The sequence below is a fragment of the Vigna angularis genome, chromosome 8 (genome assembly GCF_016808095.1).
Source record: "Vigna angularis cultivar LongXiaoDou No.4 chromosome 8, ASM1680809v1, whole genome shotgun sequence".
NCBI classification, from domain to species: domain Eukaryota; kingdom Viridiplantae; phylum Streptophyta; class Magnoliopsida; order Fabales; family Fabaceae; genus Vigna; species Vigna angularis.
In genome coordinates this window covers 24,079,728-24,140,675 of record NC_068977.1, presented here as the reverse complement: position 1 = coordinate 24,140,675, position 60,948 = coordinate 24,079,728, and the positions used below count along the sequence as shown (strand labels likewise).

Sequence of the window (60,948 nt, the reverse complement as noted above, 5' to 3'; positions counted from 1 at the left end):
ACCTTACATACATACCATGCTCTACTAGACATTTTAGAAATTTATGCTTTATCATAAACGAATTTATCACCTTATTCCAAGCTCTTGGTGCTTGCTTTAGGCCATATAAAGTCTTCCTCAACCTATACACCTTGTTTTCACATATTCCCTCCTCCATCTGTTCTGAGTATTTTAAGTGCCTTCCCACTTTGCTTTTCAGCCAACAACTTGAACTTTTTGAAGACAAAAAACACATCACTTTTAACTTTTATCAAATACAGCCATATCATGCGACTATACTCATCTACAAAAGTCACAAAGTATCTATTGTTCCCCAAAGACAACTCCTCAAACGGTCCACACACGTCAGAATACACAACATGTAGTACTTTGGCTCTTATGTGCATTTGTGAATTGAAAGCATTTCTAGGTTTTTTGCCTAATAAACACTGTTGAGATTATTGATAGGGGGAGCACAAGATTAGTTGAAAATCTCAATGATATCTGTGTTTTTGATGAGGACAACACAGTTAATAAAAACACATGTGTATGTACTATGTTACATGTTACATGTTTTATTGCTTACTGTGTTCTATTTGTATAAGCATAACTGTGAACATATTGTGTTGATTATTGCATATTACTGTGTTGGAAATGTGTTTTTATCTATGTATGCATAATATGAGTTTTCGGAAATGAAAAACCACAAGCACCAAGTTTCAGCTGTCTGAACTTTTTAACTGTAGCAAAACAACAAGTTTTAAGTCAATTACATTGGTGGTGAAATCGATTAAAACTCGTGTGTTTGCACAAATTATTTTCAATTGTGCTGTGATGAATTTTGAGAAGAAAAGTTTTAAAAAATATGTTAAGTGTTACTACTTAATCGATTGCATGCATCTTGTATTCGATTAAGTTTGTTAAAGATTTAAAAACTGTTTCAATGCTTGACATAATTGTCACAACGGTCATATTTTTAAATATGTTGACCAAACATTTATTGTAAATCGATTACATTAATTACGCTTTCAATTAATGCATTTGAATGTTGTTAATCTGTTATAACTGTGAAATGCATTCGACCAGATTAATAGCGTAATCGATTAAAACACGTCCGATTTGTCTTATACTATATATAGACACATGATTTGATTTCTGAAAGAGGAATTGATCTTTACACTTTCATATCTTTTTAGTGTGCTTTTTGAATTCTTACAGAAGAGAGAAAAGTTCCAAGAATCAAGAATTACCGTGGTGATAAATTCTTAAGGATTTCTTGTGAAGCAAGATTGTGTGATTGGAAACGTCTGATCGTTCTGCATAAGAAGGTGCTTTCTACGTTATCAGGAAAAGCTTTGGCAAATGCTGAGAATTGTTGGTATTGCCTGTGGTGTATACAGGAAGAAAAACGTGGTTCTTGACTTTGAGGGAGATCTCAAAGGGGTTTACCGTAGAAGAGGATTGTTCTTGTTGTTTATTTGTTTTTTGTATTGCCTATACTTAGATTAGTGAGTTAGAGAGGTGATTTACATTTTGACGTGAGGTCACTGTAAAGCTGTTGGTGTAAAAACTCATATCTATATAGTACACTGGCTTCTATCTCGGGTTGAGTAGAAGGACATTGGATGTAGGCTTGGTCGAACCAGTATAAAAACTCAGAGTTTGAATTTTCTTATCCTTTCTCTTTGCATTAAGTCGATTATACTGTCATTGCATTCGAATACGCTTATTGTTTCATTGCATACAAATTTACTTGCGATTCAAGAAAAGTTTAAAGACTTTCTATTTTGCGAAAAAGATTTTAAAAGCAATCATTTCAGGTAGTCCAATTACCAAGCCTCTTGGCATGAGAAACGAAACACTTCTTTTTTAACAAATACTCTTCACATTTCTTCACAGGAACAATTATTTCAGGTAGTCCAATTACCACTCTATTAACAGCTAGCATTTTCAGACTAAAAAAACTCATGTGACCAAACCTCTAATGCCATAGCTAACTGGTTTTGTCTACAGTCGTTGTAGAGAGGCACTGATTTTCCACTAGACGTAATCTTGTTTGGAAAGTTCTGTTTCTTGACAATGGTGATTTCAACACCATTCTTTTCTTTGAGTCATATACTCTCAACATATCTTCTCCCATGGTTACTGAAAAACCTTTTTCTATTAACTGACCAACATTCAACAAATTACATTTCATCTTAGGAACATACAACACATTTTCAATAAAAGCAACCTCCTCACCTTGTTTCTTGATTACAATATTACCAACTTCAGCAGCCTCCATTGTATTGTCATCTACAAGCCTAATCTTGCTAGTCTTCCTAGTATCAAGATTTGATATCCAATTCTTATGTTCAGTCATATGATTGGAACATCGAGTATCTAGAAACCAATTTTCATCAACAAACCCCTCTTCATTCATTGTGACCATTAACACTACAGGCTCTTCATCTGATTCATCTTGAGCCACATGAGCTTCAATCTTAGTTTCCCTTTTCGGCTTGCCCTTTCCATGCTAGCAATCAACCGCATAGTGTCCCCATTTTTCACAATTATAACATTGTATTCTTTCTATCTTGATTCCTCTTTCCTTCTTTTCCTTTGCTAAAACTTCCTTTACCAGACCTTGTGGATTCTGATCGATCCCTTTCATTTTGATCTTGCTTTGGATCTTTATTGAATCTTCTATCTTTGTTCTTTTTCCATTTTCCTCAAAAAAAACCTCATTTCTTTGTCACCTATGCCTGCAAAGTTTCTTCCTCTCCAACCTTCTCAGCATTTCGCGATAATAGTTTCAATTCATGTGCCTCCAAAGAACCTTGCAAGTCTTCCACTGTCATATTTTCTACATCCTTGGACTCCTCTATTGCCACCACGATGTAGTCGAACTTTGGAGACAACGTACGTAGTATTTTCTCAACCTCCTCACACGCTCTCATTGAGTTCACCAATAACTGCAATCGATTGAGGTATTCAACCATTATCTCAGAGTTAGTCATAGAAAATAACTCATACTGCCTTCAAAGGGACTACAATCTAACTTGGTTTTCTTCCACCTCCATGTTCCTTCTGCAATATATCCCAGGCCTCTTTTGTTGTTTTTACTTTGGAAATCTTTTCAAAGTTCACCGTATCCACACATTGACGGAGAAGACAATGAGCTTTGCAATCTTTCTTCTTATTTGCGGCTTCGTCGTTCTCTTGGATACCATCTTTCACAATCTCTAGCAATTCTTGATATCCATGAATGACTTCGATCTTTATAACCCAATGGTTATAATTTTTCCCATCAAGAACTGGTAGATTACCTAGAAAATTTCCACTTCCATTTTCCATTTTCTCACTACACAGACCCAGAATGAACCATGCTCTAGATACCACTGTTGGTTTTGAAAGAAAGGAAAACAAGGGAGAAGAGAACATAAGAAAAACACACGCACACAGAGAATGGGTGTCTGGTAAGAAGTTTTATTCTCTTACTGTCTAAGTATATAAGAAATAGAATGACTCTTATTTATAGTTTATAAGAGTCTAAGTTCAGAACATATTAAAAGAAGTAAAAACATACTTGAATTAATACAACAACTAGTACTTGAATTATTATTAGGAACTGTCTAGTTGTTATCAAGTATTCACATTTCATCAAAAGAGATCATTCAATTTTTATATGCAATAATTTACTAATATAATGACAAATAAGATTTAAAGTTGTGAATTTGACATACGACTAGTCTTTATCCATTCCTAAATAAATTTTCCTTTTGCTGATTTATTAAATGAGTATATTGGACAAGCTCAAACTTCCGTAGTTCCCTCTTAAAATAGGTTAGGTAGGTTAGGCTCAATGTCAAAATAGATTTATATTTAAAAACTTTAATTAATTATGATATAGTAGATCTTCATTTCGAGTTAAAAGTTAAGGTAAATTGGTTTAGACTAAAAACTGTATTGAATCAATCAAGATTTTAGGTCGAATCAAGTTAGTTTAGACTAAAGGTTAAGACGAGTCGACACAGACTAAAAGTTGAGACGAGTCAATACAAATCGAATGACGAATTAAGTTAGCTCAGACCGAAAGTTGAGCCTTGTCGATGGTCAACCTAAGACGAAAGTTGAGAAGAGACGACTCAAAACTAAAACTTGAGCTAAGTTGGCAAAAGTCAAAAGTTGTGACAAATTTAAATTATTAAAGGTTAAGACAAACTAACCCAAACCAAAAGTCAAGTCAAGTTAACCCAAACCAAAAGTCAAGCCAAGTTGACCCAAATCAAAAGTCAAGCCGAGTTGTTTTGGATCGAAGGTCTAAATCATCCTAAACCAAAGTTGAGTCAACATGTCTTAAGCCAAAGGTCGAGTCGACTTGTCCTGAGTCAAAGGTCAAGTTGTATCAGACTAAAAGTCAAACTAAGTTGGCTTGAACCAATGATCACACCAAATCAACATTAACTAAAAGTGAAAGCTAGTACGACTCAATTAAAGGTTAAAGCAGGTCGTCTCGAGATAAGTTGTCCTATAACCAAAATTGGGATAAGTCATCTAAGATCGAAGTCATAGTAAGTTAATATAGATCAAATGTTAGGATGACTTGACCTAGGCCAAAAATACATAATATTATTAATTTTGATTTAAATATCTTTCTTATTTCTAAAAATTATATTTTATATTTAAACTTGTTAGAATATTTATTCTATTTATCATTATTGTTTTGTGTCTAGGGTTACCCTATTTATCATGATTATATTGTGTCTAGAGTTACCCTATTTATTATGATTATAATGTGTCTAGGGTTACTCTATTTATCATGTACTTTGTATCACAACTTTCTTATACATTGAATGAGAGTGAGAGAGATCTTTCAAGCCCTTGAGAATTATTTTACAATTTAAATCTCAAGTAAACTAAATTATATATCTACGTCGTCTCTATACTTTATATTTTATACTTTATATTTTTAAAAGTGATTTAAAACATTCTTTCCAAATAAGGAACAAATGACAAATGAAAGCAATACTATAATCCACTCTAAAACTTCGTTTATCAAATATGAAATACTCTACCTTTGCTAAGAAGGAGATTTTACATTATTTTTTGTAAAATATAGTGACAAAATGTTAAGTCCCCGATTTAGCATATTTTTATTAAATAAAACTCTATTATTAGGTTATATTTAGTTCTTAATTTTTTATAATTTAAGTAGATTTCTGATTTTTAAAGGAAAAATAGGTCTTTTATAGATATTGCTAATCACGTGTTTAAAAATTTTGTTTTGATAGAATTTTTTGTTTCCCTAAAAAAATTCAACAATAAGAAAATTTGTAAAAATTCATAACAAGAAAATAAAGAGAAAATAGGTTAGAAAATTTAATTCCGATTTAAGTTTTTGACTTTTACTTGTTTCAAAGTGCAAAAGCCCCAACTCGAAGCATAGTATTGAACCTATCGAGACCGAACTGAATCATGGCATTGCCCCCATAGTGAAGCAAAGGTTATGTCTTCCTCTTGTTGTTTGTAAGGTAGAGTTCCTTACTTCTATATAGCAAGCATATGTAGTATGCGAGTGTATGTGACTAAGTTAGAGATAGTGCAAATCTATGTAGAGAGTGTGTGAGTCTGTAGAGGATTCAAGTGTATAGTGCAGAGTGAGCTTCACCTCCTGTGAGTGCAAAGTAAACACTAGGGAGAGATTGAGTTTGTTGTACCGGGCTGGGTTGTGCTAGAGGTTCTTGTGAGTAAAAGGAGACTTCAAGAAAGTGTAATCTTCTGTATTTTTTACATTGAATTCAATACAAATTTTGTTCTTTTTCTTAAACAGAGTAAATGGTTAAATCCTGAAATATTAAAATAAAAACATGTTGAAATAGAATGGCTTAGTTTCAATACCAAGAGGGGGGTGAATTGGTGAAACACAAAAATCAGAGTCTTTTAAAAATCTTTTTCACAAAAGGATGATCTTTCAAAAGTTTCTTGAATCGCAAGGAATAAGATTTTTTAAGTGCAGTGGAAAGAGTTGACTACGTGAAAAGTAAAGTCGACTTAGAAAATTGAAAGTGCAGGGATAGAGAATTCAAACATAGGTTTTTATATTGGTTCGGCCAAACTGCCTACATCTAGTGTCCTTCCAATCCCAGGAAGCAAATGAACTATAATGATCAAGGTTTTTACAACAAGGCTTTTTTAACGACCTCCATGTCAAAATATAAAACACCTCTCTAACCCTCTAATCAAAATATAGGCATATACAAACAAAGAACAACAACAAGATGTCCCCTCTCCTGCAGTTTTTAATCACTTTGAACAATCCTCAAAGTCCAGAACGCCTCACGTTCTCTTCCTGTAGTCACAACAGGGCAGCCACAATCTTCACAAGATTGAGAGAAGAAGTTGATCACGTATCAGACACCTCAAGTGTAGGTTGATCAATCAGTCAATTCGCACAGATTCTTGCTCGTCAAGCAATCACCAAAGAATGAACACCTCGGTCTTTCTTGATGGATTCTCGAAGCTTTAGCACGTTCTACCAGAGATCAATAATCTGAAACAATTCAATCAAAACGTTAGATTCACAAAAGTCTTTGTAGAAATCAAATTCGCGTCTATATATAGTATTTTACAAAACTGACGCTCCTAAGTCGACTATGCTACTAATAGATTCGATTATACTCAGCCAGTTATAATAGTTAGTAGCAGTCAAACCAACTTAATTGATTTCACATTTAATATAGTTGACTCACAATCAATGCTTAGTCAAAGATATAAAATATAGCCGTTAAACATCACAAGCATTAACAGAATTTCAAAACATAACTAACTAAGTCGAGTAGCTTGCGCATACAGTCGACTTTGTAACACTCCAATGCAGTTTTGAAAAACTTTCTTTCCAAAAATACTCACAACACTTTGAAAAAGTTTGTGCAAAGCCACAAGTTTTAATCGACTTACTTCATAATGAAATCGACTTAAAACTGTTGTTTTGCCACATATTATAAGTTCAATAAAAGTGCATGTGATTTTCCTTTTCTAAAACATATGTCAAGCATTCACAAATAAGATCTCATGTAAAACACAGTGAATTGTAGCAATGAAAGAATCAGCACAAACATGTTCTCAAATAATCATAAACATGAAAGCTATGAACATGTAACCCATAAACACATGTGTTATTAATTATGTGTTGTCATCATAAAAAAACCAGAAGCTCTGAGATTGTAGGTTTGGCTAAACTAGTGCTCCCCCTATCAACAATCTCAACAAAACCAATTAAATCATGTAGTAAAGTTGATAACCTTTTGGCAAGTATACCAAATCGTTCCCAGTAATAAAGAGCAAGCTTAGAGTATCATTCTCCCAAGGAATTTGAGTTACATTATCTAATTGAAATTATTTACCAAAATCAATTTAGAAATGATAATGATTGAATTCATAATTATTGAAATAAATTGTAACAACAAGAATTTGAAATATTATGACTGAAAATTTAAAAGAAACTTCGTTGGAATTGAGTTTCATGAATCATATGAAGAGAAAACTATGTTCAATATTTCATTATTTCATTCAAACATTCACATCCAGGCATACTAGTCCTAATCCCTTAGCAACTAGTTCTAAATTAATATATCAAACTACTAATCCCTTAGTCAATTTAACATATAATTTGCATTAAGTCCGATGCTAAGAATGACCAAGTTATTAAGTCTATCCTTAAATCCCAAATCACTTAGGTGCTCTATCTATGTCCATGTTCAAAGTTACTTTCCAGTAAGCAGAGACATTCAAATAACATTATATTTCCATACAATGATAGTAAATTCAAGAAAGAGCATATGAACGAACAACGATATATTGAACAGGAAAATTACATCACAGTGAGTTAATTACATCCAATTCCAACGAAAGAAAAGTCTAGCTAGTCCTAGTTATCTAGAACATACACATTTGAAGCAATCCCTTGCAATAATGATGTCTTGATACCTTGAAGTAGTCTCCTGAAGTCTGCAATCTTTTACGGTTCTTTGCTCTCTGTCATAAGTTACCAACTTTCTGTCTATTTCCCACTTTAAAAGCCAATTGAAAATAACTAATTCACCAATTCGCTAAGCGAACAACTCTTCATGCATTAAGCGAATATTCAACTGCATATCTTTAACTGTCCTTTATTCGCTCAACGAGTTGTGCTGGTGCGCTGAGCGAATAAAACTCTTTTTAGCTGAGCGATTTAATGCCAGCTTAGCGAGAAATGTCTAACAACACTCCACTTGATGTATAAATTCCTGTAATATTTATTACACAACTTTCCTACTTCTAATTACAACTTTTTCTATGAGGAAACATATTATTTCATGAATAAATACAAATTTGAGTTAATTAACAAGTACGAAAACATGTATTTTTCATCCTTATCATTAGTGTTGCGCCAAGAATTAAAAAAGAAATAGCAGAAAGAATTGTAACTGGGTAGAAACATTATAATCAATAAAGAATGGTAAAAGGGTACAAGGGCAGAATGATAAATTCGCAAGAACAGAAAGGCACATTGTTAAACTGATACTGGTCGCGCAAAATCAGAACAAACTAAGTTTCCCAACTAATGTAGTAAAGGGACAACCTAGGTATCAATCCTCGGACTCGGTACAATTAAGCTCAAAGTGTTTGGTTAATTCTTGTATTTATTTACTAACTATTAACTACTAATGCAAGGTGGGGAAATTAAAAATGAAAGTAAAAAGGTAAAATCTAGACTCTATTTAAGGAAAGAAATAAATAAAAGAGAAGAAAATAAAATTCTAAACTACTTAAAACAAAAATAGAAACATACATGATACAATCTAAACAAAACTCAAGTACTAAACAAATAAAACAAAATAGATCTTAAAAAAAATACAAAACAAAAGCAAAACCTAAGGCTAAAAGAACACATTAACAATCAAGAGATACACCTAAACTAAGCATTAAATCTGAATCAAAAGGTAAGACCTAAAATCTAAAGTAAACATCAAATCCTATACTCTAAACAGAATTAATCAAAACAATATCATGCTATTACTATCAACTAAAACTGAAATCACAACTAAATGAATTATGCAGATGTAAAAGAATACTAAATCAAACTATCATACATGCAAATCAACTACCGGAAACATTAAAATCAAAAGAAATGTGAAAAATCATAGAATCAACACAGAGTATTCATTAGAATCAATCAAATTCATATAAAATCAATGCACAGAGTGGTTAATCATATATCAGGAAGACATCTTGTTAAAATAAGCCCATCACATGGTCTTAAAGTTCATTTCCAGAACTTAAAAGTCAATGATCATCACTCAGTTAATCAAAATCACAATGAATCTAAATCCAATTCATGCTCCTAATCAACATCAGATATGAAATATATTCTAAATGCAAATAAAACCTACAGTCTACTCTAAAACATATAAAATCCTAATTGAAATGAACTGACAGAAGCAAAAATATGAATTACAATATTTTTCTTTCATTGAACTCATCTCCAACTCAAGAAGACATCTCGATAAGTCATGCTCACTGTCGAGTCATGTAATTCCCTAAGGAATTTAAACTATGTGGAGTCACAGAGTCCAAATCAAATTTTAAAAGTAAAACAATTGATATAAACAATTTTCAAATCAATTTTTTTATTTGTTGAACTCATCTCTGACTCGAGAAGACATCCCGATTATGCACGCCCACCTCGGGGTCGTTTAATTCCAAAAAGGAATCATAGATGTGCAAAGTTCCAGAGTTCAACTCATTTTCAATGAAGAACAAGAAACACAATCAAATAATCTGAATAAGAACGAAACTTAAAAGCAGAAAATAGAAATTGAAACGAGAAATCAAAAACAACATCAACGCTTTATTAAAATCAAAATCTAACCATATAAGCATACCGAAAACCACAGAGGAAGCTCACTTCTGTCACTCTCGTGAATTCCTCCGCGAAATCCAGTAACAAAAATCCCTATCCTACAAAAGAGATGTAAAAACCCTAAAGTAAAGAATGACCGCAAAATTGCAGAGTATGGAAGTGTGTATGTTTACATGGAAGAAGCCCTTTTATATAGGGTTTGAAAACAAAGTAAAAAATATGAAAAAGGAAGAAAAGAGAAAACGAAGATGGGTCGAGAACCTTCGATGCTTTGCTCAACATGATCCAACGCTTCTCCTTGTTCCTTTATCTTCAGCCCTCCGATCATCTTGATCTTCCTCGTTGGTTTGAACTCCCCTGGTTCAGCTTCACTGGGTAAGTGGCATTTAGGTCGTTGGAACTCTCTTCCTCTCACGTTCTCTTCAAGCATCCTTCTCTCGCGAGCCCTAACTCAAGGGTGAGTTTTTTTTTCAAACGAGGAATGCTCATGCAGACCCTTGCAAAGAAAGCAGCTAGGCCCTCTAAACAACACCGTTCCACTAAAGCGTAGGCTCAAAACAGTGCAACTCAACCCATGTGCAACTACAACGGCACGACAACATTGGTAAAAGTAGCGTTCAAATTTGCCTCCAAACAGCTCAAGGCAGCGACCTAAATTTTTACTTTCAGCACCCAATTTCAACGGCCCAGATCATTATCAGCTCAATTGACCATTAACCATGCCCAAAAATATTTCGGGTGTTGCTCCCTCCACCACCACACCTTTCTCCCTCCACCTCTCCTTTACTATTTTGTCCCTCAGTAAAATTTTACTTTTAGGGTTATTATTTGTTAATTGTACCCATTCACAACCTATTTCACTAATAACCTATTCTAGTCCCGTACATGAGTAAAATACTTTTCTTTCATTTTAACATTATATTTCTTCCTCTCTTTCTTTCATCGTTGTGAGATACTACAAGTTGCAAAGGTTGGTGGTGGTGGAAAGAATTATCAAGCAGTCTCCCTCTCGTGGTGTAGTGTCGCTCTCGTGGTGCAGTGCGTGGAGTGGTGCAGTGTGTGGAGTGGTGCAGTACGTGTTGTGCTTCTTCGTATTCGAATAAACCTTGAAATAAAACCCTAAAATAAAAAACGTAACCTTTAAACGGAGGTGACATCCGTAGGATGTCACCTCCGTTTAAGGAAAAACAAATGTCGACATCCGTTTTACCTTAAACGGATGTTGACATCCGTTGAAGATGTCACCTCCATTTAAAGGTTACGTTTTTTATTTTAGAGTTTGTTTTTTAGGGGACATCCATTGAAGGATGTCACCTCCGTTGATGTATACTTCCTCACACTGGTTGATGCTCTGGACGCTCCTCGATGTTCGTCCACACCACGGCGGCGACGCTTCTTCACACCATGGCGACAATGGAAGCTTTCAAACCAAAAAAAAAACTGGGAAGAAAAAGGAATGGAAGTGCAGGAGGTGGGGATGTGAAACGAAAATGGGGAAAGGGAAAGAAAGTTCCGTGGGTGGGTGCTGGGAAAGTAAAATTAGGGTTTCAAAAATAGGGTAAAAATAAAAATCTTTTTAACTTAAGGATATAATTGTATTTAAAATAATGTGGGGAGGTGGAGGAAGTATAGGGTGGTGGTGGAGGGAGCAACACCCGATTTTCAAGCCCATTTTACCTCTGCACAAATAAGCCCAATTAAGAAAAATTATTGAATTAAAGGGTAAAAATGCAAATAAGAAAAAGAAGAAAAAAAAATTATGCGACTAAAACCTAATTAAAACAAAACATTTTATTAAAAGATTTTCTAAAAAAAAATTAATTTCCTAATTATTTATAGACACTAAAAATTATACCTTAAAAACCTATTTTAACAAAACTAAAGAATTAAAAAAAAACTTAAAACTAGCCAAATTCTAAACAATTAAAAACAAAAATACACAAGGACTAGACACAGAAAAAGATAAGATGCGAAATTGGAAAGTTATCGCACATCGCAATAAATATAATCAGTGCAAGAAAGATTAAAGGAAGCAGTAAAGAGAATTTCAAATTGGTGAAATCAATAGAACAAGTGCAGAATAAAATTGGAAGAAAGAAAAAGAGCAAAATTTGTATTGAATTCAGTGAAAAATTACAAAAGATTACATTCTTGAAGTCTCTTTTTACTCACAAGAACCTCTAGCACAACCCAGCCCGGTACAACAAACCCAATCTCTCTCCAGCATTACTTTGCACTCACAGGAAGTGAAGCTCACTCTGCACTATACAATTGAATCCTCTACAGACTCACAAACACTCTACACATATTTGCACTATCTCTAACTCGTCACATACACTCGCATACTACCTATGCTTGCTATATAGAAGCAAGGAACTCTACCTTACAAACAGAAAGAAGAAGACTTAACCTTTGCTTCACCATGGCTGCAATGTTGCGCAACTTCAAATCAACACCTTTGCTGAATCTCGAGTCAACAAAAGCTTCTTTGGGTTTACTCCAATCCGCCTTTGAGTCTGAGTCCAATTATAAATATTGATAAAGGAAGCTTGCTTGAAAATCCTTGAACGAGAACAACTGCACTTGAATGTGTGCATCACATTGGTAACTTGCAAAGGAAGCTAGACTAAGCTGAAGATGTAACGTGGAATTGGTCCAAGCTGACTTGGTAACCTGGAATAGGCTGTGAAGGACTCCATTGGACAACTTGAAAATTAATCTGACCTGCACTAGCTAGTGGAGAAGAGCTGTTTTACCTACTACCTATTAGTCTTGTAATCTTGTTTCAGTAGTTTGGGCAATTTGTACTTAGTTTTACCCGCTATTAACAGTTTCAATAACTTGTTTTAGACAGTTTATAGGTTTTCTAGGTTTGAGTCTCTTAGTAACCTATATAAGGCTTAGTCTATACAGAATTCGTGTGCTTTTTAAAAAAGGAGAGTTCACTTTAATTTAGATTTTCTTCATTTTTTTCTCCGAAGTTGGGAGAGGGGACAGTATCTTTGGTGCGTTCCAAATTCCAGCTCCAGCATGTTTTTCATTTCTGTGAAGTTGGAAGTGGGACAACAACTCTAGGAGGGCGTTCCACATTCTAGCTCCAGCTCTTGTAATTCATCATTTCATAATGCATACAGCTTTGTTCTGTTCATCTCACTCTTCTATATTTTCTGTTGAACTTGAACTTTTTCTTCATTATGAACCATAGACATCACACTTTGTTCAGCTACGTTTAATTGTACCTACCTAAACTCCAATTTCTGATTGAGTTGTAGTTAATTTATCTAAAGGATCTTTCTTATCTAGGAATGAACTACTAGAAATAAAAATTGAAAGTAACATGAACAAGGATGAGTTTATGAACTAGTTTTTCAGAATATTCAAGTTCTGCTCTATTTTCACCAATTCTGATATTTTATTTTGTTTTCTTCAATTCAAACCATTGTTCTTTCCTTTCTTATCATACGTATACAATCCTTTTACAGTTGATATAGTTGTTCTTGGTTCAGCTTTACAATTTCTCAGTTCTGCACTATTCTTGATGTTTTAATTCATTGTTTTGCCTTGTTTTAGGTTAGTAAACTTGCACGAAGCATCTTCAATACGTATGATTTTAGTTTTATAGATTAATTCAGTTCATTTCCATTTCTAGAGGTTAGGTTTTTTAGTTTTTCAAGATTTAGAGAATTTTGCTATATTTTGATTATTTCTTGCAATTCTTTGTTACAGAATGAAATTAGTAGTATTTTAAACTTATTTGCATGATCATTCCACCATACAATCCATTGCATCACAGTTTCATACATTATCTGCATAATAGCAAAAAGCTATAAAACTTGATTCACTGTCATAGACTATTTTGCTGTCCAGATTTTGGTTTTATACGTAATTTTGCTTTTTTAGAGTATTTCTTCTAAATACTTTCATTTGCATTGCTAAAATCATTCAAACGTGTTCCAAGCATTAGCATTGCATAATCCACATTTTATCGAACAGTTTCATTTCCATTGTTTTAGTATTTTACTGCATCTTTTATTCAGATATTAGGTTTCAATTGAAGATCCATTCATTGTCTGTAGTTTTTTTATTTATTTTATTTTCCACCAGATTATTCGTTTTAAACTTGGTTAGGATAATACAAATACTTATTCAAATAGGATTTATTTAGATTGACACTCATGACCTTATGCTATATTAGGAAGACTTTGGATTATTGTATGAACTTTATTGCGACTATACAGTTCATCAAGGTTCCTACAAAAAGAATTTGGATCAGTTTGGACATAATTTACTCTATTTATAATCAAATTATGCCACAAAAGTAGATTTTAACTTTCAAAAGTTTGATTCAATTTAAGTCCATATTTTCTTCTTCTATAAATAGTTACAAGAAGATTTATCTAAATTGGTCATTATTTTGAAAGCAAGTAAAGGCTTTAAGAGAGCCAGAGCCAATAGGAATATATACCTTTGTCATCTAATTTTAGAACATTATTATCCCTAAAGCGTGGCCAATGCAAAATTGTAATCTTCAAATAACCTGGTGACATTGTAATGAATAAGAACAACAATGGTTCTTCCTTATCTTGCAAGACGAATCAATCACAACTAGAATACATTGTCCTGCATCAAAAAAGATTTATCTTTGTTGTTACAATCATATAGGAAGCTAACTAGTACCATTTCCAATTTGTAACAATGGAGTGTGATGATGTTGGAAAATCCATCTCCCTCTACAACATTTATTCCCTCCTTCTATCCAAGTTCTTGTTCCTCCTATGTACCAAACAACTAAGAAATAAGAGAATTATCCATCATCATATATAGAAACCTTTGAATTTGCAGTTCTCTCCAACTATAATCAGCCTGAAGTAGCTTCACCAATAATCGCAACAAGAGCATGTACCATCCTTAAAATGGTGGAATCGATTGGTGTCCCTGACTACAATTTCACGTTGAACTATCTTAGAGATAAGCTTGACAGCAATATGACAATCTCCACAAACACGGAGGTTTTTGGTAATTCTGATTGGAGATTCACGGGTATTCAAAATAGCAAACACAATTGCTAACTTCTCGCTGTGAACAGCTAGATGGCATTCTTTATCCTCCTCCTCCACGTCATGAAGAGCAGAATCAGTCTCAGGGACGTATCCTAACTCTTTCATCTTCCCAACCAGCACACTCAGCTCATCATATATCTCCTTTGACTGTGGGTGTGACGTGTCACCCGCAAGAAAGGTGTGGACCTGATTATTGAGCTCAACATTGCTGATCCCAGGTCTTTTTCGAATTTTTCTTCTCTTCATTAGTGATCGAGTAGCTGTTACTTCTGTCCATCTACCAGCCTTTGCATAAATATTTGATAACAACACATAGTAGCCAGATTCCTCAGGAGCCAACTGAAGAAGTTTGTCAGCAGCTACAAGCCCAATATCCATGTTGGAGTACACCCGACAGGAGCTAAGCAGGGTTCCCCAAATTCTTTCATTAGGCTCCATTGGCATCTGTTTGATGAAATTATAGGCCTCATCTAATCGTCCAGATCGTCCTAAAAGATCCACCAAACAAGAAAAGTGTTCAATTCTTGGTGTTATTCCATAATCGTCTGTCATCTGCTTAAAGTAAAGCTTCCCTTCATTGTATAATCCTGAATGGCTACAGGCTGAGATAATTGCGACAAAGGCAATGGAATCTGGACTTTGACCTGAATTTAGCATTTCAGTGAAGAGTGCCACAGCATTATAGCCTTTTCCAGTCATACCATAGGCAGATATCAATGAAGTCCAAGATGCAACGTCACGAAACTTCATTCTGTCAAACACTCTTCTTGCATCTTCTAGACATCCACATCTAGCATACATGTCTATCAATGAATTCTCCAGAAGCAAATTTGGACATAGATTCTTCCTCTCAACATATTCATGAATCCTCCTTCCTAACAACAAAGCTGAAAGATCGCCACATGCTGGAAGTACACTAGCACAAGTGATTGCATCTGGTTCCACTTCACATTTCTCCATTTGTAAATAAAGATCAACAGCTTTTTCAGGCATTGAGTTTTTCATATACGTAGTTATCATCACATTCCATGAGACCAAATTTTTCTTCTCCAAATTCACAAACATCTGCTTAACATATGAAATAATTTCTGATGAAGTGTCAGTTACTGCTGGCAGGAGACTAGCCATTGTACCGGCATCCGGTTTATGCCTTAGAGACTCCATTTCTCGGCAAATCTGTAGCGCATCATCAAACCGCTTATTCTGAACATATCCAGCAACCATTGAGTTCCATGAAACAACATCTCTGCTAGGCATTTCACCAAGAACACGCCGTGCCTCTAGCAAGCAACCACACTTACCGTACAACGCAATAAGACCATTTCCAACAAATAAATTCAAGTCAAACCCAACCTTAAATACAACTCCGTGAAGTTGAAACCCGATTCTCGGATTGTCAGAGCAAGAGCAAGCCTTCAAAACACAAGGGTAAGTATAGTTATCAGGACTAAATCCACCATCAACCATGTCCCTGAAAACAAGCAATGCATCATTGTACCGATGGTTATTCACATAACTTCTGATCATGACATTATAGAAAATAACATTCCTCTCAGGAATTCCATCAAACACCTTGCGTGCCAATCCAGGTTCTCCGCAGGCAGCATAGGCTCGCATGAGTTTGATTCCCAGAGATGGGTTTTCATGAAAACTGAGATTAAAAGCCTTCGAATGCACATTTTTCAACGTTTTAATATCTGGGTATTGGTCTAACGCTTTGCCCAGAAGTTCCAAAACAAGAACTGGGTTTCGTGAGGACCCCGATGATTTTCTAATTGAGGAAACCAAGGCCTGTAACTTGGGAAATTGGTGAGTCAACGGAGCAATTGGTTTCATGAATTGAAACTGTTACTATTGTTATGTTAAAAATGAGAGGAACAGAGGGAAGAAGAGCAAAGGATTTACAAGTTCAAGAGATTCACTTTCTTTTCTGAAATGGACATAACGCATGTTCAGGTATTCCTCACAGTTAGTAAAGATTGACCATAGAATGTGTTACATGGTTAAAAACAAGAACTTTTCTCTCTTATTAGAAGATGGAGAATGATGGTGTGCATTTTAAGAAGGAAAATGCTGTGTTGACAGTATGGAAGATGAGGCAAATATTGCTCAGGTGACAAAGGTTAGAAAGGTAATATGGATTCACATTTAAATATTTCTAAATGTTCTAGGGTTGGGAGGCAGAAGAATAGATTGGTTAGGAGAAGGAGAGGAGAGAGAAGTGACGGTGTTGTTGAAGGCATGGTGCTGCCGTGTTCGGAGGAGTCCAATCCTTGGTAGTGGCGGTTTGGGAACGACCATTTGAGGGTGTCGAAACCTTGGCAGTGGCGTTGTGGGAACCTTCATTTCACCAGAAATATAGTTGGAGAGTGAATCATTGGTCACCGTCACCGTCACCGTAAGGGTGATCATCGGAGAGTATGTTTTCTTTTGGGGTTCAGTTACTTCCTATAAATCTCAAACCATTTGGAAAAGTCCATGATCTTTAATATTCTTTGCCTGTCATTATCTTCGCTCTTTGCTGAATATTTGGCTGGCCTTTTTGGTTTTTTATTTTAAGTAATCTTTTCAAGAACACGTTGATTTGGCTTTCATAGTGATCGGGTTTAGATATCAATTATTAAACATTTTACTCTTTCTCTCTCTAACCTTATTACACTATTATCGCTATATACTAGAAATATTATTTTTCTTATATTTGCAGTGCAGTTAACAACTTGAATTGAAGGGTGTGCTTTACTTTTCCTCCGTGTTCAATCAAGTCCTACCACTTTATTTCTTTTTAAATCACAAGAGATCAAGAGTTTCAATCACTGTCAGTCTCATGAGAGGAAGAGAGGGAAGAAGAGCAATGGATCTATAATTGGTTTTCAATCAAAATCTTTCCTTATACATTAGGGAAATTTGAATTTTTCTTCAGTCTAATTGCCATTTGAAATGAAATTAACGAAAAAATGTTTGTCTGATTCTGAGGTTTGAATTCTAAAAATGTAACAGTTTTTTTAGTGACTTATTTGTTGACAGTAAAAGGAGCAGGAGCATAGATTTATATTTATTGCAGCAAAGGGATGGTCTTCCTTTGAGGTTTGGTAATTTTGCAACCAAAGGAGAGATTTGGATGGACAAAAGCAAGAGTTTGAATTTGGCAAATCTAGTGCAACTCTGCGTCACCAACAAAGATCTTTTAGCCGGCAAGGTTCTTCACGCTCGACTTTTCCGTCTCCGTCTTTTCTCTGACACCTTTCTCTCCAACCACTTCATCGAACTTTATTCAAAGTGTGATGAAATTGCCTCCGCCCACAATGTGTTCGACAATATACCTCACAAAAATATCTTTTCCTGGAACGCCATTTTGGCTGCTTATTGCAAAACCCGCAACTTGCAACGCGCGTGCCGTCTGTTCCTGCAAATGCCTCAGAGGAACACCGTCTCACTGAACACCTTAATCAGCACAATGGTCAGGTGTGGCTATGAACGCCAAGCAGTGGATACCTACGATTCGATGATGCTGGATGGAATTAAACCCTCCCACATAACGTTCGCTACTGTTTTTAGTGCTTGTGGTACTTTGTTGGATGCGGACTGTGGCAGGAGAAATCATGGGTTTGTGGTCAAGGTTGGTCTTGAAAGTAATATATATGTCGTTAATGCTCTTTTGTGCATGTATGCTAAGTGTAGGCTTAATGTGGATGCGCTTCGTGTTTTTAGGGACATTCCTGAGCCTAATGAGGTTACTTTCACCACCATGATAGGGGCATTAGCTCAGACAGATCAATTCAAGGAAGCTTTGGAATTGTTTAGACTCATGTTGAGAAAAAAGGTTCCTGTTGATTCTGTCTCCTTGTCCAGCATATTGGGTGTCTGTGCGAAAGGGGAAAGGGACATCGGTCTCTGTCATGGTCTCTCATGTAATGCACAAGGAAAACAAATGCACACAATGTCAATTAAACTGGGATTTGATAGAGACCTCCATTTATGCAACTCTTTGCTTGATATGTATGCGAAAATTGGGGATATGGACAGTGCTGAGATGGTTTTTGTTAATTTGAATCAGTACAGTAATGTTTCTTGGAATATAATGATAGCTGGGTATGGGAATAGATGTAACAGTGAGAAAGCGGCAGAGTATCTTCATAGAATGCAGTGTGATGGATATGAACCAGATGATGTTACATATATTAATATGCTGACAGCGTGTGTCAAGTCTGGGGATGTAAGAATCGGGCGTCTAATATTTGACTGCATGCCATGCCCAAATTTGGCTTCATGGAATGCTATACTCTCAGTCTATAATCAAATTGCGGACCATAGAGAGGCAATTGAACTGTTTAGAAAAATGCAGTTTCAATGCCAACATCCTGATCGGACTACTTTGGCCATTATTCTCAGTTCATGTGCTGAACTTAGACTTCTTGAGGTTGGAAAAGAGGTTCATGCTGCAGCTCAAAAGTTTGGATTTTATGATGATGTCTACGTTGCCAGTAGCCTTATTAATATGTACTCCAAGTGTGGGAAAATGGAGTTGTGTGAGCATGTGTTCCGTAAACTGCCTGAACTAGATATTGTATGTTGGAACTCAATGTTAACAGGGTTCTCAATCAATGCTCTTGAACAAGATGCCTTGTCTTTGTTCAAACAGATGCGATCACTTGGCTTCTTCCCATCCGAGTTTTCTTTTGCTACCATAGTGAGCTCTTGTGCAAATATTTCTTCCTTGTTTCAAGGTCAACTGTTTCATGCTCAGATCATAAAAGATGGTTTTCTAGATGACATATTTGTGGGGAGTTCTCTAATAGAAATGTATTGTAAATGTGGTGATGTGCATGGGGCCAGATGTATTTTTGATGTGATGCCTGGTAAAAATACCGTTACCTGGAATGAAATGATACACGGTTATGCACAAAATGGAGATGGTCGTAGAGCTCTATGCCTTTATAATGACATGGTTTCATATGGTGAGAAACCTGATGATATTACTTTTGTTGCTGTTTTAACTGCTTGTAGCCACTCGTCTTTGGTTGATGAAGGACTTGAAATATTCAATGTCATGCTGCCAAAATTTGGAGTGGTGCCAAAGTTGGATCATTACACTTGCATTATAGATTGTCTGAGTCGAGCAGGGAGATTTCATGAAGTAGAAGTCTTTTTAGATACCATGCCATGTAAAGATGATGCAGTTGTATGGGAGGTTGTGTTAAGTTCATGCCGTATTCATGCTAACTTAACCTTAGCAAAAAGAGCTGCTGAGGAACTCTATCGACTGGACCCCCAAAATTCTGCTTCATATGTGCTTCTTGCCAACACGTACTCTTCTTTGGGAAGATGGGATGATGCACGTGTTGTAAGGGATATGATGAGTGATAAAAAGGTCCCTAAGGATCCCGGTTATAGCAGGAGTGTGTGCAAGAATGATACACAAATGATTCTTGAAAACAAACAATAATCTCATTATGATGGTTGTTGAAATCAAAGCACCTCTGCAGAGACCTCGATCATTTATACAAAAGGGACCTTGTGTTCTACTGGAAGATCGATGATACTTCCCATGACAACGCTTTTATGACTATCAGTTGCTTATTAAACTGGAGACTGTTGTCGTCTGAGTGACATTCCCTCTGAAAATTTTCATGGAGAACATCGGCCACACTGTTTAGGAAGCTGGGACTTGAAATTAATAGTATTAGAGCTTGAGGAGTCTATTCTTGCAGGATTTGTTATCTTCTAGGCTATAGTATTATTGGTAATTTGCACCTTTCACGTCACTGGTGAAGGAAATTACGCTGGCGCCTGTTGTTGCGGTAGGTGGGTTGGATGGGTATTGATTTATAACAAGGAGAGAATTTGGTGTTTTCTTTCGTTGGCTTAAACATCAAACAGGTAAACATGTTAGGTTGTGCCCTCTTTAGTCTCCAATTATGTGGGTGCCCTCTTTTTATTCTTTCAATTACACATTTTCAATTTTTTTATCTAATTTTTAGAGGTGCATTTTACACACTATACTCGCATTAGCTAAAAGTTTTCTCTTTCAAACATATACAAATATCCTACCTTTTTTCATTAAAGAAAGAACCTTAACAGTCAAGAAACAAAAAGAAACTAATAGTAAAACCCAATGGTTGAATAATCAGCCAACAAGGGATACATAAAAAAGGGAGGAGGGAAGTAAGAATTTTGTTGTCCATATTTTTTCGGTTGTGTTGACCGTACTTGTGTTCATTTGGTTGGATCTGTCATACTGAGATGGAGTTGTTGCAAGCACTGTGGGGTGTAGCTGCGAAGACTTTAACGCCTAAATCAATGATGGGCAAGGTAAAACTGTTTAATGATGAATTGAAACGGGCCCCGCGAAGGTGACAAATGAACATTGATGGGGTAGATAGGTGAAATGCGTGGATCAATTTTTGTCATCTTGTCATATATTGTTAGAAGATCTGTTGTGGATTAGTCAGGTGTCTTTTTGTAAGCAACATACATGTGTGTCAATGGATATTGTGTGATTTCAGAAATTAGGTGACAAGTGGGTTAGTGGAGGGATGAGCCAAGCATGAAGTTGGTATCAACAAGAGCTCTGATGGAATGGGTGCTCTCTAGAATTGAATCCAAAATAGTTGCCAGTCAACTGCTTGGGCAGTCCGAGGAGTTACTTAGAGGATTAGTTAATCGAGGTAATGGTCCTTCAGGGATTTCAAATGCCTTCAGGGCACTCAAATCCAACCACTAAAAGCAACAAAGACAGAAGAATCGTTTGGGAGTGCGAGAGTGAACTGAAGCTCAGCCTCCAAAATGCGAGATTAAGCTAAGAATGAATGGGTCTGAGTAAGTTTAGAATGAGCGTGATTAAGAGTATGGGTTTGCGAAGGTGGCGAAGGTGGCTGGAGAAGGTAGAAAAGGAGACAAGAGAAGGTGGTCGCGAAGGTGTGTATGTGGAGGGCCAAATAAAACCTAAGGTTAAGAGGTGAAATAAAAAATATAATATCTAAAATTTCTTTGTTTACAGACAGATAAAGGAGGTGAATTCAATTCTAAATTTTTTGGTGATTTTTGCGTGAACCAAGGTACACAAAGATAATTGGCAGCAATTTATACTCTGAAGCAGAATGGAGTTGCTGAGAAAAAAAAACAGAATCATCATGAACATGGTTCGGTCAATGCTAATAGGGACACGTGTTCCTAAAGTATTTTGGCCAAAAACAACAGGATGGTGTGTTCATGTTCTTAATAGGAGCCCCACAACAGTAGTGCAGGACAAAACCCTCGAGGAAGCTTGGAGTGGAATAAAGCTTTCTGTTAAGGTGCTTGGGTGTATAACTCATGTACATACATCAGATCAACAGCAAGTCAAATTGGATGACAAGAGTAAAAGGTGTGTTCTCATTGGAATGAGTGATGAATCCAAGGCTTATAGACTGTTGGACCTAACCACTCAAAAAAACATCAGAGATGTTATATTTGAAGAAGAAAAACGCTGGGATTAGGAGCAGCATGACAAAAACCAGTCAACACACCTTTAAGTTGAGGTAAAATTACAGCACATGACAGTGACACCGAGGAGGAAACTGAACAAAATGGAGTACAACTTTCAGGGTAGCAGACAGAAGAAAATCTGAATGAATACTAAAGTTAACACTGATCAAAATGAGTCTCATCTTCCAATAGTTGATAATTCAGTTGAAGGGAGGATTAGAAGATGTAGAAGAGAACCAATTTGGATGATTGGTTATGGAAAGGGAGAAGGTCTATTTGATGAAGATGCAATGATGGTGATAGAAGATGATCCAGTGACATTTGAAGAAGCTGCCAAAACTTGGCGAGATGCAATGGAGAGAGAGATTGAGGCCATAAAGAACAAAACATGAAATTTAACACTTAGGACTTATTGGATTTATAACTAAGACCCATAAAAGTAGTCTCACCAGAGTAAAAATAGTCTTTCTACATTAATCTCCTATCTGGGCATACTTTGTATCTCTTTTTGGTGACCCATCTTAGACTAATAATTAATGAACAACAATCGATCGAAGAGTTGAAAGAAACTTTCTACTATATCCTCTTCAAATCGATTCACATTGAAATTGTCAACACATGTAAACTATAATCCAAAATTTTGCACTTCCCAACAAAATCCTGGGAGGACCATAGAAATCCTCAAATTCAAATAAAAGACAAGTACTGTTGATTTCTATGTGATCCCCACCATCATTGCCCACTCTGCTTGTATATATATGTTGTCCTGCTTGTTCAATATCATAAAACATCAACTTCACCCTTTTTCTTCTCATTCCTTTTTTCTATGCATCAACACAATGAAGCATAATAAAGGTTATACTATTCTCATGGCCCTGTTGCTAACTTCCATTGGAATCAAGTATGAAGGCTCCATCAACAATCACTTCCAGCATTCAAGTCCGGCAAAGATGATTTTTGTCACAGCTATGTGTTGCCATGTCCTTGCATCCAGTGCTGATATGAGCATGCCAACTACTCTTTTCATATTCCACGTGTCTGGAATGTGGATGTGAAACACTGATGTGGATTCTGGTGGATGAGTTTCTATGGCGGTGTGGCACCAACGTGCTTCTCTTATCGGTGGCCTCATTATGCTTCATCAACTACAAACACCTTATTCACCTCATTCGAGGCAGAAACGGTCACGTGCCAAATTCGGAAGCACAAGAATGTCATATGTAACACTAAACTTGGGAAGTTCAGTTTCTGCGGATAATGCTTTTGCTTATATATGTTGTGCTATTGGTCTATATTTGAAGAATGATATACTCGAGTAGTTCTTTTACATTTTTCATACAAAGATTATAATCTTGCCGTAGAAAGTCTGTTAATAATACACAATGTTTAAAAGATAATATTCCAACACAGGAACATATTCCAACATTTGAAGCACAAGAACCTCGGATATAATAAGACTAAGACAAAGACAAAGATGTGCAGACATGGATATGCTGCATGTTCAAGTTGAGTTTATGCAAAAAGCTTCTTATAGGGAGTGCTAAAGAGACCAATTGTCACTAATTTGGGTTGACATTTTTAGCACAACCACCTGGCAGGCCGAAGGCGGAATGGATGGATGGAAGGAAGTTTCTTCCTTTACCTTCGTAAGCTTCTTCTGCACCAAATAAACCTCACATTCATATTAGATGATCTGAAAGTTTTTATTTCACAAAAATGATTTTTGGATTATACAACCTTTTCTAGAAAAATAATGGTTTTTGAATTAAAAAATTTAAAATTCATTTTAACTTCTAAATTGTGTAATATGAAATGGACAAAATGATAAATTTCTTTTATGGGGGTGCAGGAAGAAACTTATATGGTGCATGGAGAAATTGTCTTAATAGAATTCTTAACCTATCTGAGCATAGTGGACCAACGACACACCGAGCTGGATGTTGCTCCCTCCACCACCCCAAGTGCTCCTGTACTTCTTCACTATTTTCTTTTATTCCAAAAATACTCTACACCTCCTCACTATTTTCTTTTATTTCAAAAATATCCTACACCTCCCACTATCCTCAATAATCTTTCTCTCTCTGCATTAATAGAGCATTCATATGGCTCAAATTTGAACTTGTGAAAATTCAGAAAAACTTCAATATTAGTGCTTCTACCACTTTCACTTTATAAACTTAAAAGTTAGATGCAAATACAAAATAATAAACATAATAATATTAATAGTAAATAATAATAATATATTATTATTATTATATATGATAACGAAATAACTAAATAAATTCCAAATCTTTAACAAATAACGTTTCTTTTTATATTTTAAGTATTTAATAATATTTTTATATTATTTATCTAATAAATTAAATACTTTATTCAAGTTATTTGAGTCATGTAAATAATATTCAAATTATTTTACATTTTGCAATATATCACAAGTTCAAATCTGAGCCATGTAAATGCTCCATTAATGTAGAGAGAGAAAGAGAAAGATTGTTGAGAATATAAATGTTCCATTAATGCAGAGAAAGAAAGAGAAAGATTGTTGATGATAGTGGGGAGGTGTAGGGTATTTTTGGAATAAAAGAAAATAGTGAGGAGGTGTAAAGTATTTTTGGAATAAATGAAAATAGTGGGGAGGTGCATGAGCACTTGGGGTGGTGGAGGGAGCAACACCCCACCGAGTTTAAACACACTAGATTGGCTCAATTTGTTATTTTTTTTAATCTTTGATTTTGATATGTTCTATACATTCAGTCCTCCTTATTTTGGGGGTGTTGCACCCTCCACCACCCCAAGAACTTCTGCACCTCCCCACTATTTTCTTTTATTCCAAAAATACTCTACACCTCCCGACTATTTTCTCTTATTTCAAAAATACCCTACACCTCCCCACTATCCTCAACAATCTTTCTCTTTCTCTCTCTGCATTAATGGAGCATTATCTTTCTCTTTCTCTCTCTACGTTAATGGAGCATTCATATGACTTAGATTTAAACTTGTGATATATTGCAAAATATAAAATTGAGAGGAAACTTCAATATTAGTGCTTCTACCACTTCCATTTTATAAACTTAAAGGTTAGATGCAAATACAAAATAAATAAACATAATAATATTAATAGTAAATAATATACTATTATTATTATATACTAACTTTATAATGACGAAAGAACGAAATAAATATCAAATCTTTAACAAATAACTTTTCTTTTATATTTTAAGTATTTAATAATATTTTTATATTATTTATCGAATAAATTAAATACTTTGTTCAAGTTATTTGAGTCAAACATGTCGATAAGTTAAAACATAATATAATGTTAAAAATTATAGATATTAAATATAAAAAAAAACACACATATATATAAACATTTTTCTAGAAATTTAGAACAAAATTTTACCATTTATTAAGTGATTTGAAGAAAAAAGAATATATTGAACAGTGAAAATAAGATTGAATCAAGCTTATTTAAGGGAAAGTGTAAATAAAATTTTAGTAATATATCACAAGTTTAAATCTGAACCATGTGAATACCCCATTAACGTAGAGAGAGAAAGATAAAGATTATTAAATATAGTGGGAAGGTGTAGAGTAATTTTGAAATAAAAGAAAATAATAAGAAGGTGTAGAGTATTTTTGGAATAAAAAAAATAGTGAAGAGATACACCAGCACTTGAGATGGTGGAACTCCTATTTTGGTTCTACGGCGGTTAACCTGTCAAAAATTGAACAGAATAGATTTACCAATATATAAAAGCCGACTAAAAATCTTAATTCACCCCGACGGCCGTCCGAATGCCAAAGGACAGGCCATTCGATTAATGGTTTGATCCACCAATTTTTTTAATTTTGTATTTCTAAATATATACATATATATATATATATATATATATATATATATATATATATATATATATATATATTAAAACCACACTTACTTATATCAATATTTTCTAAAATATAATTAATTAATTTAATTACTATAATAAAATAAATTAAAATAATTATTACATGTTAAATTATTCTATTATAAATAATATTAAAATTTAATTTGTAAATGTTAATAATTTAAATTACAATATTATTTTAAGTAATATAATACAAAAGAAATAATTTTTTAAATGATTTTTTATTTTAATTTTTAATTTAAAAAAATGGATTAGTAGGTCGAGTTTCTAACAAGGTGAAAACTCTCATTCGTCGAACTCATTTTGCCATCTGTCATAGCTACTTCAGGATCGTTGAAAACAAAAATCATATAATGAAACTAAACATGTGGGAAGACAGGTTAAAAGAAAGTACGATTCTCATATACTTTAAAACTATATGGTTAGATACATCATATACTTTAAAGTTATACTAGATCAACTTTGATGTCGAATGTTTAGGGATTATTCTCTAAATTGGAAACCAACACACAATCCGTAGTAATTTGCTATATAGCCTATTTGATTCATGATTCGCTCTCTCCTTGATCGGAAAGTTGAACAATTTTATTATACTTTTTTTCTGTGTGAGGATTGTGATGATCTTGATATGGGTACCCTATTGCCATAATTATGCTATCTCATGATGAAGTTCAATTTGAAGTGTTCTGATGTATAATTACTGGAGTTTTCATCTGAACAATAGATGGATTAGTTTGACATTTTGCATGTCAAATGCTTATGCATAGAAGCAATACAGTGTATCCTTTAATCTATTTTTCTATGACAATTTGAATATACCATTATGTCTTTTGTCCATATCTTTATTCTCAAATTTTAAAGCTCAATTACATTGTTATTGTGGTGTTATACTTATAATTTCGATTAGACGTTTAGATCTGTTTTTTTTATTTATAAGAGAATACTTATGCTCTACCTAATCAATATTATATTAATCTAATAATAATGCAATGGTAAGAGAATCATGATGGAAAATCTCGGGAGCTTTATCAGTGACTGATGGTTGTGGAGCTTGCATTCTAGCTAGTCATAAAGATAAAAAAAGTGCAAAATGAAGGGGAAAAACCAAAGAGAAATAACACATAATACATCAACTTCACCCTTTTTCTTCTCATTCCTTTTCTCTATGCTACAACACAATGAAGCATAATAAAGCTTATACTATTGTCATGGCCCTCTTCTTAACATGCATTGGAATAAGTATGAAGTTACAGCAACAATCCCTTCCAACATTCAAGTCTCATGTCGTAGAAAAGATAATAAAAACCACAAACAAAGATTTTTTGAGACGTGTAGATCACTCTCTTTAAGAATTTATTTGTGGTGTATTGTGCAAATCTCCCAAGATACAACACGAACATCCCATAAATTTCTAAAGATATCAAAACTAGCAAGGAACTCTAAAAAGAGTAGAAAATAAAACCAAGCACTAGTACAAAATATACTTTTAAACTCGCACAAATAGACCTCTTTTTATACAAAACCGCTGCCTATTCAGACACGGTGGCAGTTTCGTAATTAACGAGACTTTATAGGCCTCGGTTCAGACGAGACCGGTGCCAAAAAGAGATATCACTTCGGTTGTGAAGGCAACCGGTGCCTAATTATCAGTGTCTGACGCAGTTTCTGACGCGGTTAAGAAAAACCCGAGGTGAAAGAAGTATACGGCATCGGTTAGTAGGAAGGACCGAGGCATAAGCCTCTACTGCTCAGACCCGAGGCATAAGCCTCTACTGCTCAGACCCGAGGCATATAAGCCTCTCTTTTTTTCCCCAAAATTTTCCCCAAGTTAACCTAGATCCCTCCGCACTCTCGCCTCCCCGACTCTCCCTCCCTCCCCTGGCCCTGTGATAACAGTTGAAAAACTGTTATTTTCATGCTTAAAATTGATACTAAAAGCAACCTTTAGACTTAGAAACTAGCTTGAAATCATACTTTTATCCATATTTTCAGAAATAAGAGAGCTGGACAGGTTTATGCTTGATTTCAGTGTTTTTGTGCAGGTTTTAAGGTGAATTTAGTGAAAGAAGTGAAGAGTGAGAGAGAGGGAATCAGAAAAGGAATCAAAGAGTGAAAAAGGAGAAGCCGAAGTCACCGCTCAGCGGCATTTTACCGCTGAGCGGCACTCAAGAGGTTGCGGGAGGTCCGCTGAGGGGCAAAATGGCCGCTGAGGGGAGAAAACGAGACGCGCAATCACCGCTGAGCGGTATTTTACCGCTGAGCGGCACTTTAATGGGCTTGAGCTTGACTTTTTGTAATTTACGAATGGTATTTAAGCTTTAGGGTTTCCTAGGGTTAGGTATCTTTGGCAGAAACGAGGCAAAAACTCTCTCTTCCACCCCTTTGAAGGAGGATCTTGGATGCTCAGGCTACCTCTTCACCTTTATTGGGTTTATTCTTTCATACTTTCATTGTAATTCATCTAGGTTCACCATGAATATGGTGAACTAAACTTTGTATGTTTGTTGGGGAATCAATGTAATCTCTTGAAGCTCTCATATATGGAATTTATGCTTGCATCTTTTAATTAAGACTTATGCTTTCTTTCATCATTAGTTAGGGTTTTTCCTCTTTTCTTAATGCTTGCATTGTTTAACTCATTCTAATGCATGATTATTGGTTTTGTCGATACGGACACGTACGGGGAAGTCTAGATCCGGGGAATTTCTCCCAATATTATATTGGTTGTCGTTAAGCTCCTGCACTTATGAACTAATCATTAGGAATGCTAGGAATTGTATGAACTCGTGATTAGGGAGAAGCCATCTAGAATGGTACTTTAGAGAGTGACATTAACAATGATGATTTGAATGTTGAATTCCTAAAATGTATGAGAGTGGATGAGATGAAATTGATCCCCAACAACATATTCATTCATATATTCCATTGAAAGTGTTTATCTTTTGTCTTTGCCATTGATCAAACTTCATGCATACATATTTAATTTTCGTCTTTTGCATATAAACTCCAAATATATCGTCTTTAAGTCTTAGCTAATCAAGAAATCACATAACTAAACTAGGCCGTGAGTCCTTTGGGAAGAACGATACTTGGTCTTACCAAGTTTATTACTTGAACGATTCGGTCATACTTGCCGATTGTGAAACAAGTTTGTGACATCATATTTTGGTGCTTACAAATTTGTCCATCACCCTCCCTCCCTCCCTCCCCTGGCTCTCGCCTCCCCTCCCCTCCCCTCCCCTCGCTCTCGCCTCCCCTGGCTCTCGCCTCCCTCCCAAGCTCTCGCCTCCTCTCGCCTCCTCTCGCTCTTGGATTCTCCTCTCGCTCTCGCTTCTTCCTTACCTTACCCCCACGAACCTCCCACAACTAAACCACACCACGCCACTGCCAGCCCCAGATCTGCCACTGTTTCCGTAAAGAGCAGTAGAGGAAGGAGAGGCATCGCGTAGTCGGCGGCGGCGGAGGAAGAGCAGCGCGCGACAGAGGAGTGGACAATCTCCGATGAGATGCGGCGGCTGGAGGAGAATATCGGCATGGCGGTGGCGGATGCGGAGGGCGCGGCGGAGGAGGAGGAGAAGCGACGATTGAGGTGGCGGAGGAGGAATTGACAGTGATGAGAATGCTGGGATTGAGGCTCTGTAACGGAGAAGAACGGTGCGGGGATGGGGGCCTTGTGGCGGAGGCGGATGCAGAGGGCGCGGGGGCGAATGCGGAGGGCGCGGAGGCGAATGCAGAGGATGTGGCGGAGGAGGAGGAGAAGCGACAGAGGCAACGGTGATGGCGGAGGCGGATGCGGCGATTGAGGTGGCGGAGGCGAATCCAGAAGCTTTTTTTTTCAGATTTCATTTCTTTTTGTTTTGAATTGAATCTGAGTTCATTTTGAATTGAATCTGAGTTCACATCGAAGATTTGATTTTGTTTTGATTTGTTTGGTTCCTTTGTTAAATTGAATCTGACTTTACTTGTTAAATTGATTTGTTGAATTGAATCTGAGAAGGATCCTTTGTACCAAAAAAATTGTTTTGTCTGCCATTGAAGCGTGATTTAAGCTTGTTTGGTTTGGTTTGTTTGTGAATTTTTTTTGTCAAGAAGCTTGAGCAAAGACATAAAAGAAGCTTGAGGCACCAAAATGATAGGAATGGCTAAAGAAGAAGAAAAAAAAATAAAAAAAGGACCTTACTGCCTCGGTTCAGGCTCCAACCGAGGCAGTAAAGGGAGTGAAACGATTTCGGTTATTAGAACCGAGGCCTAATGGTATCATTATATGTCCCGTTTTAAAACCGAGGCATAAAGTCCACCGCTTTTTACCTCGCCTGAATATACCTCGGTTCAGGAACCGGTGTCTATCAACAAAAATAACCGGTGCCATTTCCCTTAACTGTACTAGTGAAGATATTTTTAGGAAAGAAAAGGAGAGAGGATGAAACTAAGAGGAAAGAAGAATGAGAGAAAATGTTATGTGTTTTGGAAGAGCAAAAGAATGCACTATTTATAGAGTAAAATAAAAGATGGGAAAGCTGCCTCTGGAGTTTACACCTTACGTCGTGATCAAAATCGTTCACAAAATCTACATCTCGATCCTTGGGGAAAGAGAAATTTGACTGTGTAGAGAATAAACACTCATCATGCAATGTTCTTCGTTGCTTTAAAAAAAACTAGTTTGCAATACAAGTTTATAATAATTCCCCACATATCGCAAAAGATGAGAAGGAATGATTGAAAGAAAGAAGAAAAGAATTTTCCTGGGTTTTATAAGATGTAATGCATGAGAGAAGTATAGCAAGCTATATGAATTAGTCTTAAATCGAGAAAATTAACATACAATGTGGTTAGTATAACAACCTATATGAACCAAGGAAACTTGACGTGTGTTAAAGGTCTATCAATGACAATACACCCCCACAATCATTGATGTTATCACTGTATTGCGCTCACTAGACCATGCGCGTGCCTCGTATTCATGAGTTCTCTAGAGATCTTGAAAAAATCTCATGCAAACAGCCCTACTTGACCCTCATATAGGAGTAGGAGTTCTTGTCCATCTCGACATCTTTTTTATTTAAAACACAAACACATTAGTGAAAATAATCATACAAACATCATAATCACACAACAAAGCTAGTTGAACTCACTGATCGAGGTCGTACTAGAGTCAAATTAATATGCAATTAACTATAGTATAGACTAGGAAGTGACTCCTAGGTCGTCTTTCAAGGACCAATGTGTGGTTCAGGAATTGGGTCAAACACATGGTGGGGGGTTTTTGAAGGTGGTTTCGTGACTTGAATTTAACCAAACTAAAACACGAATTTAAACGTAGATTAAAGACAGGTTAGTGCTAGCTCGGTTGCACTTGTTTCCAATCATAGATTTACAACAGATACTCAGTCATATGACCCTTAATCCAACACAAAATAGAGAACTAAGCGAAGTCTAAAATGGTCTTCATAAAATGCGAATTAAGCAAACACACTCACACAAATTCATCAATTTTGCACACACACAGTAATCAACTAAGCGAAGATTATCATGCTTAAATTAGACCACTAAGCGAGGACCAATTGCACATAACAAATTGCATATATGCAGGGGCACACAAAATAGAACTACAATTACGCTCCAATAATCTCAAGAAAACCTTTGCAACCTCACTAATCACCAACCCACAAAATTAAGCTTCCATAAACATAATGAATTTAATTCAAAGCTGGAAAACAAAATGCACAAGTTGGAAAACGAAATGCACAAGCTGGAACGAAAACCCTAACCCCTAAAATGAAAACAGAAATCAAAATGGAAATGAGACAATCCTGGAAAACGCAAGTGAATGGAGGAAAAACGTAGCCGGCATAGAAAACCAATTGAAATTGGGAAACAAAATCAAAACTCTAAAACAAAAGTGCAATGCCAAAATGAGAACGGAAGTAAATGCAGAATCGAAATGGCAAAGAGAAGGAAACAGAATTGCATTACTGGAATTGAAAGTGCATCAAATTGTAAATGAAAAACCTAAAACCCCAAATTGGGGGAGCTCCCCGTTGTTGTCCAAAGCTTAGAAAGCGTAAATGAGAGAGTGAGAGGTGTGTTTGGGGTCTGCCCCCTTTTTCACACAACCCTAGGTCAAAATAAAAGATGGGCCAAATCCTAAAAATGACCAAAAACGGCCCAATGTACTAATTCTTTTAAAAAAGCCACTAAAAACGAATTTACACAATAATTAAATCTAAAACCCCTATGTGGAGAGTGATTGTTGACGTTCTTGCCCTCTTGAAATCCCAAAATAATATTCCAAACAATTTCCTGCAATTAATAATGGAGAAAATTAGCCTTAGATAATTCAAATTAACTAAAGTAAGAATTACTAGTGAAATTAAGCCCAAATATCAAAACTGAGAAAATATTGGATAATTAAGCACAATTTTCTAATCAAATGTAGTACAATAAGCTAAGTGAATAGTAGAAAGTATTGATTCATCACTCACTCCCCAAAAGTCCAAAGGTTTTTTGAAAACCATGCTTTGATACCAAATGTAATACCCTTGGTAAAATGCCACGTGTAAAAGAAATATAAATTCTTCTCGATACAAATTGTATAAAAACGTTCTCTTCATATATTAAACATATTTATTTAAGTATATCGCGGAAGCAAAAATCGCAATTATAAACGATGTCCTTACAAAACACGAAAACTTAAAACATAGGTTCTTTACAAAACACCAAGTCCGAAAAGAAAATTAAATAGCAAAATTAAATACAAAACACTATTTTTCCTTCTCTCGTCAATCTACTGCACTTTAGCCTCATCTGTAACACCATATACTCTCATACAAGTATGATCATCGTAGGTGGAAATCATATCCACAACATGCAAGGGTGAACAAAAAAAAATAACATCATAGCAAATAACACACTATAACAATGTCAAACATAGACTATAGCAAGTCATATCTGTTACTAATGAGGAGCATTGGTATATTGAAGATAATGATTTTGATGATGTTACAAAGTGAAGAATAAGAAGACTTATGTTGTATGAGAGTTTAAAAGCATTTCTGCATAAGAGAAGACATCCAGACCGAACGGTAGACTTCATGATCGAGAGGTAAAGTTATGACCAAGACCAAGCAGTGGAAGGCATGACCGTGACCGAACGGTCGTATCAAATTAAGGTTGAATGGTCACTAAGCAGTTGAAGGCCGAATGACATATAATAGATAAAGGCCGAACACTGTTCATGGCCGAATATAGCTAGAAGACCGAACGGTCAATAAAGACCGAACAATGTTCATGGCCGAACACAGTTAGAAGACCGAACGGTATGTAGTAGTTGAAGGCTTGGCATTGTATAGCAGTTCAAGACCGAACACAGGGTGAACACTGACTGAACACAAGTTGTAGACCGAACGGTGTCAAACTCAAACCGAACGACAGAAGGCAATCAGGGCTCAAACTGAACGGTAAAAGGAGGTGAAGAACTAGAACCGATCGGTTGAAGAATAAATATTCTAAATTATTCCAAGTCTCACAAATAATCAATTATCACTTATAATAATCGATTATCACGGGCAGTTTTAATGCATCTCTTCAGTTTCAGACCAGTAGGCTATATAAACCTTTGTCAAACACTTTAGAAGGTAACTTTTGCGAATTTGAGAATACAATGAAATCACAGGAAGTTCTCAAGTGCAAATTCCTGCTCTTGTCAAGTCTTGTGAATAGGAGAAGCTCGCGCTTTGTGTGTCAAAGGTCGGATCGGTTCTCTTCAAGTTGACAGAGTTGTTGCTTTCGGTTCGTTTGTCGAAGAAAGGTTTTTGCTGGACTCTTCCGGTTCGTTTGTCGAAGGAAGGCCTTTTTGTTATAGTTATTTTCTATTCACTTTCATTGTAACTGTGAAACTGTTTTAGTGAAAAGGTTAATCACTTTTTGCTTTTTCTTTTTAGTTGTCCCTACCTAGGAGGGCAGTTGTTTAAGTGAGGGGGTGTGATAACTCTCCATTTTTGCATTCTTTTCTGTGTTTAAGAGTTTATGTTAGTCTATTTTAGTCTTTAACTGTGTAGAATTAGGATAGTTTTAGGTTTTTCTTTAAATTCTTTAGTTTTGTAGAATTTTAGTTAAAAATAGGTTTTTAAAGGTAATTTTTAGTTTTTGTTAATAATTAGAAAATTAATGTTTTAGAAAATATTTTGACAAAAATTATTTTCTTTATTTTTGCTTAATTAGATTTTTAATTTTGGTAATTGCTTAAATACTCTATTTGTGTTGTTTAGCCTTTTAGTTGTAATTGATTTTTTTAACTACAGAGTGGCCTGATTATTTTTGGTCAAGGCTAGAAGATTAGAAGGATTGAATCTATTGAAACAATGGGTTGATAGGAAGCTGCTGCACACTGCTGGGCCCTACTACAGATTGAAGAATTGGGCCACTGTTGCTGGATTGGTAAGGAAAGTGCACAACATTGCTGCTGGAATGCACTGATACACTGCACTGGAATTGGGCTTGTAGATTTAGTGCAACGGTGCCGTTTTGGAGGCTGGCAACTGCAGTTCCCTTGGGGGTCTTCTCGTGCATAATTCATTTGGAGAAAGAATTCAATGTGCTGGCATTTGGAGAGAAGAAACACTTAAGCTAGGGCTTGTGCGAGAGAAGCAAGGGAGAAGAAAAGCTCTCGCCACTTACCCAAAGAAGAACCTGACCGGTGGAGCTGAAGACATGACCGGAGCGTGATCCTCGCCGGAGAAGAAGCTGACCGAAGCTTAAGTGGATCGGAGGGTTTGGAGCGCAAAGCTTTTGGAGACCGTTGGATCAAGGTGAAGCTCGAAGCGTCACAGCAAGGTTCCCCCTCTCCCATTTTCTTTTCCCCCTTCCTTTTCTATTTTTCTTTCTTCGATCCTATATAAAGGGCTTTCACCATGTAAACAGACACACTATATACACTTTACACTTCTAGACTCTGCAATTTTAGATTTCGTCTTTAGTTTAGGGCTTTTACGCTTTCGTAGGAGTAATTGGTTGCTGGATTTCGCCGATAAGCTTGCGAGAGTGACAGACCGTGAGTCCATTGTTGAATCTGGTAGTGTGTAATTTTCTTTCTCATGTTAATAAAGTGCAATTTCGTGCTTCTTTCTCATTTCTTGTTTGCGTTTTGATTTTGTTCACTACTTTTGATTTCTGTGCTTGTTTTGTTTGAGAAATTGAATTGGACTCTGATTCTCTCCATCTTTGCAATTCCTTTTGGAATCAAATGACTCCGTAGTGAGCATTCTTTATCGAGATGTCGTCTCGAGTCAGAGATGAGTCCAATGCATAAAGACTCATTCGGTTTTGTGTTTCTATTCTTTTTCTTTTATTAATTCTGATTTGTGTGATTTTAATTCTGCAATCTCAGTGTTGTAATCCTGTTCTTGTGAAAGTGTGTATTGATTGAATAATTGAGTGAGAATTTCCATTTTAAGTTCTGAAATACGAACTCAAAAGACCCCAAGGAGGGCTTAAATTTCTCGGAATGTCTTTCTGAAGAGGAATTAAGACTCTTTCATTCAATTTATTGCACATTTGCCCGTGTTGTTTGCTTTCTATCCAATATCTTTAGTTTGCTTCTTCATTTTCAGTATTTCTGTTGACTTGATGTTAGAATAGTCGTAGTTTTGATTATGATTTTATTTTCCTTCCATTTAAGTTTTGTTATATGTTCCACTGCTCTTAGCATTCTTAGTTAGGTTTATTTTCTTGTTTTCTTGCATCATTTACCGATTGCAGTGATAATCTTTAGATTCTGTTATTAGGCAGTAATAATGCTCATTAGTTCCGGATCATTTTAGTTGCATTTAAGTTCTCATAGTAGTTTCATTTTTGTTTCTGTTTAGGTAGTTTAGAGTTCTATTCTCATTTCTTTTCTATTATTTCAAATTACATTTTATTTTCTTCTTTTTTTTAAAAAACATATTTCTTTTCTCTTTTCTTTTTAGTTTCCTTTCTTTTAATTTCATTTAATGTCCCCACCTAGTTTAGGTAGTTAATAAATAATACAAGATCTAACTTTACATTTTCTAAACTTGATTTTCACTGAGTCTACGGATTGATTTCCTGGTTGTCCTATACTACATTAGTGAGGACTAGGGTTTGTTGACTTTTAGTGCGACCTAAAAGCCTTTCAACAGTTGGACTGCAGGAGAGAGGATTCTTGCTACTAGCCTGTTTTGTATATGCCTATATTTTGATTAGAGGGTTAGAGAGGTGTTTTATATTTTTGACGTGAGGTCTCTATAAAAACCTTGTTGTAAAAACCTTGATCCTTATAGTGCATTGGCTTTCTGTGGTTGGAAGACACTGGATGTAGGCTTGGCCGAACCAGTATAAAAACCAAGTGTTTGATCTTTCTATCCCTGCACTTTTTATTCAGTCGACTACAAACTGCATTAAATCGATTATATTTTCGCTGCATAAACAAGTCTTTTTCCTTGTGAAAAAGATTTAAAGAAAACTTTGTTTTTACATTTCACCAATTCACCCCCTCTTGGTGTGAGAAATTAAGCCATTCTGTTTTCAACAATTGGCACTAGAGCTGATTTTCATAAGATATTTGAAAAACAAGTCGATTATCTTTTTCCTTAAATCTACTGATCCTGAGAAATGACTTTAAATTTTCAAACTTTTGGTGAAGGTGCATCCACAAATAGACCACCACTATTTGCTGGAGAAAATTATGCTTTCTGGAAAATAAGGATGCAAATCTTTCTTGAATCCATGGATAAAGGAGTTTGGGATGCAACTCTAAACGGTCCATTTGAGCCAACTCATGTTGTTAATGGAAAAGTTGTTTTGAAAAACTTTTCTGAGTGGACTCAAGATGAGAACCGAAGAGCTCAATATGATGTTAAGGCTAGAAATGTTATTGCTTATGCACTAACCATGGATGAACTTTTCAGGATATCACAATGCAAGACTGCCAAAGAAATGTGGGAGGTACTTGAAGTGACACATGAAGGAACAGATGAAGTGAAAAGGGCCAGAAAGAATTCTCTTATTCAAGAATATGAGTTATTCAGAATGAAGGCTAGTGAGATGATCTATGAGGTACAGAAACGATTCACACACATAGTCAATCACCTCATGGCTTTCGGGAAAGTGTTTGATAAATAAGAGATCAACATAAATATCTTAAAAAGCCTCAACCAAGAATATGCAAACCTTGTTTGGCAAACTGAGAGAACATGAATTGGAGCTTTGAAGGCTAAAGAAGGAAGGATAAATTGAAGAAAAGAAATCTATTGCTCTAAAAGCCACAAGCAAGAAAGTTGCAAAAATTCCTGAATCTGATTCAGATGCTGATATACCAGAAAAAGAAATGATGAATATGATGGTAAGAAAATTTGACAGATTCATGAAAAATAAAAATTCTGCAACTAACAATGCAGGTTTCTCTAGAAGAGGAAAGAAGAATTCAAGAAACAACGTTGTTCAATGTTATGAATGTGGAAAGGATGGTCATATCAAGCTTGACTGTCCAGACTTGAAGAACAAGCAGAAAGAATTCTCCAAGTATCCTTAGGATAAGAACAGGAAACAGAGGAAAGCCTATATTGCATGGGAAGACAATGATGAAGATTCTTCCACTAATGAAGATTGTGATCGCGAAGAAGAGTCAACTCTATGTTTCATGGCTGGCTCGGCACAATCTGATGATGACAGTAATGTTGACTTTGAAAATGAACCAATAGAAGTCAAGTATCATATGCTACTGGATGCATTTCAGGAAGTTCATGCAAAGGCCATGCGACTTCAGTATAAGGTCAATCGATTATTATATGAGAGAAGAGATTATGAATACAGGATTAATAATCTTGTGAAGGACAATGAAAAGCTTGAAAAAGATCTTGAAGAAGTTCTCAAATCTGCAAAGACAATAGAGACTGAAGTATAAATTATTGAGAAAGAGTGTGATAGTTGTTCTCTACATGTTGAGAAAATTCAATACTTAACCAACACATTGGCTAAATTCACTCAAGGTAAATAAAATCTTGATGTTGTGTTGAGATCTTCTGGAAGAGCTATCTACAAACAAGGTATTGGTTACAAAGCCAAAAGTAATAGGATAAACTCAAAGAAATTTATTGATCTGAGTAAACTTACTACTAATGCATGCTTTTACTGCAATACACTTGGTCATATAGTTAGAAACTACTATTTTAGAAATGTTGGTGTTCCAAAGGGAAAGTAAAAATGGGTTCCCAAAGAATAGCTTCTTGCTACTAACAAGACATGACGCAAATTCAAATGGGTACCAGCGTCAAAACCTTTTAACTGTTGTACAGGAAAGGAGCAATAGTTGCTGTAGCAATACAAAACTCAAGGATGAGCTGACTTGATGATATAAAATTTCTTGAGTATCTGCAAGTGGTAACAATTATTTTCACATTGCATCATGCATGACATTTGCTTGAATGATTGTTTGATGATTGATTGTTTGTTGGTTGATTGATTGAAATTGTTTGCTGTGAAAATCAATTTTACGATTTTTAATCGATTGGATTATGTGTATAGTCGATTATGTTACTGTATGATTGTTTCTGTATTGTGAAAACCTTTGTTATACAGTAGTCTACTTTGAAAATAATAAAGTCTATTAGATATCTCTGTTATTGGGCTTTTTGTATTTGAAATTTTAAATGTGGACTTATTTTGGTAATTATGGTTCGCGCCCTTATATTATGTCAATTTTGTGGATCTGTGATAGCATTTAGTGAGGTTGGTAAGAATTTTTCCAGTAACCCTAAACTAAAGAAGTGTTTCCAAGCACTTTGCATCAAATGCTACTTCATCTCAACCCTCCAGAGGAAGTAAAGGAAAGGAAATGGCAATCACAAGTGGTGGTGATCCTGAAGGGTGGATTAGTGACGATACTATAAGAGAAAGATTTCTTCGTGGACGAGTCAAGATTGTGGTAACTCCCAAGCATCTTGACTTAAAGTTATTTGAAAAGGAAGGCTTTCAATTTCCAAGATGGCTGAAAACTCAAGAACTCTCCAAATTAGTTCAAATGAAAGGTGACTGGTTTCCAAACTTGGTGAGAGTGTTCTACCATAACTTGAAAATAGTGAACGGTGACATCTGGTCAAAGGTAAAAGGTGTAAATATTCACCTTGACAATGATATGTGGTTTCAAGTTGTTGGATTAAAGGCTGAAGGTCAACTCTCTCATCTACTAAACTCTGAAACAAATTGTTGGTTAAAGAAAAAGGATATCTACAGAGGTTGGCTTAGATTTCCAGGAATATACACAAGAGAAAGACTTTATATGCATGATGGTCTTAAAATGGAAGAAAGAATAACTACTCATCTTCTTTCTTGGGTGATTCTGCCTGAAAGATTGATGCAGGATGTTATGACTACAGAAGACATCTGCCTCTTGCATGCTATCAAAAATGACATTCCCGCCAACTGGGTGGAGATTCTAAAAGATCATATGGCTGAAGTTGCCCTCAGTAACTCTCCTTATTTGCCATATGTTGTACTGATCAGCAAATTGCTAATTCTGCAAGGTGTGGACATTAATGGAGAACAAAAGTGCTCATGTGATTGCACAAACGTAATAAACAGAAACACCATTGCAAGTTTTGGTCTGGCAAAAACAATGAGAGGCTGATGCTTTAAAGGAGAAGAAGAGTTAGTGTATAGTTCTGGAAGCACCTGTGCCATGAATGATGATAGGAGGAATTTTGTTCCTGAAACCAACTTTGAAAGATATGTGGTTGATCAATTTAGATATTTAAATGAAAGGATTGATCAATGGGAAAGGAAATATGATGTGGTTCAACAACAAAGAGAAGACAACACTTCTGATGAGGATACTATGAAAACATCTGACTTAGAATAGGGTTATAAGGAATGTTTGTCGTAGTTGTTTGGTTGTTTTTTGTTGTTTGATCTAAGTTTGCTTGTTTAATGTTTTATTTGTTTTTAGTACTTGTTTTGTAAATGGCTTTGTATGCCATTTTATTTTGATATCATTTGATTGTAATCATATTTCATATCAATGAAATCAGAGTTTGTTTTAAGTTGAGTAATGTTTATAATTGTTTGAAATCGATTGTGTGGTGTAGAAAGTTGGTTAATTTACTGTTTATCATTGCACTCATACATTTACACACACAGATTATATCTGTAATATTTCTTGTATTTACAATAATTCTAAAATGGTTGATCTGGAAAGATCTTGAAAGGTTTTGCAGGAACATTGCTTCTGGATTAACTACTGGAGATAAAACTCAAATGGAAAGCAATGAAGTCGATTACAACAGTGGACCAATCGATTACCGTTTTAACAGGGGTTATAAATTCCATGATTTGTAATTCGGTTATTCTGTTTATTGATCATATACCGTTGTTTGTTTCATTTTCAATATTTCTCTGATCTTATATTTGATTGAAATTAGTTGAGATAATATTGAGATTGTTGATTGATATTGTATCTATGCTACATTGATGTGGTTGCACAATTTCTGATCTGATACAATACTGTCACATGTTTATACTTGCTATGAAATGTTCTGTGAAAACTGCATTGTGCATTTAGATTTAGATTATAAAACATGCTTAATGGCAGGGGAGCATTGCATAGGATCTTAGATAATTTCACATGCCTACACTTTAGGGGGAGATTATATCTTTATCATGTGATTATCTATGACAAGGGGAGCAACATTGTTTGATTAATATGATTTACTGATGCATCTCTGAATAACTGCCTGTCAGCATATCATTATCACAAGGCATACCTTTTTTACTAATGCACCAACAGGGAGAATGCTGGGAGAAATTCTCGGTTAAATTTTTTGATAATGTTGGGAGAATACTCTGATATTCATATTATGCTCTGATATTCTGTTTATGCTCTGATATGAATTGTTTGTGCTCTGATATGAAATGATATTTTTTTAGCTGAATCAAATGAGAATATCTCAAAATGTTTGCAATGTTTTGCTCTGATATATTTGCTAATCATTTACACTGATAGATTTTGACACGATATGATTGGATTTGTACAATATGACTGTTTATTAATCATGGTTGTGCATCATAATAAAAGGGGGAGATTGTTAAGATTGTTGATAGGAAGAGAACTGGTTTAGCTGAACCTACAATCTCAGAGCTTCTAGTTTTTTATGATGACAACATAACTAATAACACATGTGATGTTTATGTGTTACATGTTTTATTACTTCCATGCTACATATCTTAATCAATGTATAAATCTTTTTAAAGCATGGAGAACATGATTGTGTTGATACATTGCATTTCCTGTGCTATATAATTGATTTTATTGGTGAATGCATGTCTGATGTTTTATAGAAAGAAAACCACAAGCACTTATGTTGAACTTTTTATTGTGTGGCAAAACAACAGTTTTAAGTCGATTTCATTATGGAGTGAGTCGATTAAAACTTATGGCTTTGCACAAACTTGTTCAAAGTGTTTTGTGAGAATTTTCAAAGAAGAAGTTTTTCAAAACTTTGTTTAATTGTGTTACATAGTCGATTATATGCAACTTGCAATCGATTAAGTCTGTTACAGTTTTGAAATTCTGTTAATGCTTGTGTTAAATGTTACAACGACTATATTTTTATATATGTTGACCAAGCATTTATTATGATTCGATTGCATTAACTGCACATTCAATTAACTGCATTGATTGCTGCTAACTGCTTTGACTGAATTGTTACATTTGACTGCATTAGTAGCTAAGTCAATTAAAATGTGTCTGAATTGTGAAAAGCTATAAATTGACGCGAACTTGATCTCTGTAAGAACTTTTGTGATTCTAACAGTTTTGTGATATTTTGCAGAGAGTGAATTCTTACAGAGAAAGGGAAAGAGCTCCAAGAAACAAGAAGTGACCATGGTGATCATCTACTTGTGGATTCTTGAAGAGCAAGTTAACTACACTTACAAAGGCTGATCATATCTGAATATTTGGGTGTTACTGAAAGATCAGAGGCTACAATCTTGTAAATATTGGTTTGAGGTTTCCCTGTTGTGATTATAGGAAGAAGAGCGTGTTGCGTTCTTGACTTTGAGGGTGGCTCAAAGGGTTGGACTGTAGGAGAGGGGATTCTTGCTGCTAGTCTATTTTGTATATGCCTATATTTTGGTTAGAGGGTTAGAGAGGTGTTTTATATTTTTGATGTGAGGTCGCTATAAAAACCTTGATCATTATAGTGCATTGGCTTCCTGTGGTTGGAAGGACACTGGATGTAGGCTTGGCCGAACCAGTATAAAAACCCAGTGTTTGATCTTTCTATCCCTGCACTTTTTATTCATTCGACTGCATACTGCATTAAATCGATTATATTTCTGCTGCATAAACAAATCTTTTTCCTTGCATTTCGAGAAAGCTTTTAAAGGCATCAACTTTGCGAAAAAGATTTAAAGAAAACTTTGTTTTTACATTTCACCAATTCACCCCCCTCTTGGTGTCAGAAATTAAGCCATTCTATTTTCAACACTTTTAACAATCTGTATCGTACTCTATTTTTAATATTTCCGCTGTGCAAAAATCGGTATCGGTTGTTCCAACAATATCATCATATCTCAATGCAGGAATAATATCACAATCAAACCATACATAAACCCATGTCATTTCCTTGCACTTTGTCATATCAACCTGTTTCACAAAACAAGGCGATTTGAGTCCTCATCTATTGTAACTTCAGACCTATATCCCCGACTTGTCAAGAACTAACGAGTAAAACCATCAAGACTACATGCATCGGTGCATTATACTGACCATGAGCTAAAGTCATTGGGCGAGACCTCCAATCCTTTAGATTCCTTTCGCAAATAAAAGGGTCACACTCAAATCTTTGTCTCCATGCGAGACTTAAACTCCTTAACGTATTACAATATGAAAAGCTCACTCAACCGACAACATTACATGAAAATAACATCGTTTTATGTTCTTATACAATTCTATACATATTTTCAATAACATGCACTACTCACCAATCACAAGGTTTAAAACACAGAGTTAATTACTCTTTTAAATTAACAAATACCAAAAAGACAAATTTTTTATCAAATAACTACAAGTGGACCCCACTAGTCCACAAAAGCTCACCAAAATAATTACAAAAATAGCCATTTCACATAAGGCACCATTTTTCTTTAATACACCAACCCATACACTAAAGGTAGCCATGATTATTCTTTGTAAAATACCACCACTCTAGTTTATTTTACTGCTTTCTTCTTTAAAGAAAGTGTGGCCCACCCACATTCACCTACTAACTTCTTTAAAAGAAACCCACCAAACCAAAAAGGAATCCCTTCTCCTCTGCATATAAAATCACGCATCACTTCTAAAGTACCTGAAAAACACTAGAGGGGGGGGGGGGGGGGGGGTGTTGTTCAATAGTGTTAATGGAAAACAACTTTTTGCCACCCTTCTGATATAGCATGTTCTCGAGCCTTGAAATTTTCTTTTAAAAGCTTATACGTTTGACTTGCCAATATGAATAAACAATGGTAGTTTTTATCTTGCTATTCAAAATATATACCGCAACATTTCCTATATGAAAATGATCGTTTATCTTGGAAGATTCTTATGTTTGGAAATAAAGCGTGACTGCAGGTCTTTGTAAGAGGATCGTTTAGATAAGAGAAGAGATAATTGCACAAGTCTTTTTATACTGGTTCGCTCCAACAAGCTACGTCCAATCTCCTTCGAAGAGGTTTCCACTATAATCTTCACGTGATTACAAATGAGTATTCGCACCACTCATGGTCTCTAAGTGTTAGCACCACTCCTGTTACTCAATAACCCTTGCCGAGATTTCCTTTGAGTATTCGCACCACTCATGGTACTTAGCAACCCTAGCCAAGATTTCCTTTGAGTATTCACACCACTCTAGGTACTCAACAACCCTAGTAGAGATTTCCTTTGACTATTCGCACCACTCTTGGTACTCAGCAACCTTAGCTGAAATTTCCTTTAAGTATTTGAACCACTCATAGTATTAAACTACCGCGCCTAAATTCCTCAACTCAAACTAAGTTCAGTTGTAAGTGTTTTAATTAATTTCAGAATTGCAATCAACGATTGCTTACAAGTTGTTCAGACTATAACTCTCACATAGAGTATGTGATTACAATACAAAGAAGTCTAACTCACAAGTTTTTCTCTCTTTTCTCTTACAATAGTGAAGTTTGAGAGTATTTTTCTTCTCTTTCTCTCTTCTCTTCTTCTTTTTTTCTTTTCTTCAGCTCAGATGTATTCTTTTTCTTGAGCTCTTTCTTCTCTTTTCTCTTGAATGCTTGTAGGATGGATATTTCATTGTAAGCTTTTCACTTGAGTATTGATGATGCCCAACTTAACTTGTTAGCCGTTGCTAGGACTCGGGTTCAATCCCCAAATCCCCGGCAGCGGCGTCAAAAACTTGTTAGCTCAAAAAATACTTGTTGGGCTCGATTTCGGCAAGTGCACCGAATCGTTCAAGTAATAAACTGGTAAGACCGGGTATCGTTTTCCCAAGAGACTCGTAATACTAGAGAATTATGCGATTAACAACTCATATAGACTCAATAACATAACATCAATATACAAAACAAGTGCAGGAATGTAAATTCATACATAATTACAAGGTTGGACTTTGGTATTGAAGGCACTTGGAAATGAAAAAGACTAGAAATGGTAAGAAATGACATTGCTAAGGCTAGTTTTCACCAATTCACTCTTGTGTATAACCAATTTTATCTCCTCTCTATCAATTTACTAAAGTCAATCCACTAAAACACTCTAGCCCTAATTCCTTAGGTGAAAGGCCTAGGTTTTCCTTATCAAACCCCAATTCCTTGGCAATCTAACAAGCAAAACCCGCATTAAAGAGCTGGGATCTAAGACAACATGTGAATCATCTTCCATTCCTAGAATCAATGACCCACAAGGATTCTTATTTCAGTTCAAGATTTCATCTTACGTTCCCATAATCCATAAAACCCCAAAATCAAGTCATGAACGTTCCCATTACATGCAAGCTTTAAGATCGGAAACAAGAATACTAGCAATTGATAGAAAAGGCATATATATATTCAAATCATTCAACAATTACACAAGAATTCAAAGGCTACAACTAATCCCAACAAGATGGGTTTGGTTCTCCATTTCCATGGAGAACCCTAAAGCTTACAAAGTGGAAGATGGAAGAAGAAGGAGACCCAAAGGTAGAGAAGTAGAGGAACCCAGCAGCTCCTCACGCCTTCCATGAGCTCCAGTAGAAGAATCGGACCTCCAAAGAACCAAAGACCCCAAGCCCTTCGCGTTCCAGGGTTAAATAAAGCGTTTCTGCCACATCAGCAAAAAGTCGCGCCCGGCGGCCCGACAGACCGGCGCCCGGCGCGCCATGGGTCAGCTACCTCACGCCCGACGCCGCCCAGGTCAATAGGCGCCCGGCGTGAGTCTCTGCAGCAGCATTGTGTTTTCTTCTATTTTGTGCAGATGTGCTTGCTTCTGTGGTTAGTTCAGCTTTATACTTTTCGTGGAGGTTCTTCCAATCATTGTATTACTACAAAATAAAGGGATTATAGATGAAATCTCATCAATATAGCCTAAAACACATTTATTCATGAAACTAAGATAAAAGAGAGGATTTAGCAAGTTACAAGCTAGAAAGGAGTTGATTTTGCTCTTAAATTCATGCTTAGATAATGGTAAGAATTAGCATTATCAAACTCCCCCAAACTTACAACTTTGCTTGTCCTCAAGCAAAAGTACTTCACCTAGCAAATAATTCAATCACAATGTTCTAGCAACTTTAAGCACACTTTCAATCAATTAAACAAAATCAATCATGCTTGCTCAACTTATAAATCACATTCAAGAGACAATATAGTCTTAACAAGCTAAACTTCAATCATGGTGCTCACAAATTAAAAGTCACAAGATAGATGCAAATGATAGATCAATAAACATGGCAAGTTGTTTTCAATGAGTGCATGGAACCAATCCTCACCAAGGAAAGTGTTTCACTCAAGCACAATGGTGTATAAGGATGTGTGTCTAACTCTCAACTATCACAATGTTACACAAATCAACTTTGCTTTTCGTTTCAACAATATCAAACACATCAACAAGCAAGTTACATCACAAGGACTTTTTGAAGCTTGTATTGTGGCTGGGCTAAAAAGAAAAATTGGTTTTTCTGGACAACAAAGCACCTTGAGATAAGAGACCAAACAATTTAATTCATGATATAGCAACATATCTCTTTTTCTCTAAAATTGAATAAACCACTCTCAACTTATTTCCCAACTCTTTTTCATTGAATTCATGTTTTCGTCTTTCTTCTTCTTTCTTCTTTTTCTTTCTTTTTTTTTTTACTCAACTTATTGTTTTTCTCAATGCTCCCCTTTTGACAAGAACTCCCCCAAACTTAAACCATTCTCCTCATCCTAACATATATGTTCATCTCAACTCAAGGTAAGGAGGTTAATGATTTTTCAAAAGGCTTAAGGTTTCGGGAATGAGAAAGTTTTCTTTTTAAGGTTCAAAGGTTATACATTGGCTTTTAGGTTCAAAATGTAGAAGAAGTGGAAGAACAAGATGGCCTTGATCATTTGTAACATGCAAGTAACTAGTTCAAATAGAGAAACTTAGGCAAAATCAACTGTGATTCCAAAGTAATAACATTCATCAATAAACTCTGAGGCACAACATCTCACAGGTTTACTCAGGGTTCCAGAATTTGATAATCATCATGCCAAGAATATTGATCACAATTAAAAACAAGCATCTATCTAAACATATACAAGCAACCACAATCTCTGTTCAACAAGCTTAACCACATAATCTCAATCAGATTTTCAAAACAATTTTCATGGATAAAGAACAAGCATAACAGATTTGTATTCAATTCAAGCATAGCAAATGATTCACTCAAATCACTAGACCAATTGCACAAGAACTATCCACTAGGCAAGTAAAAAAAAAATCCAAATTCAAAAACTGAAAGCAAATAAAACATGAAATTAAAACTGAAAAACCGATTAAAATGGACTCTTTGCATCTCCAGCAGTGTAGGACACTAGCTTCACTTTCATCTGCAACATCTTCCTCCAACAGTAGCTTATACTCCGCAACTACTCCACCTCCCCCATCAGTAGGGGCCTGGCCCCCAGGCCATGCTACACGAGCAGCAAAATCTTCATTTCATATGGTGCTCAGCTCACACTTGGCTCAAAGGTTGGCCGATGGTGGTTTTCAAACCTGTAAACTCCTAAGGAAAATGTTATCCTGGACAAGAAAGCTCAAAGTAAAATTAGCATCCCTTAGTCAACAACTGAAGAGAAGAATCCATAAACACACCAAAAGAAATCGCAAAAGAAAGCAGCAAAACAATCAAAAACCAAAAAACAAGCAAAAAAATTTTGTGCTTAAACCAGTGCTGTTGGGGCCGGGCGCCTACCGAGCAGGAGGCGCCAAGCGTGAACCGAGCCAGGTGCTACTTGAGCCGGGCGCCTGCTGAGCAGAGGTCTGCTTGAGCCGGGCGCCAACTGAGCCAGGTGCTTCTTGCGCCGGGCGCCTATTGATCAGGTGGCGCCGGGCGTGAATTATGCAGAAAACTTCAGAATTCTGCAGTTTTCGAAATTAAGCTTCCCAACTTGTGATTTTTGGTATATGACCCTTATTCACACTCAAATCAATCCAGAATATCATGTTTTCATCATTGAAACTTGTCTAAACTATAAGGAATGAAATTGAATGCATGAATGGGTGAATTGAATGCACATTTCCAAAGCTTTTTACTCTACAAGTCAAAACTGTACTTATGCATCCAAATCATATTTAAGCACTTAAGATCACACCAAAACATCCTAGAGCACACTCTAACATGCCATAACAGATTTAAGCACTTGAAAACACACCAAACAAACCACAAAAACACATTACAACTCAAAAATCAACTAAAATGCAACAAGTCACATAGTCAAAACATAAGTTACTAATGCAAATGACACAACAATCACACAAACACAAATAAAAAGGGTAAGAAAACTGGGTTGCCTCCCAAAAGCGCTTGTTTAACGTCATTAGCTTGACGGATTACTAAATGAAGTGCAAACTTTGTTGTTGGTGTGCTCCTTTCACCAACTCCTCTTGAATCACATTTCTAGCCACCAAATCAACTCTCATAGCTTGAATTCTTCTTTTTAGCCCTTCCACTACCTTGACATCTTCAAACACTCAATCCTCTTGATCAAATTTTGCTTGCTAGGCTTGAGTTCTTTGTCTCTCATCCAAGGGTGGTGGTGACTAGTCTTTCTCTTTTTCTTCTTCCTTTCTTCATCTTTCACTTAGCACTTGGAGCATCTTCAAAGGAAGAAGAAGTTGGGGCAGCTTGTGATGCTCAACATAGTTGTCTCCTTGTGTCCTATAATTTCCTTCAATCTCAGGGTCTTCATGATGCTTTTGAGGCTGCAGTCCTCCATGTATGAACATCTCCCTGCATATACACTTAGACACAACTAGGCTAAAGCCACAAATTAGCCCAAACAAAACTGAAAATCTATTTACAACACAAGAGTTAGTTCTATATACAAAATCAAGTCTACATAAGTTAGAAACCTCACAAAAGTCTAGTATTGACACGAGTCCTCGGCAACGGCGCCAAAAACTTGATGATGCCCAACTTAACTTGTTAGCGGTTGCTAGGACTCGGGTTCAATCCCCAAATCCCCGGCAGCGGCGCCAAAAACTTGTTAGCTCAAAAAATACTTGTTGGGCTCGATTTCGGCAAGTGCACCGAATCGTTCAAGTAATAAACCGGTAAGACCGGGTATCGTTTTCCCAAGAGACTCGTAATACTAGAGAATTGTGCGATTAACAACTCATATAGACTCAATAACATAACATCAATATACAGAACAAGTGCAGGAATGTAAATTCATACATAATTACAAGGTTGGACTTTGGTATTGAAGGCACTTGGAAATGAAAAAGACTAGAAATGGTAAGAAATGACATTGCTAAGGCTAGTTTTCACCAATTCACTCTTGTGTATAACCAATTTTATCTCCTCTCTATCAATTTACTAAAGTCAATCCACTAAAACACTCTAGCCCTAATTCCTTAGGTGAAAGGCCTAGGTTTTCCTTATCAAACCCCAATTCCTTGGCAATCTAACAAGCAAAACCCGCATTAAAGAGCTGGGATCTAAGACAACATGTGAATCATCTTCCATTCCTAGAATCAATGACCCACAAGGATTCTTATTTCAGTTCAAGATTTCATCTTACGTTCCCATAATCCATAAAACCCCAAAATCAAGTCATGAACGTTCCCATTACATGCAAGCTTTAAGATCGGAAACAAGAATACTAGCAATTGATAGAAAAGGCATATATATATTCAAATCATTCAACAATTACACAAGAATTCAAAGGCTACAACTAATCCCAACAAGATGGGTTTGGTTCTCCATTTCCATGGAGAACCCTAAAGCTTACAAAGTGGAAGATGGAAGAAGAAGGAGACCCAAAGGTAGAGAAGTAGAGGAACCCAGCAGCTCCTCACGCCCTCCATGAGCTCCAGTAGAAGAATCGGACCTCCAAAGAACCAAAGACCCCAAGCCCTTCGCGTTCCAGGGTTAAATAAAGCGTTTCTGCCACATCAGCAAAAAGTCGCGCCCGGTGGCCCGACAGACCGGCGCCCGGCGCGCCATGGGTCAGCTACCTCACGCCCGGCGCCGCCCAGGTCAATAGGCGCCCGACGTGAGTCTCTGCAGCAGCATTGTGTTTTCTTCTATTTTGTGCAGATGTGCTTGCTTCTGTGGTTAGTTCAGCTTTATACTTTTCGTGGAGGTTCTTCCAATCATTGTATTACTACAAAATAAAGGGATTATAGATGAAATCTCATCAATATAGCCTAAAACACATTTATTCATGAAACTAAGATAAAAGAGAGGATTTAGCAAGTTACAAGCTAGAAAGGAGTTGATTTTGCTCTTAAATTCATGCTTAGATAATGGTAAGAATTAGCATTATCAAGTATCCTCTTAAATTATCCTCTTGATTTTCCTTTTGAAAGTTCTTCTATTTAAAGGCTTCATGGATATATGTCTATTAGACTGAGCTTTTAGCCATTATACTTGTGCTTTCTCTTTATTCTTTGGATAACAGTCATTGGGTAAGTCAACTTGTTAGAACATGCTTTTTCAGTACTTTGCTTGAAGTAGGTTGTATGTTCTTTTTAGGTATGGCTTGATGTGAAGAACATTCTGTGAATATCTCACTTGTCTCTAACGTCCACTTTTTGATATATGATCTATTGCTTTGTGGATACGTGTAGAATAACTTATCTTCATGAGTAGAGTAAATTGTGCATGCAGCAGACATGTGTTTTCTTATCAGCTTTGTTTTTTTTGAACGTTGAAAACATTTAATATCATTTAATGTTTGCTCAGAATAACAAAGTATTTTTTTTTTATTTTCTACCTTTAGGTAGCGTTTTACAGTTAAACTCTTTTCTAAAGATACCAAACGTTGTATAGAGACTTCATCATTGTACGAAGTATTGTTTAAGCTCACGGTATGGTTTAGTCAAGTAAACGCTTCTTTTGGTTTATTTTTTTTAGAGAGATAACATTTAGCATGTTTAAACTTTCTTTTTATATTTTAATGTTTAATCTTTTAATGTGTTTTGACAAAGACATCGTCTCGACCTGTTTTGTTTTGGAGAGTTATACCTTTTTCAGGTATGATACGCATCAAGCGTTTAAATTCGACTCTCTTAGACGCTTTAGGCATAATAACATTTAGTCATGGGTCTGAATGTTTTAACCTAGATGTTTTTCCTATTTCCTAAGATCGTAAGTGTTTTCCTAAAATTTTTAGGTTTTGAATTCTAGTTCTAAGTTTTGTGTTTTGACCTTAAGTTGTTTTCGGATTATTCGTTTCAATGTTATTTGATTAAACTTCAAAACATGAGAATTTTTAAACACAGACGATTTTGTGGTAACAACTCCCATTTAAAAGAGAGTATTATTTTTATTAATTTTCAAAGTGGGACTCACGCGATCCCTAATTCTCAAGAAACACTCATTTTCTCCTTCCTTTAGCTTCTACTATGTAGCCCACTCCATGCAACTTCATGCACTCTCTTTTCTTTTTCTCTCTTTCACAATAACACATTCTTTTTCTTTTTCTTTTTCTTTCTGCCATAAATATTCACGTACATCCCTCTCTTTTCTATTCCCTCATTTGTTGTTTTTTTCAAAACAGAAACCGATCTTCTGTATAAATCCAAGCACCCATTTCTTCTTTCTTTCACTTTTATTTTTCTTCTTCCAGAATCACCCTCTTCTTCTAACAACCCGAGACCACTCATGTTCCCTTTCTTCCTCTACCCATTCCCTTCACTTTCTTTTACGTAAACATGCCCACTATTCTCGCTCTTCCCCTCTAGATTCTACTCCTTCAAACCCATTCTTCAGAATCTTTCCCTTCCTAAATACCCTTGTAAGTCCCTCTCGTCCACGCCTCACTCACTTCCCACAACCCATGCAGACCAACTTGTAACCTCTTGAAGCCAAAGGAGGAAGGATGCTCTCTATTTAACCCTCTTCTACACTCGTAGGACTCTTTCCCACCAAGACCCAGAACAATCCTCACTCATTTTCTTCCATAAACCCTACCCGAAACTATCTTTCCAAGTCTTCATCTTTTTCACCAAAATCCTTCTTCCTCTCTACCACTCTCGGCTTATCCTCCCTCTCCATCCTTTTCACTTATCACACTGTGCAAGCACAACAAGGAAAAGAAATAAAGGTCCCGTGTGAACACCTCATACGACCAAAACTTCATCTGGACAGACTCATAATATCCCACTTAAAACAGACTCAGAGGGTGTAATTCGAGTCTTGAAGCGTAGCAATAATGGTATCCATAAAGTCCCCTAGTTTGAACCTAAAGAAAGAATAGTAACCTGAAACAGTAACAAAAAACAACCCCACAATAGAAACAGAGAATGAATTAAAAATAAACTCTAGAAGGGATAGTTTTATTGTAATCAAAATATGACAGAGGTCTGATATGGGTATTTCATAGTGAACAAAAGGAAACTGAACAATATAGTGACAGGTATTCAGCCAATAACTGAAGCATCCCAATAGCCATCTCACATTGGATTAACCTGGTTCATTCATAGAAGAAGAATTTCAGAAGGAGAGGTTGTACAGTAAGAAGAAGGGGAATAACAGAATTGGTCAGAGAGAACATACCACACGCATATCTCCGCTAGAGCACGTAATCCTTCATAAATATATTCTCTCTCTTACGCCTCATGCTTTTCCTGCTCCCTTTTCCTTGTGGATCACCTGCCAAATGATTTTCTGGTATGACAGACCTGTCCCCCACATCCAGCTCAGCATTTGTTAGACTTTCATTTTTCTCACCCGTTACAATACTCCTCCCATTGAAAACAACCTTGTCCTCAAGGTTGAATTCTGGAAAAGACTGTTGTATCTCAGCTACATCCTCCCAAGTGGCATCAGTGGTATCCAAGGAATCCCATTGAATTAAAATTTGAGGAATCGGTTGAGACTGTCGTATAATGGTTCTAGATTCCAAAATTTTCAAAGGATGAACAACTGGACCAATATCAGTGGTAGTCAAAGGCAAAGGCAAATAAGTTCGTGAAGGATTACCCTGAAAAGCCTTAAGCAAGGAGACATGGAACACAGGGTGAATTCTTGTAGTAGCAGGCAACCTAAGTCTATAAGCAACATTTCCAATTTTTTCCACCACTTCAAACGGACCAAAATACCGCATACTTAATTTCTGATTTTTCCTCAAGGCAACAGAATGTTGTCTATAAGGTTGTAGTTTGACTAAGACCAATTCTCCTACTGCAAACTGTATATCCCTTCGTCTTTTATCAGCTTGTTGTTTCATATACTGTTGAGCCTTAAGTAAATTTGTTTTCAATTGCTGCAGGAGTGTATCACGAGCTTGTAGCATATCTTGTACAGAAACAGGATCTGTAGAAGCAATTTCCTACCTTATAACTGTAGGAGGGTCTCTCCCATATAAAGCCTTGAAAGGGGACATACCAATACTCTAGTGCAAGGAAGAATTGTACCAAAATTGAGCCCAAGGAAGCATATAATACCATCCTTTTGGATTTTCAAAAACGAAACATCGAAGATACATTTCTAATGTTTTATTCAAAACCTCGGTCTGTCCATCTGACTGTGGATGGTATGAGGAACTCATAGCAAGTGTAGTACCTTGAGCTTTGAAAAGATGTTGCCAAAATGATCTAATGAAAACTCTGTCCCTGTCAGAGACTATGGAACGAGGGATACCATACAGCTTAACTATGTTGTTAATAAAAACTTCAGCAACTGTCTTACTTGTATATTGTGCCTTAAGTGGAATGAAATGACCAAACTTGGAAAGTCGGTCAACTACTACCAGAATTGTGGAAAACCCATGGGACAAGGGCAAGCAAGTAATGAAATCCATTGCTATGTCATCCCACACATGTAATGGAATTGGCAAGGGCTGTAATAACCCCGCAGGTAAAGCTTACTGTACTTTAGCTTGTTGGCAAATTTGGCATTCCCGCACAAATTTTCTAATCCTCTGTTGCATGGCAGGCCAAAAAAATTGGGAAGAAATTCTAGCCACTGTTTTGGCAACTCCAGCATGTCCTCCGATCTTGGAAGAATGAAATTCCAAGAGCACCTGATTGATAATATCATCATCCTCTGGCAGCATTATACGACCCTTCCAAATCAATAATCCATCCTTGATTAAATATTCTGGAGACTTCAACTTATCAGCCAAACACTGATCATATAAATCCTTCAACCGTCTATCCTGTTGAGATACTGCAGCCACCTTTTTTAGCCATTGACTATTTGGTTCTGACCATGCCATCATAATACTTCTAGATAATGCATCGGCGGGAACATTCTCTTTTCCCGGTTTATATTGGATTGTAAAATCAAAACCCAAAAACTTTGGTAACCATTGTTGCTGTTCCGGAGTCTGCAAACGTTGCTCTACTAATTCCTTTAAGCTCTTCTGATCTGTTTGAATAATAAACTTGTGGCCCAACAAGTAGTGTCGAAATTTGGCCAAGGCCTCGGTGATCGCGTAAAATTCTCGAGTATATGCAGACTGCTTTTGCATTCTCGTAGACAATTTCTTAGAGAAATAAGCAACGTGATGATTACCTTGACTTAAAACTGCTCCGACCCCCAACCCAGAAGCATTTGTTTCCAGAACAAAAGGAACCGAAAAATTTGGTAGTGCCAAGACCGGTGCTGTAGTGAGTGCTTCCTTCAATTGGATAAAGGCCATGGTTGCTGCTTCAGTCCATTTAAAGGCATTTTTCTTCAACAATTCTGTTAGTGGAGCAGCTATTTGGGCATACCCTTTAACAAATCGCCGGTAATACCCAGTGAGACCAAGGAACCCACGCAGTTGTTTCAAGTTACTGGGTCGTGGCCACAATTTGACAGCTTCTACCTTGCTATCATCCATGGCAACCCCAGATCCAGAAATGGTGTGACCAAGATAATCAATTTCTTCAACGCCAAATGAACATTTGGAAAACCGTGCATACAACTGGTGCTGCTGTAAAATCTTCAAAACCACCTCTAAATGATACACATGGTCCTTGAATGAAGAACTATATACAAGGATATCATCGAAAAAAACAAGAACAAATTTTCTCAATAATCCTTGAAAAATATGATTCATAAGACTTTGAAAAGTGGCTGGAGCATTTGTTAATCCAAAGGGCATGACAAGCCATTCGAAATGTCCATGATGTGTACGAAAAGCGGTTTTGTAACGATCCTGCGGGTTCAACAAGATTTGATGATACCCTGATCTCAAATCTAACTTAGAAAAAATCATGGCACCAAAAAGTTCATCAATCAGCTCATCCACAGTTGGTATTGGAAAACTGTCCTTTATAGTAATTGCATTCAATGCTCTATAATCAGTGCAAACTCGCCAAGAACCATCTTTCTTTTTCACAAGTATAATTGGTGAAGAAAAAGGGCTCTTACTTGGTTGTATAATCCCTTCCTGAAGCATATCAGTAACAAGCCGTTCAATCTCTTCTTTTTGACTATGAGGATAGCGATATGGTTTCACCTTCACCGGAGTTGATCCTTCCATTAATGGAATAGAATGGTCATGTGCACGAGGAGGAGGCAAATTGGAAGGTGTATGGAACACAGAAACATAAGTGCGCAATAGTAAAGCAATTTCAGGGTCTATATTAGATGGTAACTCTGTCAAAGGCAAAGAGTGCACATTAGTATCCACCATTTGCATGCTATAAACCTCGGCAATGGAATTTGGGTGGACCATCCTGCGGATATGATGCAATTGAGCCTGCAGCGGAACATAATCAACATCTCCTTGTAATGTTACAAATTTACCTTGATACAAAAATTTTAAATTCAAGGATTCATAATCGGCTACATGGGGACCTAAGGTTTTCAACCAGTTAGCTCCCAAAATCAGATCAGCCCCTGAAATTGGAAGTAAATAGACAGGTATGTGAAATAAATGCCCTTGAGCATGGAGGGTCAATTTCTGAATGAAACCCTCGGCTGCCATATAATTTCCATTGCCGACCATGACTTTGAACATGGGTGCTGGTTCCACCGAAAGCTTCAAGAATTTTGCTAGGCGAGGTTGCAAAAAATTGTCTGAACTCCCTCCATCCACCAAAACCGTAACAGGTAGCTTATCAATGTAAGCTAAAAATCTAATTGTACCCACCCCCACTCCACCTTTAAGAGCATTCAGAGATAAATGATGCTCATCAATCGCAATATCTTCATTAACAACCTGCTGATCAATATCTGGTGGCGGCTCATAATCATGATCCAACGAGTCATCCTCCAAATTCAAAAACAAGTACTGTCTATTTGGACACTTGCGGTTAAAAGTAAATTTGTCATCACAAAAATAACATAATCCCTTTTCTCTACGAAGTTGCATTTCCGCTGGACTAATTCTTCTGACATTACTATTGATCAAAGGTGGAATTGTAGGTTTTGGTAATAATGGTGGAAGATATGGTTTAACCCCAATTTTTAGAGGTTGCTGTGATGTATGCAAACTCGTTGAAGACAATGGAGAATATCGTCTAACAGGCACATGATTAAATTTAACCGTGGGGAAGTATCGTTCCTCGTATAACTTTGCCAAAGCTACTGCTCGCAACAAAGAAGTAGGAGTTTGAACCACCACATCACGTCTAATCTCAGCATTTAACCCACTTAAAAACAATTTAATAAAGCTTCATCAGATAACCCCATGGATCTATTCGCCAACGACATAAACTTCAAGTAATAATCAGAAACTGTGCTAGTTTGGCTTAATTTAAAGAGCTCTGCCATTGGACAATCAAAAGGAGAGGGTCCAAACTGAGATTCCAAAGCGCGCTTCAATTCTGTCCATGTTTGCACCGCAGATAACCTTTGCAGCATTTGAAACCAAGGCACTACATCTTTTTCGAAATGCATTGCAGCAATTTCGACTCTCTCCGCATCCGGCGTGTGGTGATAGTTAAAGAACTTTTCAGCCTTAAAAATCCACTCTAACACTGATGATTGACCATCGAAATGGGGGAATCCCAAGGATATGTCCTTAGCCGGTAGCGCAACCTGCAACGGAGTTGCTCCCGAAGTGGCACCATGAAACTGAGATTGCGATTTCACGATTAACTCTAACGATTGTTGAAGTTGATCCATACGAGCTTGCGCATCAGCCTGAACTTGTTGAGTATGAGCCTGTTGTTCCCTGTCACGAATTTCAAGAAGATCCATAAGTTTGCGAAGTTCCTCGGAATGACTACGTACTTCTGCTTGTAGGTCCTTCAAACGGGTGTTCTCAGCCATGGCGTCAATGAAAGCACCAATGAAACAGTAACAAAAAACAACCCCACAATAGAAACAGAGAATGAATTAAAAATAAACTCTGGAAGGGATAGTTTTATTGTAATCAAAATATGACAGAGGTCTGATATGGGTATTTCATAGTGAACAAAAGGAAACTGAACAATATAGTGACAGGTATTCAGCCAATAACTGAAGCATCCCAATAGCCATCTCACATTGGATTAACCTGGTTCATTCATAGAAGAAGAATTTCAGAAGGAGAGGTTGTACAGTAAGAAGAAGGGGAATAACAGAATTGGTCAGAGAGAACATATCACACGCATATCTCCGCTAGAGCACGTAATCCTTCATAAATATATTCTCTCTCTTACGCCTCATGCTTTTCCTGCTCCCTTTTCCTTGTGGATCATCTGCTAAATGATTTTCTGGTATGACAGACCTGTCCCCCACATCCAGCTCAGCATTTGTTAGACTTTCATTTTTCTCACCCGTTACATAACCCCTACTAGAAGGATAAGTGATCCTATCCTTATACCAAAACGCAGTCTTGGATTTGATTAAAAGAGCCTCTACGTCCCAAATATGGTTTTTCTCTGGTTTTTAAAGGCCTTCCTCTCTCTCGAAGCCTAAAAAAAGAAAGGGGGAGGGATCCACACTCCCTAAACTTTCACGTGCCCAAAAATAAAACAAACCAACTTTCTCTCTCTTCTAAGACCATGCAAGACAAGAAATAGAGACCACACACTCCTCTCTCCAATAGCCAAAAGAAAACAAAAAGAGAAATTGGCATGTAGTCCCTGCAAGTTTTGATATACTTCGCACATATAGTCCTTCATTAAATTGACAGTTTGACTTTAAAGGAATAGGCATCGGTTCCTCCGGGAACCAAGACCTATTTCCTTATCTGAACAAATTTTAAACATTAAATAAAAATGTAATTTTTGATAGAGGATTTGGCCTCGATTTTGGCGGTGAACCGATGCATATAGTTTGAAAAATATTTCAAAATTGTCATTTCAAATGAATTTTTAATTTTTTTTAGGGGAATAGGCCTCAGTTAAGTGGGGAACCGAGGTAATAACATGTCGTAGGTTAAAAAAAGAAAACGCGAAAGGAACCGTATTGTCTTCCTGGCGTGTAACAGTTTCAGAGCCTCCTCCTCTCACACCCGACTTCCATTGCGGAATGCTGCCATTTTCCATCCATTTTCACCGTTTAAACTTGCTTTTGTTTGGTGTCGTGGCCAATTTCAACATTTAGGAAGCTTTTTAATTGATCAAAATCGTTTGAAACGGTTTTTTGATTTGGTTATTTTGATTCTTCCCCTTAGAGGTAAATTGAGTTTTGTTGTTTGCAATAGTAAAAAATGTGGTTTTTAACTCGCTATATAGGTTTCGGTTATGTGAAAACCGAAGCGTATAACGTTATATACATCGGTTAATCTAAGTCTTGAGGCAGAATAGTGGTATTGCACCGGTTAATCCAAGACCCGAGGCCTATACCACTACACACCGCACTGTAGATAAGAAAAAAGGCCCTATTGCCTCGGATGGCTAGGACACTGATGCCTATACCTCTGCTACACCTGCTACGTTGCCTGCAACTTTACCTGCTACATCAGACCTAAGACATCGGTTCATCAGGAATCGAAATCGTTGATGTTGTCCAGCACTTTATACCTCGGGCTGGCCTTTTAACCGGTGCCAAATACTGAACTTAACCTATTTGCATCAAGCAAAAGCTTCTCCTTCCTCTTGCTCTCCTATTCTTCCTCTGCGTAGCTCTTTCTTCTGTGAGTTCCTCCACCACTACCACTCCTTGGCTGGCCGCGCCATCCTTGTGCTGCCAGTGCTCGCGCCTACCACTGCTCGTTGTCGTTCTTGGTCGCGCCTTCTCCCTTCGTCGTCATGCCATTGGTGCCCCATCGCTGCTGCCTGCGGTCAAACAATTTTAAAAACCACCAAGCTTGCTACACTGCTTCTTGGGAGCTTTGGCATATCCTCTGATCTGGGATCTTCCTTTGTCTTTTTTCTTCTTTATGTTTTAATTGGATCAATTGGGAAAAGCCATTCAAATATCCTTTCCCTATTACTGCTAGAGTATTTTAAGCATTACTGTGTAATGTTGCAGGCTCGCAAGCACCGTTGCTTTTGTGTTGCAGGCTGGTAAGCACGATTGTTTTGTGTTGCAGAAAAGAAGGCTTAGTTGGCTTTTGTTCGTTAGCAATGCATATACATATATATATTACTTAAGAAAATATTCCTTTCTTGAATCTAGGAAACAAATGAAAAGGAAAATAAAAAGGGAAAACTTTGATAATTAAAACAATAAAAATAAATAAGTAAATAAATATATACATAGATAAAAAAAATGATAAAAATACCAAACAAAAGAGAAAACAGATAAAAATAAACACGATAAAATAAAACAAAAGGTAAAAACAAAGGATAAAAATAAAAAATAATAATAAATAAAGGAGAATAAAATAAAAGCACAAAAAAGTAGAAAAATAAAAGAAAAATAATAATAATAATAAATAAATAATAATAATAAAAGTAACAAATAAAAATAATCGAAAAAAGAAAAGAAAATAACAACAAAAACCCCTTTTTGTATTTCTTCCTAAAAGACAAATAAATTTATATGAAATTGGTCTTTGCCTTTTAATATTTTATTTTATTATTTCTTCTTAATTCTAGACGTTTTTATCTATCCGGACGAAATTGGGTATTGATAGTAATTTAAGTACCAATCACAGTTGTTGGCTAGTTATTTTAATAATTTACAACTTATCTCCTGCATTGTGCATGAAGAGGAAGTGCATGATGTTGTCTATGATGATATCTGGTCCAAAGCAGCCTGGAAATTACATAGATGTTTATCTAAGCCCACTAGTTGAAGACTTGAAGTTGTTGTGGGTTGATGGGATTGAAATATTTGATGCTTTCGCTTCTGAAACTTTTGTGATGCGTGCAATGTTATTTTGCACCATTAATGACTTCCCAGCTTATGGTAATTGGTCAGGATACAGTGTCAAGGGTCACAAAGCATGTCCTATATGTGAAGAAAACACCGCAGCTCAACAATTGAAACACGAAAGGAAAACGATGTATTTGTCACTAGTACAAAAATGGCGTATAACGTCGAATATTTTGGGTTTTAAACGGCGAAATCGTGAACGACGTTATATCAGGAGACATTAAATTGACGTCGAATTTTCTCAATATATGACGTTAACGTCAAATTTTGTCAATATTCGATGTTGATAATTTTTTTAATTAATTGTGATCCTTTTTTACAACTCTACGAAACTTGAAAAAACAACAACAAATTTCAGTTTTTGGTATTTTATAAAGCATGAAATAGGAAGGTGTAGTGTAGTATTAACAACAAACAATAATAACTAGCAACAAATAATTTCAATCAAACAACAACAAACAAGTTCAACCAAACAACAACAACAAACAATTTCAACAAAAAAAAAACAACAAACAAGTTCAACACATAAGTTCTTCAAAACGAAAACGAAAACTAACCTTCAAAATATGGGTTCATCAGAATAAAGTTTCGTCACCAGTGAGAAAGAAATCAGAATGCGCCTATGAAGGACAAGAGCACGAAAATAATCGGTTAAAGCAAAAAAAAATCATACATGTGATACTCGGCAAACTTCGTTTGAGAAAAGTTTGAGAAGAGAAGAGGGTATCGCGCACTAGGATAAAGTGAATGAATTT

The 60,948-nt window shown here is 36.2% G+C and overlaps 3 protein-coding genes across 7 annotated transcripts; 1 reads left to right on the top strand and 2 right to left on the bottom strand.

Moving 5' to 3' along the window:
* Window positions 1-1,972: 1,972 nt before the first annotated feature.
* On the bottom strand, window positions 1,973-3,315 carry LOC108344205 (uncharacterized). The gene is made up of 3 exons (XM_017582671.1): window positions 3,109-3,315; window positions 2,724-2,933; window positions 1,973-2,494 (listed from the first exon to the last, which is right to left on the bottom strand). Exons 1-3 carry the CDS (start codon window positions 3,313-3,315, stop codon window positions 1,973-1,975), a joined length of 939 nt encoding a protein of 312 aa, XP_017438160.1.
* An 11,059-nt stretch (window positions 3,316-14,374) lies between these two features.
* On the bottom strand, window positions 14,375-17,046 carry LOC108345687 (putative pentatricopeptide repeat-containing protein At3g49142). Of its 2 annotated transcripts, XM_052866932.1 has the most exons (2): window positions 16,495-16,620; window positions 14,375-16,393 (listed from the first exon to the last, which is right to left on the bottom strand). In XM_052866932.1, exons 1-2 carry the CDS (start codon window positions 16,599-16,601, stop codon window positions 14,737-14,739), a joined length of 1,764 nt encoding a protein of 587 aa, XP_052722892.1. In that variant the 5' UTR covers window positions 16,602-16,620; the 3' UTR covers window positions 14,375-14,736. The 2 variants fall into 2 exon arrangements, with proteins under 2 accessions (XP_052722892.1, XP_017439854.1); XM_017584365.2 differs by having other exon boundaries at window positions 14,375-17,046.
* Window positions 17,047-17,075: 29 nt separating this feature from the next.
* LOC108345686 (pentatricopeptide repeat-containing protein At4g20770) lies at window positions 17,076-23,728 on the top strand. Of its 4 annotated transcripts, none has more exons than XR_008244733.1 (3): window positions 17,076-17,340; window positions 17,929-20,799; window positions 23,289-23,728. XR_008244733.1 is itself a non-coding variant. In XM_017584362.2 (2 exons), the coding sequence occupies exon 2, from the start codon at window positions 18,041-18,043 to the stop codon at window positions 20,363-20,365; it is 2,325 nt and encodes a 774-aa protein (XP_017439851.1). In that variant the 5' UTR covers window positions 17,076-17,340; window positions 17,947-18,040; the 3' UTR covers window positions 20,366-23,728. The 4 variants fall into 4 exon arrangements, 2 of the variants coding, with proteins under 2 accessions (XP_017439851.1, XP_017439850.1); XR_008244732.1 differs by having other exon boundaries at window positions 23,232-23,728; XM_017584362.2 differs by having other exon boundaries at window positions 17,947-23,728.
* Window positions 23,729-60,948: the final 37,220 nt, after the last annotated feature.

Coding starts and splice junctions, on each gene's coding strand:
- LOC108344205 (XM_017582671.1), bottom strand. CDS start 3,315: ATGGAAAATGGAAGTGGAAATTTTCTAGGTAATCTACCAGTTCTTGAT. Junction 2,934..3,108: donor TCCGTCAATGTGTGGATACG/GTGAACTTTGAA, acceptor AATCGATTGCAG/TTATTGGTGAACTCAATGAG. Junction 2,495..2,723: donor GAGAGGAAGAAACTTTGCAG/GCATAGGTGACA, acceptor GTTGATTGCTAG/CATGGAAAGGGCAAGCCGAA.
- LOC108345687 (XM_017584365.2), bottom strand. CDS start 16,758: ATGAAACCAATTGCTCCGTTGACTCACCAATTTCCCAAGTTACAGGCC.
- LOC108345686 (XM_017584362.2), top strand. CDS start 18,041: ATGGACAAAAGCAAGAGTTTGAATTTGGCAAATCTAGTGCAACTCTGC.